This window comes from Suricata suricatta, chromosome 5 (genome assembly GCF_006229205.1).
Source record: "Suricata suricatta isolate VVHF042 chromosome 5, meerkat_22Aug2017_6uvM2_HiC, whole genome shotgun sequence".
NCBI classification, from domain to species: Eukaryota; Metazoa; Chordata; class Mammalia; order Carnivora; family Herpestidae; genus Suricata; species Suricata suricatta.
This window is the reverse complement of record NC_043704.1, coordinates 130,476,535-130,540,867: the sequence shown is the minus strand read 5'-3', so window position 1 is coordinate 130,540,867 and position 64,333 is coordinate 130,476,535. Positions and strand designations below refer to the sequence as shown.

Here is a 64,333-nt window from a genome sequence, read left to right as displayed (position 1 = left end):
ACATCAAAATAAGCTATACTGGGGGCACCTGGGTGGTGAGTCAGTTAAGTGTCCGACTTCAGCTCAGGTCATGATCTCACGGCCTGTGAGTCCGAGCCCCGCATCAGGCTCTTTGCTGACAGCTCAGAGCCTAGAGCCTGCGTCGAATTCTGTCTCCCTCTCTCTCTGCCCCCATCCCCCATTCATACTCCATCTCTCTCCTTCAAAAATAAACAAACATTCAAAAAAAAAAAAAGCTATGCTAAACCACTGAGAATGTAAGGTTTACTTGTTACAGAAGTATAGCATAGCCTATCCTAACAGAAATACTTTTTAAATGTTTTATTTTTGAGAGAGAAACACAAAGCATGAGCAGGGGAGGGTCAGAGAGAGAGGGAGACACAGAATCTGACGCAGGCTCCAGGCTCTGAGCTGTCAGCACAGACCCTGACTAATACAAATACTTTAATAAGGTTTCAAAGTCTTCACGTATTTGTTAGTGGTTTCAGTCCAGTCTTTGAATTTTTTCAAATCTCCTAACTGATCATGCCTCACTTGAGTAATGCTTGATAGGACCCTTCAAAAAAACATTAGGACAAGATGTTCGAATTCATTTCTTATGAAGCGCATTTTATCAGTACTCCTAACATATTAATCATGGCTGGTTTTAAACCACAAGACATGTTTCAGGAATAGCTCTCAGATGAAGCAGTGCTTATTAGGAGGTTCATGTTCACCCAAAATTCATCACTCAGGCAACACGTTTCGGTTGTGCGGGGCCTTGCTGTCCCTGGGAGACCCCACAGGGCAGCACGATCTGGGCCCCGGGCGCCCACCCCGCGCAGGCCAAGAGCGGTAGTTGGGGAAAAAGGCATTGGTGAGAGGGGAAGGAGAAGGGACTGGGGTGTTGGCAGCAGCCTCGAGGTGGCTCAGCACTGACTGCCCAGCTGTGCCGGTGGGTCGCGTCTCCCCACAGCCCTCCCGGAGGTGCTGGAGCCGAGTGCGTGCCCAGCGCAGCGTGTGCCCCTGCTGATTAGCGCCCTGCCCGCTCCGTGACCCGCCCGAGGGAGCCGTGCAGCCCCCCGGGAGAGGCTGGCTTTCCTGGACCTGGTCCCCAGAGTCTGGGGCAGGGAAGCATGTGGACATTAGATCTAAGGACAAGTGACCCAACAAGTCTTTGGCTGGGATTTCTTAGGTGACGGCTTCCAGGAGAGGAAGCAAGGCTAATGTTCACCACAGGTTCCTGCTGATAGCGATCATTTCTGTGGCCAGACTGAGAGAGCAAACTTCGGTTGTGAGCGCTGCTCTCTGAGCCTGCTAGGCGCTCGTGTCCCCAGCCCCTGCGACCCAGTGGGGTGTGGCATTTCCCTGCCGAGGCCGCCGGGCCATGGCAGACCATTTCTACAGCACAAAGGGAGCATTCTCCACACACATATGTAGTTGTTGTGTGTGTGTTTTAAATGTTTTTGAGAAAGAATGAGTGGGTAGGGGCGGGGGGCAGGGCACAGAGAATCCCAAGTGGGCTCTGCGCTGACAGCAGAGAAGGCGATGGGGGCTCAAACTTGAGAACTGTGAGATCGTGGCCTGGGCTGAAGTCTGATGCTTAACTGACCATGCCACCCAAGCGCCCCCACGTACGTAGTTTTAAGTCCTACACCACAGTGCCGGGTGCTGGGAAGAGAGCCATGAACGAGACAGACTCCCTGGCTCCCTCAGGGCTTACCCCACCCCCTAGGTTCCTGCTGCGCAGCCGTAGCTGCGGTGAGTGGAGGGGAGGAGTGCGGGATGCCGTGAAGGCAGGGACAGGGAGATGGGACCTGCTCACGGAAGGCCTTGCTGAAAGATGAGCAGTCAGGTGAGCAGGCCACAGGGACGCAGTGTGCCTCGCGGCTCAGAGCGCGGCCTGGAGCCACACTGCCCCACTAGCATCCTGACGCTGCTGCTAGCAGGTGGGTGGCCTGGGGCAAGTCACTTAACCCCTCTGTGCCTCGGTTGCTTCATCTGTAAACTGGAGATAGAGGCGGTTGTGAGAATGAAATGAGTGCACGCAAAGTGCTTCGAGAGCGTCTGGCACAAGATAACTGCTACGCAGACATTAGCAACGAGGAAACGAGACTGAACAGGAAGCAGCTGAGGGTGGGCTCTGAAGAAAGCAGCTTCCGTTCACGTAACTGAAAGGAATCTACTACAGCACGTTCACAGAGCATGTGTGCAGGGGTGGGGAGGAGAAACGCTGAGATTAGAGATGGAGATGGAGGGGCAGGGCCTGAGGCAGCTGAGCCTCATGAACCGTGGGAAGAATTCTGGTCCTCCCAGTAGGAGTCATGGGGGGCGGGGGGACGTTGATCAGTTTTAAACAGGGAGATGATGTCAAATTTGCATTTTTAAAAGATCTCTCTGGCTGTTTAAAGAGAAAGGTGTGCAGGGGGCCCAGAGAGGATGCAGACAGAGCCCGGAGGCCGGTGCGTTAGCCCAGGTATGAGTAGGGGTGGTTTGCACCTTGCTGGAGAGGGAGAAGGGGGGAGCTTTGACCATAATTTAGGAGGAAAAATTGACTGGATTCTGCAGTTGACTGGTGAGGGAGGTATGGAAGCTACCAGCCACACCAGAAACCAAAGAAGACTGTCCTTATTAATAAATATTGCTTTGGAATAGAGGTATCTGGGTGGCTCAGTCAGTTAAGCAGCTGACTCTTGATTTCAGCCCAGGTCATAATCTCACAGTTGGTGGGTTCAAGCCCCGCAGCAGCTCCACACTCACATGGCAGAACCTGCTTGGGATTCCCTCGCTCTCACTCTCTGCCCCTCCACTGCCCACACGCTCTCAAAGTATTTAGAAAAAATAAAATGAAATAAACATATTTCCTCAGAATAGTAAATACTCTAGTGATAATCCCATTGTTTAAAACTTTTCTAAAACCCCTCTCATCGATTAGTTTTCAGGATTTGAGTGACTCATTCAACATGATTCAACAAAGTCACTAAAACGTGAGTCTTAATTTTTTAATGTTTATTTATTTTTTGAGAGAGACACAGACTGTGAGCAGGGCAGGGGTCAGAGAGAGAGAGAGGGAGACACAGAATCAGAAGCAGGCTCTGAGCTGTCAGCACAGCCTGATGCAGGGCTCGAACCCACGAATTGTGAGATCATGACCTGAGCTGAAGTCGGCCGCTTAACCAACTGAGCCACCCAGGCGCCCCTAAAACGTGAGTCTTGACACTTCCCTTATTAAGACCCAAAGAATAGGTCTTCAGCTTCTGGAGGGAGGAAGCTGCCGGCAAACAGAAGCAGCTGTTCAGGAGGAACCACAGGTAAGGCAAGTTTGTACAACAGGAACAATTTGTCTTGGGTCGAAAGGACAGCCTAGGTTTTACCTCAAAACAATTTTTAATGGCAATGCTGATAATTATAGCCAAGGCTGTCCACTGTGGGGACTGTGTCTTATAAATGGAGTAAACGGATTCATTCAATCCAGAGACATTTTGAAAATATCGATCCTGCGTAGAGAGGCAAGATGGCAGAGAAGTAGGGAGCCCTATACATTTCACCCGTCTGCATCTATCAATCTAAGAAGGACTGAAGCCACAATACTCTGATCCGCCAGAGTCTGAGGAAAAGAGTCCACCAAGGAGACAGCCACCCAGGTGTGTGAGTACGAACTGGGGAAGATAAAAACGGGCTGGGGCTCCGAGGGGAGGGAGCCCCCTCTGCGCAGAGCCGCAGAGAGACCAAGAAAAAGAGAGGCTGAAAAGGCTCACAGAGCTGTCTCTAGAGAAGAGAAAAACCTCAGCCCGAGACAGAGAAAGATCCTTTCTCTCTAGCTGGGGCGCGTTCCTTGGGCTCAGCGCCCCAACCCCAGCGGCACCAGGAGACGGTGCTCCCTATTCCCCCTGCTTGATCCCTGGCTAGGAAGCCGGTGCCTGCGGGAGTACATCTTGGGCAGTATATTACAGTGCGTGGACTCGGACATGGAAACGAAGTGGGGCTTGGAAAAAACAACTTGGCCTGGCCGCAGCACAGGGAGATTAGACCCAAAAGAGTGGTTGCAACACTTGGTTCTAGAAGGGTCTGGGGTGCCCCATTCTTCCCACAACCACCAAGGCGGGGCCTCAAGGAGACCGCAGTGGAGGCGAGCCCGACCTACACCAAACCACACCCATCTGCATTGGAGGGCTGCCTACCCTACCCCACCCACCAAGCCGGGAAAGACCAACATTGATGCATTGCCAGGATTAGATCAATTCTTGGTATTCAGATATGTTTTCCCTTATCTCATTCTTATCTCTCCCCTCTGCGGACTGGGCACTCAGGACAATGATTTGTCTAAACAGTCATACTTAATCCATTCTCTTGATACAGCCTTTCTCTCTTGTTCTGGAATAATCAGCCTATATAGTTTCTTTGGGTAACATTATCTTTGTTTTTTTCTACTCACCTCCTACCATAGTCTCCTCTTTCTCTCTCTAAATTAAGCCTTTTAGTCTCTCTGCCTGGTCATCGTTCAATTAAACTGCCTCCATACCCCTGTCACTTCTCTCTCTGTATATGCTCTTCCAACAGCACTGCCTCCACCCTGCTCTTTATTTGCAGCTGGGATTTCTGGTATTATGCTTTTAGACTGTCCTTTATCTTTTGTAGTTTTTGTTCTCCCTCCCCCTTTTTTCCTTTTCTTTTCTTTCCCCTTTTGGTTCCTTATTTGTTTGTGCATTTGCCTGTTTTCCTTTTCAGGGCTACCTCAAGAAACAAGCTAAAGTATGAATGGTGGAGAGTCCCAAATATCACTGAGTACGGAAATAAAATAACCAAAGGCACAAGATAAACCAAGAGGCACCACTAAAAGAACACTTCCTGAATGGACAGGCCATGGACAGTCAGTGAGCCTCCTTTAATAGAGCAATACTCAAGGTGCAGAGTGCATAACGAGCTTTTAAAACTGACAAGAGACAGAAAGCTAGCCAAAATGACAAACCGGAACTCTCCTCTAAAGAACTTCCAGGAAGAAGTCACAGCTACAGAATTGCTCAAAACAGCAACATAATGGAGCAAGAATTTATAACAATTGTCATAAAATTAATTGCTGGGCTTGAAAAAAGCATGGAAGACATCAGAGGAGCTATTGATACAAAGAAAATAGATGTGACGAGTTAAAAAAAAATGCTATAAATGAGGAGCATAATAAAATGGAGGTGACCACTGCATGGATTGAAGAGACAGAGAATCAGTGAATTAGAACACACAATTATAGAAAAAGAGGAATCTGAGAAAAAGAGAGATATACTGATCCAGGAGCACGAAAACAGAATTCAAGAACTGAGTTATCAATACAAGCAAACGGAACAATATCCTTATCATGAATTCCTGAAGAAGAAAAAAGAGAAAAAGGTCCTGAAGGGGTGCTTGATCAGATTATAGCCAAAAACTTCCCCAATTTGGGGAAATCCAAGAGGCACAGAGAACTCCCCTCAGACGTAACTTGAATCAATCTTTGGCATGACATTATCATAGTGACACTGGCAAAATATAAGGATGAAGAGAGAATTCTGAAAGCAGCTAGGGATAAAGGGGACTTAGCTTACAAAAGGAAACCTATCAGAGTAGTTACAGACCTATCTACTGAAACTTGGCAGGCCAGAAAGGAATGGCAGGACATTTTCAATGTGATGAACAGAAAAAAATACGCATCCAGGAATCCTTTATCCAAGCAAGCCTGTCATTCAAAATAGTAGAGACAAAAGTTTTCCCAAAGAATAAAAAGCAAGGAATTCATCACCACCAGACCAGTCCTACCAGAAATCCTAAGAGAGACTCTAGGAGGGAAATGTTGCAAGGAATACAAGGTACCATAGACACCACTACAGGCATAAATCCTACAGAGAACACAATGAATCTAAACCCATATGTTTCAATAACACTGAATGTAAATGGACTAAATGCTCCAATCAAATGACATAGGGTAGCAGAATGGATAAAAAAAAAAAATCCATCTATTTGCTGTCTACAAGAGACTCATTTTAGACCTGAAAACACCTTCAGATTGAAAGGAAGGGGATGGAAAAATATCTATCATGCAACTAGAAGTCAAAAGAAAGCCAGAGTAGCCATACTTATATCAGACAAACTGGACTTTAAAGGCAGAAACAAAAGATGAGGAAGGACATTATATAATAATTACAGGGTCTCTGTGCCAAATTCGGGAGTACCAAAATACATAAAACAATCATAAACAAACAATCTTATTGATAAGAATGTGCTAATTGCAGGGGATTTTAATATTCCACTTACAGCAATGGAAAGATCAACCAGACAAAACACTAAAGAAACAATGGACATGAACCGCACATTTGAACAGATGGATTTGACAGATATATTTAGAACTCTACATCCTGAGGCTGGGGAATTCGCTTTCTTCTCGAGTGCACATGGCACATTCTCCAAGATAGATCACATACTGGGTCATAAAACAGCCCTCCATAAATACAAAAGAATTGAGAACATACCATGCACACTTTCAGATCACAATGCTATGAAACCTGAAATCAACCACAGGAAAAAGTCTGGAAAACCTCCAAAAATGTGGAGGTTAAAGACCACCCTACTAAAGCACGACTAGGCCAATCAGGCAATTAGAGAAGAAATTTAAAAATATATGGAAACAAATGAAAATGAAATACAACTAATCCAAACTCTCTGGGATGCAGCAAAGGCAGTTGTAAGAGGAAAGTGCACTTTTTCCAGTTTGTTGAAGTAGGCCTGGATGGCAGTGTAAATTCAAAATCTAACAGAGCACCTAAAGGAACTAGAAGGGGAGCAGCAAGAGTACCCCAAGCCCAGCAGAAGAAGAGAAATAATAAAGATCACAGCAGAAATAAAAAATATAAAAAGTTGAACAGTACAATGAAACCAAGAGTTGTTTTTTTGAAAAAATAAAACTGATAATCCTCTAGCCAGGCTCCTCAAAAGAACAGAGAGCACCCAAATAGACAAAATGATGAATGAAAATGGATTTATTACAACCAATCCCTCAGAAATACAAGCCATCATCAGGGAATACTATGAAAAATTATATTCCAACAAACTGGACAACCTAGAAGAAATGGACAAATTCCTAAACACACATGCAGTACCAAACTTCAATCAGGAAGAGATAGAATATCTGAACAGACCCAAAACCAGTGAAGAAAGTGAATCAGTTATCAAAAATCTCCAAACGAGTAAGAGCCGTGGGCCAGCTGGCTTCCCTGGGGAATTCTACCAGACATTTAAAGCAGAGTTAATACCCATTCTTCTCAAGCTATTCCAAAAAACAGAAGGAAGACTTCCGGACTCATTCTACAAAGCCAGCATCACTTTAATTCCCACACCGGACAGAGACCCAACAAAAAAGAACTACAGGCCAACATCCTTGATGAATATGGATGCAAAAATACTCAACAAGATACTAGCAAATCGAATTCAACACCATATAAAAAGAATTATCCACCATGATCAAGTGGGATTCATTCCTGGGTTACAGGGCTGGTTCAATATTCGCAAATCATCCATGTTAACAAAAGAAAAGATAAAAACCATATGATCCTGCCAATAGATGCAGAAAAAGCATTTGACAAAATACAGCATCCTTTCTTAATAAAAACCCTCAAGAAAGTCAGGATAGAAGAAAATTACTTAAGCATCATAAAAGCCATTTATGAAAAGTCCACAGCTAATATTCTCAATGGGGAAAAACAGAGCTTTCCCCCTGAGATCAGGAACACGACAGGGATGTCCACTCTCACCTCTGTTGTTGAACACAGTGCTGGAAGTCCTAGCATCAGCAATCAGACAACAAAAGGAAATAAAAGGCATCGGAATTGGCAAAGATGAAGTTAAACTTTCACTTGTCACAGATGACTCCACCAGAAGCCTACTAGAACTGATCAACGAATTCAGCAAAGTTGCAGGGTACAAAATCAATGTGCAGAAATCGGCTGCATTTTTATACACCAATAATGAAGCAACACAAATAAACTGATACCATTCACAATTGCACAAAAAACCATAAAATAGCTAGGACTAAACCTAACCAAAGATGTCAAAGATTTGTACGATGACAACTATAGAAAACTTATGAAAGAAATTGAAGACAACACAAAGAAATGGAAAAGCATTCCATGCTCACGGATTGGAAGAATAAATATTGTGAAAATGTCATTACTACCCAAAGCAATCTACACATTCAATGCAATCCCAATCAAAATTACACCAGCATTCTTCTCAAAGCTAGAACAAACTATCCTAAAATTTGTATGGAACCACAAAAGACCCCAAATAGCCAAAGTAATATTGAAGAAGAAAACCAAAACGGGAGGCATCACAACCCTAGACTTTAGCCTCTACTATAAAGCTGTCATCATCAAGACAGTATGGTATTGGCACAAAAACAGACACATAGACTGATGGAATAGAGAACCCAGAACTGGGCCCACAAATGTATGGCCAATTAATCTCTGACAAAGCAGGAAACACTATCCAATGGAAAAAAAGACTCTTTAACAGGTGGTGCTGGGAAAACTGGACAGCAACATGCAGAAGAATGAAACTAGACCACTTTCTTACACCATACACGAAAATAAACTCAAAATGGATGAAGGACCTGACTGTGAGACAGGAAACCATCAAAACCCGAAAGGAGAAAGCAGGAAACAGCCTCCTTGACCTCAACCGCAGCAGTTTCCTACTTGACACATCCCCAAAGCAAGGGAATCAAAGCAAAAATGAACTATTAGGACCTCATCAAGATAAAAAGCTTCTGCACAGCAAAGGAAACAATCAATAAAACTAATGGGCACCTGACAGAATAGGAAAAGATAGCTGCAAATGACATACCAGATAAATGGCTAGTATCCAAAGTCTATAAAGAACTTAAACTCCACACCCAAAAAACAAATAATTCAGTGAAGAAATAGGCAAAAGACAGGAATAGACACTTTTTCAAAGAAGACATCCAGATGGCCAGACACATGAAACGATGCTCATCGTCACTCATCATCACAGAAATACAAATCAAAACCACACTGAGATACCACCTCATGCCAGTCAGAGTGGCTAAAATGAACAAATCTAGAGACTATAGATGGTGGTGAGGGTGTGGAGAAACAGGCACCCTCCTACACTGTTGGTGGGAATGTAAACTGGTACAGCCTCTCTTGAAAACAGTGTGGAGGTTCCTCAGAAAACTATCAATAGAACTCCTCTATGACTCAGCAACAGCACTGCTGGGGATTTACTCAAGGGATACAGAAGCACTGATGCATAGGAGCACATGTACCCCAATGTTCATAGCGGCACTTTCTACAATAGCCAAATCATGGAAAGAGCCTAAATGTCCATCAACTGATGAATGGATAAAGAAGATGTGGTTTATATATAAATGGAATACTACATGGCAATAAGAATGAAATCTGGCCATTCATGGAAACATGAATGGAACTCGAGGGTGTCATGCTAAGTGAAATAAGTTAAGCAGAGAAGGACAGATACCATATGTTTTCACTCATAAGGGAATAGGAGAAGCTTAACAGAGGACTGTGGGGGAGGGGAAGGGGAAAGGGAGGGAGGCAAACCATGAGAGCCTCTTGAATACTGAACAAAATGAGGGCTGATGGGGGAGGGGGAGAGGGGTAAGGGGGGGTGATGGGCATGGAGGAGGACACTTGTGGGGATGAGCACTGGGTATTTTATGGAAACCAATTTACAATAAACTATAAATAAAAATAAAAAAGAAAACATGGATCCCACGTTGTTTGACCCATAAAAGGAAGCAAGCTTTTCACCCTGTAAGTGATGCAATCTTTAGTAATAAACACTTCTGTATTTAAATGTGTTGCTCACTAGTCATTAAGTTCAGTACAGCTTTGGATTTTCTGCTGCCTCTAAATAATATAAAGGCTAATGAGGGTAAGAAATAGATTTCACTTATCAGGGTATTAAAATGCTTCCTGTAATGATCTTCTGTTTATGTACCTTCCTGGGTACCTCCTCTCTTGCTGATGCTTCAGCAATGGGAACAAAAAAAGGCATCTTGGAAGGAAGGACAACTGGCAAGCTTGTCAGTTTCTGGATCCCGAAATGCCTAAGTTGCTAACTGTTGAGAAAACTTCCTTTTCACGAAGCCAGGGAGCTATCAATTCAGCCGCTGTCTCAGTCCAGCCCACCTTAAGCCCCAACAGGCAAATGTTGTCAGTTTTCTTTCTTATTAATGGTGAATCCACCATTTCTCTTGAGCCCCAACTCCAGAATTCACTGCGGTGCAAAAGTCCTCTACATCAAACCAAACTTTTCCCTTGCTTCAGTCCAAGGCACTTTCTTCTTATTCTGTCGACATTAGAGATGCAAATAAGAGTCGCCCCAACAGTGAATCAAATATTTGAAGACAGTAAAGACCCTCCTTAGTCATCTCTCATCAGAATGGCCAACCTCCACTCCCCTCAATCTCTAAGGCCCGTTTTTTCCCCCCATCAGTAAAACTGGAGAATGATCATGCTGAAAGGGATTTTAGCTTGTGTAGTCCTACCCACCTGACACATCAGGAGAGCAGGTCACAGAGATGGGGAGTCATGCAGGAAGCTGTACAACAGGGAGGACTTAGGTCTCTCGCTGCCTGGCACCCTGTTTTCTCCACCTTATTCTTTCTTCTCTCTAGGTGCCTACAGTCCCTAAGAACAGACAGGCATAATAGGATTAAAAAAAAAAAATCTCGCAATGGGGTGTTCTGGTTAAATGAGTCTTAAAAAAAAAACGGAGGCAAGTCTACCCTGTTGATGGATGGGGAGGATTTTGGAACAAGGTTAGGGCTGGGTCTGTGGAGAGAAAAGAGACCAGGTCTCATAGGTCACACGTTGTCATTGCCAGCCATGTGTGCTTACGGGTAAGATGGGACAGCATCACCGTGGTCACCCTGCCTACTTCACACAGATGTGGAAAATTCAGTGAGACAAAACAAAGTCTTGTCAAATGCCCAGTGCTCCTGTATTCATTTGATAATAGGACTCTAACCAGAATCTAGACCAGCAGTGAATTCAGGTGAACTCCAGAGTTACTCCTTCCCATCACTTTTCCTTTATCACTTTGCCTGTGACAATGAACATCTACTGCTATGTGTAAGACCTTTGTGTTTAAATAATCTAGAGATGAAAAAGGAGTAAAGAAAATACTAAAAAGCTACAATAATTAGAACAGTGTTGTATCAGAGCAGGAACAAATAAATAGACCTATGGAACAGAGTCTAGGGGGAAAAAATCCATCTGTAGGTGGGAATTTCATATGTGATAAAGGAGGCATTTCAATTCACGGGGGCGGGGGGGAATGTGGAATTTCGATAAATGGTGATGGGCAACTGGAGAGCCATATTAAAAAGTCAGATCCTTATCATCCCCCATCAAGCACAAAAATTAATCCCCAATACGTTAAAGACCTGCCAAAGTATCAGAAGAAAGTATATTCATAAAAGCCAAGGGGAAATATTTGATTATATATAAATTTAAAACTCTGGTGTAAGTTATAACAATTCAGGGACAAATAATAGATTGGGGGAAAAATATCTATAATGCATATACAGACAAAAGATTAGCATGCATTCTATTTTATAAAGAGTTACAAAACCATAAGACATCAAAATGGACATAAAATGTGAACACAGCATTCTAAAAATAATGGCTAGAACATTTTAGGGGAAAATGCTAGGGAGCAATCAGGAAATTTTTAAATTAATGTGACTAGGAAACACACTTTAAAAACTTACCCTAGTGCTGTCAGAAGACAGAGAAATGGGTACTTTTACTCCATTAGAAGATAAGTAGATTAGGCATTTTACAGGGTCATTTGGCAATATCAGACAATTTTTGATCCAGAAATGACAGGATACATGCACAAAAATTACACAAACATGTTTGTTTCCTGCAGTACTGTTTGTAATAGGCCCAAACTGGGAACAGCAGGAGCACACAAGAAGAACAAAATTCACAAGTGCACATATCTGTCTTTATTAATGCACTGCAAAAGGTCTAATACCTAGCATGTTCTTTATATAGAAGTTCATGCTAGGCCAGGGAGTGGGGTGGGAGAAAGGCAACTTAGGGATTTTGATGCACATAATGTTAATATTGTTTTATTTTTTATAATCATATTCATCAGGTAATTAAGAAAGAGCAGAAGAATAGACAAAATCTTGGGACATGGAGATGAGATGGAGGTCAGGCTTATGGGCGCTGGCGGGGGCAGGGTGGTTAAGAACCCAGAACAGACTGGATGGAGACGGCTGAAGTTCAGTAAGACATCTGGACTCCTGAACACACACACTTTTCAATGCACGCCTTGAGCGGATGGTGGGTTAGGAGGTATCTTCCTATGTCATCACTAGCCTGCTGCGGAGGCACGTATTAGGAAAGGAGAATATTAAAGACAAGGCGTCCTACTACTCGAAGATGAGAATAGCATATTTCTCGGAGTTTCATTTAAAATAAAATGAAATAACAGCACTCAGGTTAAATTATCAGCATACGATCATCTGCAGTACCCAGGAATGAAGGAAATTGCTGTTTTTCAATCAGAAAGAAAAAAAACCAAAACTCTCCGGCAGAGGCGAATGACCCTAGGCGACCGCGCGCATGCGCACATACTGCTGCTCACACTAGCGCACGTGAACACACCCGCAGCAGCTCTGCAACCCGTGGTAACAGCGCACGGGAGCAGTCTCCAGAGTGCGGGCACAACCATTCCCATGGCCCCTCCCAGGCCTCCACTCACGGGATGTCGTCCGCCGGTGACCTGCCCAGCCAGCCACCTTCGATAGCTTTTCTTTAGATTGGCAACACTTGCAAATAAAACATTTTGCCCTCCAAAGCATTTCGACTTTCAGTCTTCCAACGTAATTAACTTGATCCAGATTAACAGTATATTTTCCTATCTTCAGTCTCTAGCACAGTGACTGCACATACTAGGTGCTCAATAAATCACACTTAGCCAACTTCTCACCCTCCAGAAAAAGCCAGCATCTCCCCAACTGGTTTCCCACCGAATGATTTTTTTCATAGTTTTTCAGGCTATTATTTCTCTCATCTTAAAAAAAATCAACCAAGGCTTGGTTACTAGAACTGTACCAACTTTACTGTTGACTTCTTAGTTTTGATAAAAACACCATGGTTAGGTAGGACGTTGATACTCAGGGAAGCTGAGTAAAAGGTATATGGGAACCCTTTGCAGCTCTTCTATAAATCCAAAGTTATTTCAAAATAAAAAGTTTTAAAACAAAACAAAATTTTAAAAAGGCGTAAAAAAAAGTGGTGGGGTGAATTCTATGGACTCTACTTGCCTTTCCCATCCTTCTCTTTCCCTTCATAGTAAAACTCTTTGAAACTATTATCTATCCTCACTCATTACAATTTCTTTCCTCCCGTTGTTCCTAAAACCACTCCAATAGGTTTTCCTTATTCACATGTTTTTTTTGTCTTAACATCCATCTTATCGAGATCACCAGGGGCCTTCCGGTTGCTGAATCAGTGGCCACTCGTCGGAACTCATCTTTCCTGTCCTGCCAGCAACACGGCACAGTTGGCCAGTCTGTCCTCCTTGAAACCCATCCTTCACATACTGTCCTGACACCATACTCCTCTCCTCTTCCTCCTTCCTTTTTATTACAGCACTGTTGGCGACTGAGAGCCTCAAACCTCAGCAACCCCCACGACTAACACGGCAGGGGCCAAAACAAGCTGAACAGCAAAACTTCAGCCACAATAGATACAATCAAACGTTCAAAAAGCCGTGAGTTCATAATGATACTTTTAAAAACCTCACTGGTGACCAGCTTTAGAGGTTGCCAGGGCACCAATTCATATTAGACTAACTGATAAAGGGACAGAATCAAGCATTGATTCTTTAATACTTTTTACAATACGATTTTTAACATAGGGGCTGCCTTACTCCAGAACCAGGGTACCAAGGAACATCTTTATCTCAGAGCTCCACGCCCACCTGCGGACACCTGTCAGGGAGGAATGGTGGACTTGGGAAAGACCAAGAATTTGATCCATTTTCTGCTAAGTGCTGGTGCTCATACCAACACTTTAAGTTTGAGAAAGACTCCTACATCAGCTTAACCTAGCTATTGTATAGACTGTAGAAGGGTCTCATGTCACAAAAACAAACATCCTTCCACAAACTCATTACGTCAGGATGATCTTTAAGAATTCCTTTAGGCGTGCCCGGGGGGGGGCCCAGTCACTTCAGTTTCTGACTCGATTTCAGCTCCGGTCATGATCTCGTGGTTTATGCGATTGAGCTCCACATCAGGCTCTGCAGTGAATGCACGAAACCTGCTTGGGATTCTCTCCCCCTCTTCCTCTCAAAATAAACAAACCAACAATAAGAAGTCCTTTAACGCAGCTCATCTACTTAGGCAGTCCCTTTCACCCACGGAAGAAATATTTATTAAGCACCTGTTACGTGCCAAGCTCAGTGCTGAACGAGACAGGGCCCTACCTGCCTGTAGGTTAAAGGTTAGTGGACCAAACCTAAGCCATCCAGCCTCTTGAAATCCTTTCGGAATAAGACAAGGAATAGCAAATTAAGAACACAGGCAGAGCTCTGCCAAGCACTTTATATGTATCATCACATTTCATTCCCATAACAGCCCTAGGAGGTATGTAGTATTGTCTCTATTTTATATGCAGGCAAGTGTGTGCACACATGTGTGTAATTACAAACTGAGGCACGACACACTTGAGGGACTCGCTCAAGGCCATCTATCTAGTAAGCAGTATGACTCCAGGGCTCTCTCCTGTCTACACTCTCAGCCTCCACACTATATATTCACGCCGCCCTGGCTGGAGTCAGTTCAATCTGAGTACCAAAGAGATCCTGACTAGCCCGGCAAACAAGGACAACAGGCCATTCTTGGCCAGCAGACCAGCACTCAGCACCAGAAACGACAGAGCTGGAAGGGACTACAGTCCAGACAAAGGTCATGACCTGACCCAGCTAGGAAGGTTACAGATGGTGACATGGAGTCACTGGCAGGGTGGTGGGCAGGACAGGTAGCCCTTGCTCCGTGACAACAGCAGGCCAACAGGCCATGGCAGTGGGGGGGGCCAATTGATGAGTCAGGGCCCCTTACTGCAGCCGGAGCTTCTCATACTCCCTCCCCTCCCCCATGAAATGCTGATGATCACTGCCTTGGAACAGATTTTGATATTCTCATCAGGTCGAAAGCCCCCCTTTCTTCCTGCTGAACCTGAATGTGGGATGGAAATAGCTGACGGATGATATTTGCTTAAAACTTCACAAAATTCAGGGGCACTTGGGTGACTCAGATGGTTAAGCATCTGACTCGTGATTATGGCTCGGGTCGTGGTTTCTGGGTTTGGGCTCCACCTCCAATTCTACACTAATAGTGCAGAGCCTGCTTGGGATTCTCTCCACCCCCCTCTCTGCCCCTCCTTGCTCTCTCTCAGAAAACAAATAAAAACTTGAAAAATTAAAAAAAAAAACTTGACAAAATTCAAACTGGGGCAGAGACTGCAGGAACAGTGCCAGCCATCATGGGGCCCGTAAATGCAGTATGTGGTTAAGCCCCGGAGTCCCCGCGAGGCCTGCAGCCACAGAGACGACAAAGAGCACGCTGTCTTTTCCCATCAGCTCAGGCACAGAATCCCAAGTAGGACTCCTGTGTCCCCAGAAATGACCATCCCTTCTTCCCAGACCCTTTTTACCCTCACAGTATTCTCCAAGCTGGTAGCCTGGAGCCCAAGTCCATGTGTCACAGAATGGCCTGGCCTCAACCTCTGGCCTTCTCCTGGCCTTTTAAAGAGCTGAACGAAGGTGAGAATAGAGGTCTGCTTCCTAGCAGTGTCGTCAGAGCAGCCTGCGAGGAGGCCCCACCACCCTTCTCCACCCACCCTGGGACTGCCTCCCAACCCCGGGCTTAGCAAGGAGCTAAGTGTTAGTTGCTTTCTTTCAGTCATTCAACAAGTACATATTGCGGGGCTGTTGGTGCCAAGAACAACCCTGGCAAAGAAATTAAATAAAAGGCAGAAAAGCAGGATTTGGGAATGGCTCTATTTATACCCCCTAATCAATCCTCAGCACATTTTTACAGCCAGCTAGCCTGGCCACTGAAGGCAAGATTCAACATGGAATCCAGCAGTCACCAACGCCTTTGTCCCAAACAAGAAGCCGCCGCCTACATGTAGTGTTAAGGCAGGCAGCCAAGATGCAGAGCACAGAAAAGGACTGCACTGGAGGAGGGACAAACAATGCACCAGGATACACACTTAGGACATTCATTAACACTAAGCAAATGTGCCAGATACTCAATTCCCTAAAGAAGTTTTCCTAATAATTTTCTATTTCCAAACCCAATTTTGATGGTCTACACAAGCAAGGCTTCAGGCTGTAGTAAGCTGAACTATAACCTTAAATATACAGAATTTTCAAGATAAGATTAATAAAAATGTGTTTAAATTATAAGTTTATTGGACATAAGATATATAGGTTGCTACCAAATAAAGATAGCCTGTATCTTACACACAGAACAACACTTTTATATGATTAAGTTTAAATATAGTCTCTCTTTTCCCTAAGGGGAAAGAACATCTGTATTGACCGGTCCAAGATGCATCATGAGATAATCAAACAGTTATTAATAAAAGATCAATATAGCAAAAAATAACGTAATCAATGAAGTCTTTGCAAAACGTTTTTCATTGAAGTCTGTCAATTGGTTTTTCTTTGATGCTCCAGCTGGTCACTTAGTTCAGCCTTAAATTAAAAACAAAACAAAACACTGAGTAGAGGTAAATTCATGATACCACAAATCACGTATCTGTTACTGTCCTGAATGGGCTTCACAGCTTTCTCTCTCCTACCTGTGCCCGCTCTCTACCACCACTTCTCAAAGCAGATGTGTTCTTTGGGAACATGGCTGTTTTCCAGTTGCTTGGAGAAAAAGTCTGTCATTGGAGGTGGGCCACAAATATAGAACAAAGTCTCTTTTGAAATATGATCTCTTATCTCTTTCTCTGTTATTCTTCCTTCTACGGGGGGGTGGGGGGGACAAAAACAACACAAAATAAACACCCAATGAGCCAGACATGCCTGTACCGAAATGAGGAAGGACTAACCACCACTCGGCAACAGGACTTGCTTCGGGGAGCTCAAGCTCAGGGAGTCCGGTGCGGAGCCCCTCACACACGGCTCCTGGCGGTCGCACCAGGAACCAGACCCAAGCAGAGAGTGCATCTCTAGGTTTCCTAAACTTACAGCAGGCAAAGTGGGAAGGTCATTGCCATGCACTCTTCAGACAGAGCCCATTAGCTTACTAATCTTTGGTAGATTCAGAACTCGCTTCGAAAAGTAAATAAACTGATGAAAAATCTTTCCAAGCAGAGGAAACCACAAGTAGTTTAAATGACCATGAATGGCAATCGGCACCGATTTGGTCAAACCTGGAATATAAATTCTCTGTAGGCATACTACAGTGATGACGCAAAGGTCGCCTTAAAAAATGTGGAAAATAAATTTTTAATATGGGCAGTAAGAAACCTGAATATAATAAGTAAATCCCACTAAATCTGTCCTTATTCTTCCACGATGAATCACCTCCCAGCTCCCCAGGTAGTGACATTCCTAGCCAGCAACTCCCAACGGTAAAGCATCCGCACTCAATCAACCAGCATGTCCTCCAAACAACTGTGTGGAGATAGTCAAAATATCTTCAGGGGACTCACCCGTGATGTACGGCTGGAGTTCTGCACTGATTTGTGTAGTCTGTTTGGTAACATGCAAACTGCACGCAATCTTCTCAGGAAATTCATTTACTAAGTCGAGGATATTTTGCTGGAATGTCAAACATATTTGGTCACACTACAATTTTAAAAAATCAAAACAGATGTGCACAACCCTGCCGCCGAACCTCGACTCCCATGCTGCACACGTCTGCCATTCCTCCTCTCCACTCAGAGAGGTGTTGTCTGCAGCCTAGCAGGCCGGAGCAGTCAGAGTACAGAGGGCTATTTGGCTTTAATTGAAATCTGAATATGCTAACAAGCATATTACTAACTCTCCGGGAGTTTTTTCTTTCTCCTTTTTCTTAAGCGTTGGCAATTAAGCAGCAGTTTCACTGACCACAGTTGTGTCTTTTAACTGTTTCTGTTCTTTTGTTCATCCCGCAGCTGCAAAGCAATCCAGAGTGAAAGCCTTCTGTCAAATGTACTCCCGTTTCAACAGATGCAACCGACGGGGGTTTTGTTTACCCACCCGGTCCAAACTCTGTGCCTCTCACCTACTCCTGTAACACACGAGCCCACTTGTAGGTCTCCTGACTACGGAATCTCAGGGATGTGGTGACTTTTCTGTTCATCCGCCTCCAGATTCAAGCCTATAAACCTGCCCTACACCTGTCACTTCAGGAGGCGCGTCCTCAACACTAGCTGCTTCATTGCCCTGAGTCAGGAGTGTTGGTTAATTCCCATCTGAACCTGATAAAGCCTTGTCAGGCCTTTTGTTGGGACGGTTGCAGAGAAGAGAGAACCAATGGAAGAAAGCTCTGTGGACGATTAATACCATGACACGAGTTTGCCCACAGCGAGCTACGAGACATGGATTTCTCCCTTACCTTAAACAGGAGCTCACTGGTGTTTTTTGCACTGTAGAAGAGCTTTACTGTTCCAACCTCACAGCCACCTCCTGTGCTTGCCCGGGCTCTGTGGAGGTCTGCCGTGTGCCGCAGGATGGAAAGCAGAGGGTTAATTCCGACTCCGCCTGCAATCAACACCAGGTTTCTAGAGGCATCTGCAGGCTGAGGGTCAAAGAAGAACTCTCCACCCACTCTCACGGCCACTTCAGAGTCAAGTGCACACTAGGGCAGGAACAAAAAGATCCGTTTAGTCCTCTGTGGCACAGTCTTAAACCTTATGCTCTTGTTTAATAAAACGGACCGTCTACCTCCTGCATGTTGATCAGTGTTTAGGACTATTTTTACAGCCGGCTCTCAATTGTCCCAGAGCCCCGTGAACAGATTCCACTTGTCCATTATACAGGCCATGTGCTGCTCTGCCTTTGTGAGCCACACCGCACAGCCACTCCAGTACTGACAAAAGGAGACACAAGTCAGTAATTCTGACATTTGTTAACTTCTTGGTGATGAGCTGGAAAAAGGCACTGGACTCCGGGGATGGCTCTGAAGCAGGAGTTCCCTGTCCTGTGTGGCGTTCCTGTTTTCTGATCAAAGTCATGGAGCTGAGACCAGCAGGATGGAGCAAGTGTCACTACACTGCAGCTGCCCCGGGCTCATCCGAGAAGACGCGGGAGAGTGGGGGCTTCCTCCGGGTCGCCAGCAGGGCACAGCCAGAGCTGCCGCACAGGCTGGAGGCCAGCCCTACAGTGCTGCTCAGTACTGCCCGCTTCTCCCTGGAGAGGCGAGAACAGACAGGAGAGGCTCACTCCAGGAGGGGCCCCACATACACCCAGCCCCCCACCCCCGCCAGGCAGAGCACCTATTTGGTGAGGCCACTTTGACCAGAAATACCATCGGAGCTGAACTCACTGGTTCTCCATCAGGGTGATCCTGCCCCTGATGGGGTATTTGGGAAACACATGGTGACACTTTTTTATTGTCACCATGGTTTGGAAAGCCCAAGTGCCAAGTTAGAGGGCAGGGCCAAAGATGCTAGATGTCTTGTGAAGTTAGCAGTGTCCTAAGCCAACTCCTGTTCAGCTGATGGTTAAAGTTTGAGGAATGTCGTGAACCAGTTTCTACTTGTAGTTTGAAATCAGCGACTGAGGGAGTATCTGCAGCACAGAAATCGGCAAATGCTGCAAATGAGGACTGTTTTGTACTCAGAGAGCCAGTCTGCTTGCAGCACATCAGTGTCTCCAATGCACAGTACTGCCCTGCAGAAACTTCTGAATGGCCCACGGACACACATGTAGGCAAAAACCGGCTCGTAATGATCTGAGACTAGATCCTAACACATATTACAAAAAACGCAAAGCTTTTTTTGCACACATCTAGTGGTGTCTGAATTTCCCAGAATGTAACCATCATGTGGATTGTACTTTGTTTTATCCAGAACTTTACCAAATATGTTCACTGTTCTGGAAAACCACATCTCAGTTGGTAACACTCACGTGTGATGCTTCTGTCACCATTAACCACCTTAGGACCTGCATCTGTAGACGGTGGGCTCATGGTGATTCCACACTCGGGAATAACCGTCTGCCTACCTCATTCAATTTCCTAGTTAAGATACGCCCAACCACTGATCTACTGAAACACAGAGGGGCACCTGGGTGGCTCCATCGGTTAAGCACCTTACTTCATCTCAAGTCGTGATCTCACAGTTTGTGGGCTCAAGCCCTACATCGGGCTCTCTGCTGACAGTGCAGAGCCCACTTTGAATACTCTGACCCCCTCTCTTTGCACCTCCCCGGCTTGTGCTTTCTCTCAAAAATAAAACAAAACACTAAAAAAAAAAAAAAATAGGGGAGCCTGGGTGGCTCAGTCAGTTAAGCGTCTGACCTCAGCTCAGGTCATAATCTTGTGGTTTGTGAGTTCCAGCCCCACTCAGGCTCTCTGCCGTCAGCACAGAGCCTGCTTCTGATCCTCCATCCTTTCTCCATCTGCCCCTCCCCAGCTCCCTCTCAAAATTAAAAAAAAAAAAAACTTAAAAAATAAAAGAAACACAGTCTCTGTGAATCACTTTTCTTTTTCTTTAAGTAGGCTTCATTCCCGGCGTGAAGCCCAGTGCAGGGCTTAAACTCATGACCCTGAGAGCAAGACCTGAGGTGAGATCAAGAGTCAGATGCTTAACGATGGAGCCACCCAGGCACCTGATGAATCACTTTTATTTCTCCTTGGCCTTACACTTAGAGAATTATGCCACTGGAAAATTTTGTGTGTGTTGATTACATTAACTTTGAATTTCATTTCAGGACAGTTCTACAAAGAGGGCATTGGATCTGAGACCTCTAGTTTGGAGAAAATGCACTGATCTAGGAGCCAGAAGACTGCATTTTAGCCACAGCTTATGAAATCCATCAAGTTCTGGGGTGCCTGGGTGGCTCAGTCAGTTAAGCATCTAACTTCGGCTCAGGTCATGACCTCACGGTTTTTGAGTTCGAGCCCCACTTTGGGCTCTGTGCTGACAGCTCAGAGCCTGCTTCAGATGCTGCGTCCCCCTCTCTCTCTACCCCTGCCCTACTCATGCTCTGCCCCTCACTCTCTCTCAAAAATAAATGTTTTTTAAAAATCCATCAGGTTCTTTCATTTTTCCGAGCCTCTGCTGCCTCGTCTGTTAAATGGGTACCAGCAGCGGTCCTGCTCACCTCACGGGCGTGGCAGCCATCATACAACACACTCTGGGAAAGAATCCCCCGCTGGCGCCGAGTTCTCTTACGAGAGCATGTTTTAGTCACCGCTGCTGCCATAGAAGGAACAGCACTGAGGGTACCTGCTCCCTTCCTCCCTGTCACCAAAACACAGAATCTAGCACCAAAGAAAGTTGTATCAAAAGCAAAGGTTTGCTCCATTACATGTTCCTGATGTAAATAACTAAATGAACTCCCTCCTGAGAAGCAGTATAAGTTCCATGTGCGTTTACGAGACCAAACCCTCAGCATTCACTCCCTGGCACCTTACGTGGCAGGAAGGCAAGTAAGTACTTTTTGACATGAATAAATTTGGGGCTTTACAACATAAAAGTGTTAAATCTTAAGAGTTAATCTGAGAGAAATCTAAAAATAAATGAAAATTATTTTAATTCACTAAAGAGGTCCTTTCCAGAAAGTGAATAACTATTCAATGAAGGGAAACCCTTTCTCTGAGGGTAAAGAAAAACATCTGAACTTAACAATTTTAAATATATAGGCCATTTTTACATGAAGAACGGTAAGTGGGTTTTCATTTCTGACAAAAGGAATTAGCAGCAAGGGAACATTCTGTTAGGAATAAGTACAATCTAGGAATCACTACACCAGCCACCAAAGGGCTTTAAAATGCCCCTTCTTTCCAAGTCTCAAAAACAGAAGCTGTGATATGAGAGGCTCCGCTTAATGACAACAGATGTAATCTCTCTGTACCCTCCCTCCCCATCCTGCCTGTACAGGTCTCTCTTTATCTCTAAGAACGTAAGAGACTAAGAAATGAGATAGAAATCATTTTCTCCAATGGTCATCTTCAGGAGGATTAGTAATGACAACAAAGTCTTTAGGGTACTATTTTTAGAAACCAGAGTATTTTCAAAACCCTAAAGTCGGCAAAAAAAAAAATGTGCATTCCATCTCCTTAGTGACAAAATAATCTTAAATAGATCTATCTTCTAATTTGCTAGCATCTGGAAAAAATGAAAAGCCATTTCTGTCTTTTATTGATCAATAAAAACTGCCAAGGTAGCACGAACACAAGACTCAAAGTGCTATACAGTATAATCTGGAAGCGAGTAAAAGGACATTACCCTCAATTACACAGCCATGTATCTAATTTGGGTATAGATTTTCTACTTGTGAAATAAACAACTTTTCCGCAGCGACTGGAGCCCAGCACACGATAGCTGTCTAGAGCCCTTTACCCTGCCAGGAGCCTGAGCCAAAGCAGATAAAATAAAGGAAGACATTTATGGCACTTCATCCCCGTCCCACCAGAGCAGCCTGCTGCCGCCCAGACACTCACGTGCCTCCACTGGCCACTCTAACAGCTTCATAAGACAAACCCTCAGGAGGAAAACAGCCACCTGAGAATGGTTCCAAGAAAAACCTGACTTCATAAAGGCTGTTTGCAACTCCCACCGGGCAGAGAGGAGCAGGCACTACAATTAAAATGTGCATTCAAGCAATGCCACTTGGAGATTTTCTACCGCCTCTAAGAATAAGTTCCTTCATTGAAATGCCAATGAGGCATGTCGCCAAGCAGGGAGCTGGCGACCAGGTCAGGTCACATGGGAGGCCGATCACTGGAGGGGGCTCGTGGAACTAGGAGCCGGGATGGCTACGTTCATTTTAACACTGAGCGTGGGGCACATGGAAACCTTGCTGGTTCCGCCCCCACAGCATCTTTTAGAGACTCAGGATGCAGCCTACAGACAGCAATGGGTGGGAAATCCAAAGCGAATCTAAAAAAGGATTGAGGCAGCTGAGGACACATGGAAGGAGTGACTCAGGAGGCCGGAGGGTAAAACTGTGACAGGATACACTTGGAATGGAAATGCTAAGGCAAGCAGCTGCCTTACTCTGAACAGATACAACTTGACATGCAGACCCTAATTAGAACAGATACGTGTATGCCCCCATAAAATATGACGGTTTTTAAATAACTTTACAGTTATACTCTTTTGAGAGGTGGGGGGAATAAAGTTCTATGAATTTTAACACATACATAGATCTGCGTAACTACCACCAAAACCAAGATACAGAACAGCTCCATCACCCCCAAAACCTCCCTGTGCTCACACCTTTCCCTACTCCTCACCCGTTAACCACTCATCTGTTGTCCACCATTGTATCTTTGTCTTCCAGAGTGTGACAAAATTGGAATTACGGAGTACAAACCTTTGAGACTGGCTTTTTTTCACTCTACATGTGACCTCTGAGACTCACCCAAGGCGAGAGCATCAATAGTTCATCCATTTTTATTGCTGGATAACAATACAGTGCATGAATGGACCACAGTTGGTTTACTCACTCACCTGTTGAGAAACATTTAGGTTGTTTCCAGTTTTTGATAATTATGAAATAGAACCACAATAGATGTTCCTGTACAGGCTTTTAACTGAACAGAGCTTTCATTTCTTGAGAATAGACACCCAGGAGCAGTATTATTGGGACTTATGATAAGTGCATATTTAGTTTCATACAAAACTACCAAAATGTTTTCCAGATTGGCTGCATTATCTTGTATTCCTGCTAGGAATCTAAGAATACGAGAGACTTCCAGTCACTCCACATCCTTACCTGCACCTGATACTGTCAAATTTTTAACTCCTGTCATTCTGATAGGTGTGTAGAGATACTACCTACATATGGTCTTAACCTGTGTTTCCCTAATGATGGCGAGTATCTTGTCACTGCTTATTTGCCATCTTGCATTCTTCTAAGTGAATTGTCCAATCTTCTGCCAATTTTTAAATTATGCTTGTTTTCTTTTTGCCGACTTTTGAGAGTTCTTTATGTATTCTGGATATTATATATCCTTTCTTGGATATCTAATGTGCAAATAACTTTCTCCAAGTCTACAGCTTGTTTTTTGGTTTTCTAAATTCTTTTAACAGTATTCTTTGCAGAAAAACGTTTTTAATTTTGATTAAGTCCTATATATTTAATCTCTTCTTTTATGGTACTTGCTTTTGGTGTCCTCCTAAGAACACTATGCCCACCCTCAAATTCAGAGTATTTCCTAAATTTTGTACTGAAACTTTTATAGTTTTGTATTTTCTACTTAGATTTACAATCTATTTTGGGTGAATTTTCAACATGAAGTATGACATTTAGGTCAAAGTTTTCTTTTTTTGCATACGGATAAACAACAGTCCGTCTCTACATGTTGAAAGGTTACTCTTTTGACACTGAATACCATCAGCACTTTCATCAAAAATCAAATGGCCATATGTATGTTGGTCTATTTCTGAACTCTTTATTCTGTTCCATCAATTTCTGTGTCTATCCCTTCACCAATACCACACTGTTTTCATTACTGGAACTTTATTTCCACCTTGAATTTTAGCAATGTGATTGTTGCCACTTTATTCTTTTTCAAAATTGTCTTGGGCTCTTCTTGTCCCTTTGCCCTTCCCTATTCCTGTTAAAACCAGTTTATCTACAGCTACGATATTTATACTGGTACATTCCTTTTTGGCGAAGGTGATAAGAACAGGCCTGGGATGGGATGGAGGTGTTGGTAAATATAGAAGGCATGGTCCAGAAATAAAAGGGATGGCGGTAAAAAAGAGACAAGGGTCAAAAACTAAGAAGACAAACAACTAATCTGTGCTGAGCTCACTCATTGTTATCAGAGCTCTGGGAGGTCCTGAGCAGGCGGCTTCGGTAGGACTGTGCTGTGAGTTCCCAGCAGCAAATGTGGATCCCCTCTGAGAATCACCTGCGACGAGCTCTCCAGAAGGCAAGAACACCCCAGGTTCAGGGGCACTCGGCTCTGGGTACAAGCGGGATGCAATCAGAAACCGTTTCCTTTCCAAATGAGAGAGCGCTCATTTAGTTCCCTTGGTTTAGGACAGTCAGGACAAAATAATCCGACTTACGGATTTACCATTTATGAGACATACATACAGAGAGCCAATTTTGAAAAACTTACACAAAAAGTAAAATATTTCAGTACTAAAGAGGGTGCAACTCAACCCTGGTGACCCAGGAAATATTATCAGTCTTCCTCCTTAATGCATCAAAAGGACTCTGCTTCTTCACCATTATGGAATCTGAATTCTGGATGGAGGGCTCTCTCTGTGAGCCTGCACCCTTCTCACTCAGGCCCAGGCTTCTTAAGTGCCTCAAGTGAGCGGAACGCCAATGTTGTGGGAGGCAGTGATGCCCAGATCCCCAAGGTTAAACAGGATTGCTCACCTGATTGTGAATCCAGAGAGCAGGGGGGTGGTTCGCATATTTCACTGCCAATTCTATCACTCTCTCTTGTTCTAGCAGTCTGGGGCTGGAGCATATTGAGAACCCACCAACCACAGAGACTCCTGGGATAAAGAAATCAACCCTAAGGGGGAAAAAAAAAAGCAAATAAACTTTCTGTTGAAGCAATTTTAAAAGTGGGAGATAAGGTAAGTAAAAGTGACAAACTTTTAGCTAATTAAGAAAATAAGAGATAAGATAAAATGAGTAAAATCAAGAATGGAAGAAGGGACACCATCATCACCCTTACAAAAATAAAAAAGACTATAAAGGAATTCTATGAACAACCAGATGACAAAAATGTAGATAGCTTAGGTGAAATGGATATATTCCTAGAAAGACAGAAACTACCAAATTGGACTCAAGAAAAAACAAGTAATCTGAACAGACTCTTAACAAGCAAATAAATTGAATTAGTGATTCCAAAACTTCCTAGAAAGAAAAGGATAGGTCCAGATAGCACCATGGATGAATTCTACCAAACATTTAAAGAACATTAATCTTTCAGAAACTTCTAAAGAACAGAAAATAACACTTCTGAGCTCATTCTATAAAGCCAATATTACCCTGCTACCCAAACCAGACAAAGATATAACAAGAAAAGAAATGACAGATCAATATCCCTTGTGAATATAAATCCAAAAATCCCAGAAATACTAAGTTGGTTTAACATCTGAAAAACCTAGATATCATCTTAATAGATACAGAAAAGGCATTTGACAATATTCAAGAGCTTTACATAATACAAATATTCAACAAACTGGGAATAAAGGGAAACTTCCTCAATCTAATAAAGGACATCTACAAAATATTCAACATGAACTGCTGAAAAGCTGAAAGTTTCTCCCCTAAAAACAGAAACAAGACAAGGATGTCTGCTCCTACCACTTCTTTTCAACGTTGTACTAGAGGTTCTAGCCAAGGCAATTAAGCAAGAAAATGAAATAAAAGGTATTGGGATTAGAGAGGAAAGAAGTTGCAGATGACATGATGTTGTATATAGAAAATCCTAAGGGATCTACTATAAAGATATAATAATAAGCAAGTTCAAATAATGTCATAGATACAAGGTTAACAAAAATCAATTGTAGGGGCACCTGGGTGGCTCAGTCTGTTAAGCATCTGACTCTTGATTTCGTCTCAGATCTTGACCTCATAGTTCATAAGATCAAGTTCTGCATCAGGCTCTGTGCTGAAAACCCAGAGCCTGCTTGGGATATTCATTCTCTCTCTCTCTCTCTGCCCCTACCCCATGCATGCTCTCTCTCTCAAATTAAATAAGCATTAAAAAAAAAAACAATTGTATTTCTATATACTAGTAATTAACAATCTAAATGTGAAATTAAGAAAAATAAGAATTCTGGGGTGCCTGAGTGGCTCAGTTGGTTAAGTGTCCAACTTCAGCTCAGATCATGATCTCATGGTTCATGAGTTCAAGCCCTGTATTGGGCTCTGGGCTGAAAACTCAGAGCCTGGAGCCTGATTCAGATTTTGTGTCTCCCTCTCTCTCTGTCCCTCCCCTGCTCACTTTCTCATTCTCTTGCTCTCAAAAATAAACACTGAAAAAAAATTTCTAAAGAAAAATAATTCTATTTATAATAGCATAAGAAAAGAATAAAGAAACTGGGAATAAATTTAACAAAAGAAGTATAAGCATTGCATGCTGAAAACTATAAAACATTACGGGGAAAAAAATCAAAGAATATCTAAATATAAAAAGACATCTAACGTTCATGGGTTGGAAGACTCAATAATGTTAAGATGGCAATACTCTCCAAATTGATCTACATATTCAGTGCAATACCTATCAAAACCCCAGCTGGTTTCTTCACAGAAACCTGCAAGTTGATCATAAAATTAACATGAAATTCAAGGAACCCAGAATCATCAAAACAATCTGGAAAAAGAACAAATTTGGAGAACTCACACCTTCTGATTTCAAAACTGACTATAAAGTTACAGAAATGAAGATACTATAGTATCAGCATAAGGACAAGTCCATAGATCAAAGGTAAGGAATTGAAAGTCTAGAAGCAAACTCTTAGATATATGGTCAACCAACTTTTGACAAGAGACCAATAGAATTCAATGGCAAAAGAATAGTCTTTTCAATGAATGGTACTGGAACACCTGGAAATCCATATGTAAAAAGAATGAAACTGGACCCCTACCTCACACCATAAACAAAAATTAACTCAAAATGAATCACAGGCTTATAGGTAAGAGCTAAAATTATAAACTCTTAGATGAATTCCACAGAAATAACTCTTCATGGCAATGGTTACTAAGATATGATACCAAACATTTTAAAGAAAAAAATGATGAAACTAGACTGCAACCAAATTAAATACTTTGCACTATAAATGATATTATCAAGACAGTTAAAAGACAACACACAGAATGGTAGAAAATATTTTCAAATCATATGTCTGATAAGGGACTTGTATACAGAATATGCAAAGAACTCTTAAAAAATGGGCAAAAGACTGGTATAAACATTTCTCCAAAGAAACTATATAAGTGGCAAAAAAGCACATAAAAAGATGCTCCACATCATTAGTTATTAGGAAAATGCAAATCGAAATCACAAGAGCTATCACTTCACACTAGGATGGATGGATGGATAATCAGAAAGACAATAGTATAAGTAAGGATCCTGAGAAATTGAGACCCTTACACACTGCTGGTGGGGGCATAAAATGGTGCAGCCACTTTGAAAAACAGTTTGGCAGCGCCTCAAAATGTCAAACAGAGTTACCACATGACCAACAACTCCACTCTTAAATCAACACCCACGAGAAATGAAAATATATGCCCACTCAAAAACACGTACATGAATATTCATAGCAGCATTATTGGTAATGCCTCAAAGGGAGAACAATCTAAGTTTTCAACAAGTGATGAATGTATAAACAAAATGAGGCGTATCCACAAGAGAATGAAGCATCGATACATGCCACAACATAGATGAACATTAAAATTGTGTTAAAAGAAAGAAGCCAGTCACAAAAAAGACCACCTATCGTGTAATTCCATTGATAATGAAATGCCCAGAACTGGCGAATCCATAAAGACAGAAAGTAGAACAGTTACGCGTGAGGATGGGGAGTGAATGATAATCAGGATGGGGTTTCTTTTGGGGATGATGAGAATGTTGTAAATTGTTGTTCTGTTGATGGCTGCACAGTTTTGTGAATACAGTACAAACCACTAAATTGTGCATGTTAAAGAGTATCTTTATTAAGTTTATTCATTTATTATGAGAGAGAGCGAGCACGCACACATGCAAGCAGGGGAAGGGCAGAGAGAGAGAGGAAGAGAGAATCTCAAGCAGGCTCCCCATTGTCAGCGCCAAACCCAAAGCGGAGCTTGATCTCACAAACCGTGAGATCATGACCTGAGCCAAAATCAAGAGTCGGATGCTTAACCAACTGAGCCACCCAGGTGCCTCTGAATTGTATACTTTCAATGGGTGAATTGTATGATATGTAGAATATATCCCAATAAAGCAGTTTTTTCAAAGTGTAAAAGAAAAAAGAGCAAAAAAATTCTTTCACTGGCATTTGATAAATTAAAATGCTGAGGTGACCTTCTAAGTTCCAAAAGTCTTCTATTTCCTTTTCTTCTAACCATACTCCTATAGTCTAGAACTCTTGCAAGTCATAAGCCTTAGATACTTCTATGCCAGAAAACTTTTTTGGTGGGGCTTCTGGGAAATGCAACAAAGCTAATTATGGACGAAGCAAAGAAAAATTTCTTAGACCCTGGAACCACAAAAAAGAATTCCTATCCCAAGGTCTAGAAAACAAACATCCAATCTAGAAGTTTTTCAGCCACCAAAGAGCAAAAGTATCATTAGTCCCCCAGTTATTTTCCTACCGGTAGGCTCACATGAAGAGTACACTATGTTCTCTACCGATATGATCTATGACCTTAAAAGATGTTCTCTTCTGATCTCTGGCCTTAAATATCCAGACATTTTTTATAATCTTTAAAAACCAGTTCTGGATTAGAAGTGCTCGAGAAAAGGTACCTCACCTACTTTTGTTGTATTCACTTGATTCTTTCCCATCAATACTTTTATTTCCCCTTCATTTCAGACAAGATAGAAATCTAAAGATCATAGTTAATATTTATGAAGACAGTTGCTGCAGGCTTTTGGAGAAGAGGGGGAACAGCATCTCCACAGCTTCCACATTTAAAACAATAAGTAAATCAATGAGCTACGGTTGCTGCTTCATCTCCTGAACTACAGCACCCTCTGCTGCTCGATGTTGATAAAGACCGTTCTCTCAGGTGAGTAACAGAATCCTCTAGTAACTTTGGAAACCAATCTTTTTAAAAAGGGACTCCTTCATTAAATGCTATAGGATTCAAATGACATAAAAACTTTATCTGAATGGATTTAAGAAAATACACATAATACATATTTCAAAAAACATCTGCCCAAGAATCAAGTTCTAAACACACACACACACACACACACACACACACACACACGCACGCACACCCTTGGAAATGCCCTTTGCAGGGCACCTGGGTGCCTTAGTCAGTTAAGTGTCCAGACTCTTGGTATCGGCTCAGGTCAGCGTCTTCTGGTTCGTGAATCTGAGCCCCATATCAGGCTCTGTGATGACAGGGCGGCGCCTGCTTGGGATTTTCTCTCCCCCTCTCTGCATCCTCCCCCCTTGGCCAACACACTGTCTCAAAAATAAACTTTAAACTTCAAAATAAAATGCCTTTCCAAGATTAGCATTCTTGAAGCCAAGAGTTGAAGCACCTACTGGGCTCTCATATGAATGAGTAAAGGAAAACCTGGGAGAAAGAGCCTAATTATGTAGAAGCCACACACCCATATCCACGGCGACACACCAGGCAGCCCTGGCCTGCCCACAGATGCAGGCCCAGTGCCCCGCACACACCTGGCACACCACCTAGAGCAAATGTCAGTGCTTCACCATGAGATCCTAGAACTCCCTAGTCCCCAGCTTGCAGACCTGGAGCCCCTCCCACATCCCTGTGCAAACACTACGAACAGAACCTGCTTACCATGCACAGGCACTGCAGTCAGTGTGGGTGTAAAGATGCACGTGTGTCTTGATTCCTGCCCTCAATAAACTCACCCTAATGGGAGGAAAACCTACAGATAAATATAATTACAAGGGGTATAAGAAAATGTGCTTGGGAGAGATGAAATGCTCATCATTTAAGATCTGTCTGGAAGCATTTGCACTTAGCAGAGATTTCTTCTTAGCTCCAACATGTGTGATCCTGTTTTTATCAGGAGAATATTAACAAAGCCACTATTGTAGTTTTTGAAAATCCATTTGGCGGGGCGGGGGGGGGCACAACAGCAGTCCATTCTACTGGGGGTGGAGGAATTCATAAAGACTTCACAGGAGTCTTAAAAGAGTCTCAAAAGCCTCACCAAACAAGCATGTGTTAAACACCAGACATATCCCAAGACATAGGGATATTACTATACCCACTTAAAAGACATGGAAACTGAAGCCCAGAGAAAGAAGGAAACCACCCACATCACAGAACTAGAAAAGCCAGCATGTGAATCATGCAGTCTCCAGAGCACTAGCCGTGTGACGCTATGATGCAGCCTCCCTCAGAGGACGGACCCAGCCCGCAGCAGTTGAGTGCCACAAGGAACGCTGAACCTGCCAACTTCAGGCACTCACACATGACATGGAGACTGTTGGTGGCGCACTCCAGCCCCAAGAGAGAATCCCCATCTTTCAACCATCAGGAAGGAGGACTTGTGAGAAGGTCGAGAGTGGGACTCACCTAGCTACTAGGCAATGGATCTACCAGTGACAGAAGCCTAGAAGGTTTAGTCCTGCTCCTGTGAGCAGTGGCTTTGAGAGAGTGCCCTCTTTTGGCCTTTCTCTTTAGATCAGTTATCTTCAGTTCTTGGAACTGGTTTCCCAGTAAAGAAATCAGTCCCTTCTGGAAGGTCCAACAAGAACACGGTGTAGCACAGGAAGAGCCCCAGAGGCTGATCTCTGGTCTATCTTATAAAGTGTCCACCGGGAGACCTGTGCCCAAAGCTCCAGAGCATTCATTTATTTATTTAAAGGCAGGTCTAGAGCCGCCCTCTCAGTTTCGCCAGTGGTCAAGAATTCAGGGATATGGATTCAATCACGACCCAATCTCTGACCCCAAAGAGAAACCCGGGGGCAATCCTCTACTTTATGTCTAGCAGTACTCCACTCTGAGAATCCTACCTACACAAACTGCATAGCAGCCACACCCACACTCCCTCTCTCCTTGATCCTTGCCCTCTTCCCCAAAATGCCACATGGAGGTTACTTCCAAGCTGATGAGCTCAGCGAGCAGAGAGCACCGGCCATCCCAGTGACAGCACTGAAGACAGAGACATCACCAACCTCAGCAAATGGCCGTTCTGTAACCAAGAAGTCAAATAGCCAAAGAAACTTACAACCCCCAGAGCCAGACAAAAAGCCAGGAGTAAGGGAGCAAACTTTTATTTTTTTTTTATTGTTTATTTTTGAGAGAGAGTGAGCAAGCATGAGAGCGAGCACACACAAGCAGAGGAGGGGCAGAGAAAGAGGGAGACATAGAATCCAAAGCAGGCTCCAGGGTCTGAGCTGTCAGCCCAGAGCCTCATGAGGGGCTCAAACTCACGTACTGTAAGATCATGACCCGAGCCCAAGTGGGATGCTCAACTGACTGAGCCACCCAGGGGCTCCACGGGAGCAATCTTTTAAGAGGAGGTTCAGACGCTGGGAATGAGTGCTGATGGACACCTGGCAGGGAAACGTCACCCCTAAATAGTCAGAGATGACCACCCCTACATCCGTCCTCTGAAGCAGCAGTCTGTCAGGCACATTCTAAAACCAGTCCCGACAACAGTGAGATTACCAAATCCATTCACTGGTACAGGACATATAACACCAAACTTGAAAGATTTTATCTCGAGACCACAAGGGAATCCTATTTCTACACATATCACTAGGGAATGATGGTATTTTTCTTATCAGGCAACTGCACTTGCAAGTGCTAAGACACCTGCAGGTACACCCAGGTTGCAGCATCACAAGCCAATGCACAGGCTTCTCTACTCGGGAGTGTCAGCACCATTCAGTGTTGAAGACAGAGACAATACTGCACAGGACCCACACACGTCCCCAGAAGGGGGATATGGAAAGACAGATCATTACAATTAAAGTCTCCACTTTTCAATGTAATAACCGCTTCACTATTTTTGAAGGGTAAAAATGTTGCCTGCCCCCCTAAAACAGCCCAAATGCATTTAATATGCAACACCAAACATGTGCTAAGATTGCAGTAAATTGCCTCACAAACGTAAATTATGGCAATCAGCATCTTGTTTTCTAGTTCTAAATTCAAAGGCAAACTATGAACACAAGACTGCTAACTCTTGCTATTAGCGCACTTGCTATTATCACACATCCTCCTAACAAAACCACATTTCCAGATGGACTGCCAAAATTAGTCAAGTGACTCCTAAGAAAGGCTACCAAGACTGACATGCCAGAAACTCACTTAGAAATGAATGCTTTATTTAAATAAAGGAAACATACACCCAAACACACCTTTCCTAAGGAAATACAAGTTGCTTTATTTACAACTCAACTTGAATTGCAACTCAGGGAGGCTGTTCGCAGGAAGTGGGACAGCGGGGCTGTCCACCCTGTCAGTGTGCTGACTAGTCCTCGGTGTCAAATCGGCCAGAATCAGGAGTGTGGTGCAGGCTGGGCCAGACTGGGGGATCCTGATAATAAAGTCAGTCAAATACTTAAACTACTCAACTCTTTTTAAAAAATGTATCAATCCCCAGCAACAAATAACTCAAGCAGATTAGATTCTTCCAGGGCATTCTGTTACGGCAGCCATTCCTGAAGGGCATAATCATCAGAGGTGTCAGGTCCCTGGCTCAGAACTAACCGCTTTGCTGCAATCTACAAAACTCAAGGCAGCAACTTTCATACATGACTGAGAAGGTCAGGTGCTCAAAGCCAAGGTGAGCTCTGAGGTGAGGAAAGGAATCAGATTCTCTCTCCATGCCAAAAGAAGGCTACACTGCCAAATGGGGATGGTCTAGACTTCCTACTCCTCAGGAGAAACAGCCAGCCACGGTAGTCCTTTCCAGGAGAGAAATCAAGCCTGCTATCGATGACATCTTCTTGAACACAAAATACCAAGGAAGGCGAGAAGCCACTCACCACTGGCCGGCCTTGAAAGAAAAATCTTTGTCAGCAACCAGCAGGTGGAGCCTCTTCACGGACGGCGACTCAGCAGCAGCCCCACACACCTTAGCGGCCGCCACGACCTAGAGCCAAAAGATGAACCATGGCTGACGTTAGTGCGCACATGTGGGAGGGACAAACTGGACTTCTGGTAACTGACGTTTCTTGAAATCTACAAAGATGTGGTTTTTGGAGACTGCAATATAAAGGGAAAGCGCACTTTGCTTTAAAATGCTGCCTACCACCAGGTGGCCAAATTTTAATTATCTTATTTTTGAGAGACTTGCTATCCTACTAATCAGATTTTATTCTGCATATAAAAATCATCTTTTTTTTCCTTAAAGCAGTTTATTTAATTATTTTGAGGGGGGGACACAAGTGGGGGGAGGAGCAGAGAGAGAAAGAAAGAGAGAGAGGGAGGGAGGGAGGGAGAGAGAGAATACCAAAAAGGATCCGCTCTCCAAGCTGAGCCTGACACAGGGCTCAATCTCACGACCCCGAGATCATGACCTGAGCCGAAATCAAGAGTCGGACGCTTGACCAACTGAGCCACCCAGGGGCCCCACAAAAAGCATCATTTAAAAAAAAAATGTTTACTTTTGAGAAAGGGTGGGGGAGAGGCAAAGAGAGAGGGAGACAGAGGATCTGAAGCAGGCTCCGAGTTAACAACATCGAGTCCAATGCAGGGCTTGAACTCACAAACTGTGAGATCATGACCTGAGCTAAAGTCAAATGCTTAACCGACTAAGCCACCTAGGTGCCCCAAAATCATCTTTTAAAGGGCTGTTTAACAAGTGTTTATCTGTTGAGTGTCTAGTATATTCCATGCAACAGGCTGTAATCAGTAAACAGCCTGAAGAACTGGACCCCTGGGAACCCTCTGCCTGGTGTCTAAATTCTTGGTCAATACAACATACACAAAGTGAAACCCACTATTAGCTACGAGCCTATGTTTGTTCTGAGCCTGCAAGAAGTCCATGACAAGCTAATTTCAGAAATTATAAGTAAGCATTTAGCAACTTATTTTTAGCAATTTCAGAGTCTGTTGAATCTAATAATAGACAAGTTGGGTTTGTATTCTCTATGATTTGTAATTTATTTTTCTAATTCCTTGTTGATATTTGACAAAATATAAACAGTCCACAGCCTTAGAACAATATCAAAAACAGCTCTTCGCCACAGATAGTTTGAGAAGCACTATCCTAAACAACATATCTGGTTTCTAGAAAGTTCTAAAGTCTGAGTCAGGCCTCCTCAGTGTCATCCACTCCTCTGCAGCCCTCAAGTTCTAAATGCCTTTGCTTCCTTCATTCTTTGTTTCTTCCACCTTTGGGTTTTTCTTCCTCCTGAAATCTGGGACACCTTCACAACATGACATCTTCAGAACATCTTGTCACAAAAAAAGACAACATGACTCTTTCCTCAACCTCCTACTGCCATTCAACTCCACTTCTGGAAGCAAATCAAAGCAGTAGCAGGTGACCAAAGTGCAGTCGTTCTCCTTGTACGGTGTTAGCTTCATGGCTCCACCAAAGGGTGCCTTGGAAAGCTGTCAAGGTCAATGAACCTTACACACTAGGTTCACACACCTTCAAGTGGACTAGGTTTAATCAAGTTACCAGTGGGAAGCGACTCTTAAAAACCCACTGCACAATTCTCCAGATGGGTAGTGGTCTCCCTCACCAACTCAAAATATCTCAGAAAATGTCTTACCTTTCTCTTGCTCCCATAAAATCTCTTGCCTCTCCTCCTCTGGATTTTTGCCAGTCCTTCTTCTCCCCTCCCTGAGGGCAAGTGGTTTGGTTTCCACGCTGACCCTCTCCCTAAGCTTCTGATCCAAGTCCTGCTCATCTTCTCCAAACCAGTGCCCCCCCCCCACCAGCCCCCTCCTTCAGGGCCACAGTTCATCTCTCCAGGCCTCCTGCTCACCAGGCAGAACACCTAATGCCATCTCCCTTCCAAAATAAAAGGCAGCAGCACAGCGTGGCTGCTAACACCACGTGCTCTGTAACCACGCTACCGGGGGTATATAATTCCGGTCCTAGCACGAGCTTGTTGGCTGTGTGACCCTGGGCACATAACCCAGGCCCTCTCGGCTATAAAGTAAGATCAACAGCCCCCGTACCTCAGAGCTGCTGGGAGGATTAAATGAGATCATACGTGCAAAGCACTAATAATGCTGCTGGCTCATAATAAGTACTCGTTAAGTGTCAATTATAACATATCTTATGGCATTCATTATAATTAGCTTATTAGTATTTATTACATTATATATTATGTTTTATTCACTTATTGTTATATACGCCATCACACCAGTGCTGCCCATGCCGGACCTTGCAGAATGAGCACTGCATCCCCCCCGCAAAGGGACAAATCTCATGGAAGAGATAAAAACCGGTAAACGGTGGTACAGTGGTCTTTGTACCGCATCCTATCTATTTGCTAGAATAAACTTAAAAAGCCATACTGCGGGGACCTGGGTGGCTCAGTCACTTGAGGATCCAACTCTTGATTTCAGCTTGGGTCATGATCCCATGGTTTGTGGGTTCAGGCCCCACCTCTGGCTCCTGCACTGACAATACCGAGCCTGCTTGGGATTCTCTCTCCCTCTCTCTGCCCCTCCCCGACTCACGCTGTGTCTGTCGCTGTGTCTGTCTCTGTCTCTCTCTCTCTGTGTCTCTCTCTCTCTCAAACTGAATAAGCTTTAAAAAAAAGCCATACGAGGAGTACCTGGGTGGCTCAGTCGGTTAAGCCTCCGACTTCAGCTCAGGTCATGATCTCACATTTGTGGGTTCGAGCCCCATCGGGCTCTGTGCTGACAGCTCAGAGCCTGGAGCCTGCTTCTGATTCTGTGTCTCCCTCTCTCTCTTCCCCTCCCCACTCATGCTGTCTCTCTCTGTCTCAAAAATAAATAAAACATTAAAAAAATTTCTTTTAAAAGCCATACGGTCTTTAAGCCATTTTAGAAATCTGGCCTTTATTTAATCTCTGCCTCTGATACTTCTTTATCTGACAGAATCTTCTCTTTGTCCCTGAAGCTCTCCAAACCACAGGTAACCCAGCTTCTAAGTTTGGTGGATGTCTGTCTGAACAACTGAACTCAAATGTACAGGCTCAGATCTTGCTCTCCCTGAGCTCTCGGATTTTGACACTTTAAAAAAAATTTTTTTTAATGTTTTATTTTTGAGAGAGAGAACAAATGAATGAGTGGGCAAGGGGCAGAGAGAGAGGGAAACAGAGAGTATGAAGCAGGCTCCAGACTCTGAGCTGCCAGCACAGAGCCCGATGTGGGGCTCAAACTCGTAAACCAGGAGATCATGACCTGAGCTCATGTTGGATACTTCACCACCCGAGCCACCCAGAGCCCGATTTTGACTTTTTACTTCCCTTCCATCCTGAAACACTCTTCTGCCTGGGATAGCTCACACTGAACTCTCTGGCAGGGTCCCCTCCTGCCTCTCCAACCTGGTCCTTGCTCCTTCACCTTCCCTCCTCGCACTTCCTCACCGGGTGCTCTCTCTAAACTGCCCCACTCCTACCCCCCTCCTATCTCTGGGCCAAAGCTACTAACCCCCACCCCAACCTCATTACTTTTCTGGCAATCAGGCCCACATCTACAGTCCCCTGTGAGTAACAGAGCCAATGTCTGGGGAGTTTTTATCTCAGGTGTATTCCAGGTACAGGCTTAAATGTCTCACGTACGCCAATTCAATCAGTTAATATGAATAATCATATTATATCCCAACAGATGGTGTTAGTTATCCTCCATTTTGTACATAAGGAAACAGAAAGGCTTAGTAACTTGCTCAGGATCAGTTACTGAGTCCAGCTTCAAACCGAGCTGTGCTTGGCCCTTATTCACTTGATAGTCCCGCCCCAACAGTAAACTCACTTATGTATCCAACCAAATCTAGCACATCCATCCCTCCCACAGGCACTTCTCGAGCATGGGCTGTCCTGCACTGGAGAGGCAGACGGGGAAGGCTGCCTCTGCCCTCAGGGCGCCCCGCAGAGTGGCTGCTTTCCATCATCAGGATTTCATCCCTAGTCAGCGCTCTTCCTGGACACAAGAGTCAAATCCATTTTCAACTGGTACACACATATGCATGCATGCATACATACACACACACACACACACACACACACACACACACACACACAGAACCTCTGACTCTCTCCCAGGCACTCTGTCCCTAACATGAACAAGTTCCAGGAGTTCAACTCATGTCTCTTCCTCCCTGTACTCACCCACCAGCATCCTCAGCCAAGAATTTCTTCTCACTTGAACTGCTGTCTTAGACTCCTTCCTGTTGCTCTCAAAGCAGCCAACAGGTAAATACTGCTAATATTCTGACCTAAGTTACTCTCCATCTCAAAACCTTCAGGGGCTAATACTCAACTCCAAAAAAATAAAATAAAATAAAAATGCTAACAGGCCTTTGTAGCTTGAGCTCTCCTCTATCCCTATGCTAGTGGCTTAACAGCCCAAGTGGATAATTTGCTGGTCCTCAAAGGCGCCTGACATTTGCCTGCCTCCCCAAACCCTGCCTAGGTCACTGGGCAGGCACCGTGCTCTCTGCCCCGTAAGTCAACCTCCTGCCGCCCTTCCGGCCCCTGCTCAAACACTAGCCCCCAGCTGAGGTTTTCCTGCTTTTCCCCAGCCTCGCAACTCTACCAATAAAACGTGTCGATCTTCTTATCACACTTAGCACATATTGCTGTAACTCTAAGAGCTCCTGAACACGTCTCCCCCCGACACAAGAGCACCAGCCTCCTGAGGTCAGGTATATGGTGGCGTCCAAACGTGTATACTTGATACTCCCTAGATCACACACAGGGCCCAACACATAGTAAGACTCAGCAAACGTTTGCAGAATGAATGAAAATAACTTACAGTCGCTTAAGATTGGTTTCCTGAACAAAAATTAGTAGAAGTTCAAGGGCCTTTTGAGTTTGAAAAGAAAAGGGAGAAAGGGAGCAGATGTAACCACTATAGAAAAATCTAGATTCATGTTTACAACAGTGAGAGAGGTAAGGGAAGGCAGGGATTTCTTCAGTAGAACAAGGACTCTTATCCATGTCTCCATGACAGTATTACCCTCATTTTTTTTAGATTTACAAAAAACTGTTGATTTTATAAACACTCATTTTCTTTGACTATAATAATCTGTAAAAACATAGCCAAGAGTTAGATTTTTTTCAGTTTAACTGACATCTGTTAGATTCACTGATAAAACTAGACATGTATAAGCTTTGAACACACCCTAACGAGTCACCTGGTGGCGGGGGGAACCAACACTCATGGTCATGGGCGGAGGGAGGGGGGTGTGCACAGAATTTCAGCTGGAAGGTGAGCTAGCCTCAGAGTCAAATGCTAGACTATATAAAATGAAATCACCACTCATTTGCCAATGTTCAAATATAAAATTCCATGAAGAAAGGAAAGAAGTTATACTTTCTACTGAAACGTCCTATTTTCACTTAGATAGTCTCTAGGACCAAAAATGTTCCCAGATGCTTTATGCCTACTGCAATTAATACAAACAGTATTATGCCTGTTGCTATTAGTCCTAATAATCTGAGCAAAACTGTTGTATCTGGTCACACAAAATACATGTACAATTGATGATTTCTAAAGACATGTCTTCCTATTAACTATTTTATTCAGCAAATGCAAATTCACATACTTCATAAAGATATCTAGTAATGCAGATTAAAAACATTAGCAAAATCTTCTTGAAGGCCACATCTTTATTTTATTCTGAGGCTAGTTTCATATAATTAAGGACTGTAATCATGGCCCTTGTTATATGCCGCTCTTTCTTTACTTTTATGAATAAGCAAAACATGATGGAGAAACTCGGTTTTAACATTTATACTTGTTCTCATGCTTAATGGATCAAAAAGTTTCACAACTAATGGTTCAACCAGCCATGTCCTAAGTTAAAACATATGGCAGGAAATGAAGTTTTCCATAAAATAATATTTAGACTCTTCTACTGTGCAATAAAATAACAATACATTTGCCAACTTTTACTAGCACACATTTTTAATGGTTTGATGGAGTCAGCAACTAAAAGGAAATTCCATCATACTGATTTTTAAAACTGGTTTTATGTAGGATATTTTGATGTTATTCCTGCTGCAAAAGTCTCTGTGCAGGAAACAGGTCTTTCTGTGGGAAACCTGACTGGCTTCCTCTGTTTACTCCCATTCATTTGTTTGCTGGCTTGAAAATGTAGACAAAGCCAGGATTAGAGATAACTTTAAACAAAAATACAGTTAGGGCACAGAGAATTTCAGAGTCAAAGGAAAATTTAGTCATCATTCAAAATAGAACATCATTTTGGGTGGCACAGTTAGTGAACCTCTGACTCGATTTTGGCTCAGGTCATGATCTCATGGGTTCATGAGACAGAGCTCTGTGTCAGGCTCTCTGCAGACAGCACACTGCCTGCTTGGGATTCTCTCTCTTTCTCTCAAAATAAATAAACATGAAAAAAATAGTGCATCACTTTACACATAAGGAGATCAAGGCCCAGAAAATGACTTAAATTGTGGCAGAAAACCAATCTCATGAGTAGGAATCTAACTAGAAGAAACTGATTTTACTGAAGTGATTTACTGAAAAGGAAAGACCACAAATTTGTCAAGTGACAACTTCTGTCAACGCCCTGGCATGACAAATGGACTCTCGTTGCTCCCACCAAAGGCTACCCTGTCCACTTGGGCTGAGTTTCCTCTCTGCCTTCTCAAGCATACATCACCCCTTTGGACCCGCTCTATGAGACACACGCAAGCACTGGAATCTTCCACCGCCCATCAGCTGCAAACACCTGTACCTTGCCATGGGCCATTCATTCTTCACAACAACCTTAGTAAGCAGGTATCATTATCATCATTCCCATTATATATATGAGAAAACTGAGGTCCCAGGGCTAGTAAGTGGCAAAACAGAGATTCAAATCCAGACACATGGCCACTGTGTTTTTGCTGCTTCTCAAAATATAAACAAAACAAGCCTCTCCCTTAATTCAACTGTATCATTTATCTGCTCCCATTCACGTAAAACGTTTTTCAAAAACTATGTATGGCCCTGGCTCCAATTTCTTATCTCCCATTCTCTCTCCAGCACAGTCTAGTCAGGCTTTCACGCTCAGCTACGCACTACCAGTCATTCTGGTCACCCAGCATCCATTGTGCTAAATTCAGTGGCGTGTCGCCACAGTTTGGCACAGTTGGCCACTCCCCACTTGAAACACTTTCCCCTGGCTTCACCAACACCCTGATTTACCCTCTGGCCTCAATGGTCCCTTCCTCTTCTGCCTTCACCTCACAATGGTGACACATCCCAGGGCTGAGTCCCAGGCCCACTTTCCCTACCCTCTACATGGCTTAAAACCTTTTATTTCCAGCAGTGAACTTCAATCTCACATACCCTACTGCTGATTTCAATCTCCATTTCAATCAACACATCCAACACAAAACTCTTTTATCTCCCAAAACTCTTTTATCTCCCAAGTTTCTTCCTTTTTATTACGGAAAATTCAAACATATATAAAATAGAAATAATATAATGAATCTCCACTGTACCTATGACCCAGATTCAACAGTTGATAGAAGGTGATAAAACTCAAGGCTAATCTTGTTTTTTCTGTAACTCTACCCACATTCCACCCTCCCACCATAGATTATTCCAAAATCAAGCACTTTTATTTCCCCTCCTCCAACTTGCTTTTTTCCATCATTATCTACTTGGATTATTCATATCCCAAAGCTAGAAATCTCTTGGTTTCTTCTCCTCTTACTAACTGCACCCACTACAGCCCACCCCCCAAATCTGTGAGTGCCATCAGCCCTACCGCTGGCTTACATTGCCCACTGTTCTCCATCCCACTACCACCATCCTACCCTAAGCCACCACCACCTCTCCTGGGACTGTGTCAATAGCTTCCAGTTGGTGTCAAAGCACAACAAAAGCCCAGCAACCTACCAAGCAAATAGATGACCCATTTAAAATGTTTATCATATGTCATTTCCCTGCTTAAAACCTTCCATCCCCCGGGCATCAGAGTGGCTCAGTCAGCTGAGCATCTGACTCTTCATTTCTGCTCAGGCCATGATCCCAGGGTCCTGGAATCAAGCTGCAAGTTGGGCTCCACACTGAGCGTAATGCCTACTTAAGGCTTTTTCTCTCTCCCTCTGCCCCCTTCCCCGCTTGCACTCTATGAAATGAAATGAAATGAAATGAACCTTCCATCTCCTTTAGAAGAAAATCCCAATTCCTTGCACCAGCCCACAATACTTTATGCAACCTGGGCCCTGCCTACCTCTCATCCTACCACCTTCCTCTGAGCATGCCAAGCTCTCGTGTCCGCTCCTGTGCCAGAGACACTGTGCCCGTGGCCAGCTCTTTTCCTCTCGTCTTGGTTCCAGTGTTACAGACCAGTTTAGTACAGCACCCCCACCCCCAGTCATTCTTGCCTCTCACAACGCCATTACCCGGCTTTGCTGCCTTTAAGGATATACCACCCCTGACATTCTCTGGTTTATCTGCACCACAATGAAGCGCCACATGCAGCAGGGCCTTTACCTGCTTCGTGCATGGTTGTCTTTCCCGTCCAGAGAAATACAGGGCTGGGCATACAGCAGGCACGCAAAACATGACTGCTGGATCTAAAATAAACTCTATTTCATCTGATTGGATCCCCTAGGGGAATAATGGAAAAGAGGCTTGCCTTTCAGATGACTTAAATTATTGAACAACAGTGTGTCCGTGAAGAGCACTGACACTATACACTTTAGACATTAACAAGTTCTAGGCGTAGCTAAAACATAGCAATATAGGCAGCGCCTACTGTATAGAAGCACACAGTGCATCATCACTTCATCTCGAGGTGGAGCTCATCGCCGTTCCTACTTTACAAGGTGACCCATCCAAGCCAGTGCAGGAAATCAAGCACAGACGGGGAATTAACGCTTGTTTATTGCACTCAAGGAACGTGTAGTGAGTGCCTATGCCATCAGCACCGTGCTGGATCCTGTGGCTACAGCACTGCTGAGCCGGGCCTTCCCCCAAGGAGCCCCTCTCTGCGGGCTTCCACTCACAGCAGGGTTGCACCCTGGAGAGCCACAGGCCGAGTGCCAGGGCCATCAGACCACACCTCTCTGGGAGTTTCACCAAAAGAGGAGAGCCCAGCTCCCCTATAAGCCGCACCTCTCAGTGGCGGATGCCTGAGGTTGCCCACGCCATGCTCTGCTGTCAGACCAACGGTGTGGTAAGGCTAGAATGCCACCTGTTCCTCCCAGGCTGGACAATCTCCACAAGGCTCTCTACCAGACTCTGATAAGCACAGCAAAGTAGGTGTCCAACTGTTAGGAACATTCCATGCTAAAGAGATGCCTCCCCCATGCCAAGTTGAAGAAGGCCATTCCGGCATACAATCTTCCCGCCATGCGTAGGAGATGACTAGCAGAGTATTGTAAGGGTCAAACTCAGGACACGGTCCACCTCTCCAGCTAAGCAGCCCAGCTCACCCAAACCCAAGCCTCAGCAAAACCACAGTCGTGCAGACGATTAGCACTCGGTAAGCAGCACAGGAACCACCGGATGCCCAAGGTCTCTGTCCCAGCAGCCCAGCCATTGGACTTTATTTAAGCCTCTGAGGCCTTAATTTCCTCACCTGTGCAATGGGGGGTAAGGATCCCTTCACTTCCCTCCCAGGGTGGTCAGGAGAATCAAGTGGTAACATGATACAATCAAGTGCTTTGTCAACAAAAGGGTTATGACACATGCAAGACATTTTTGGATAAGGCTTAAGCTTCTAAAAGAAGCAAACTAGTACAACTGCAAAAGGACTAGTGGTTTTTCCCACAATCAGTTAGATGCATAAAATCAGTCTCTTCTGAATACAATTCCACTAGACTCTGAGGTAAATATGTATCATGCTCAGGGCTGCAATCCCAAAACCTAGCCTAGTGTCTTGCATATTTCCAAATAAATGCTTAAGAATTAGTGATTTTAAAAACTTTCCTTACCACTCTCTCCCATCACACTGATGGACAGAGTCCCACTTGCTCAGTGGGCCAGCCTTCTAGAGGCCAAGCATGGAGTGACCCCTCCACTGAAATCTTAGTCTCGCCTTAACAATCCTTTCTGCATTACAAAATCTTACTCTTATCTCCTTGACATTTCCAAGGTTACCAAGAGTGCTTATTCTTTGATCCTTAAGAAAAAACTGTGAACTTGAACACAGTCAAATGTCATCTAATTCAGACCTCAGCTTCCTGCATCAGCAAGACCTCAGGCTGGCTACATTTACAGCCTTAGATAAGAAGCATTATAATCATAATACGGTCATTCAGTAAGTTCTTCAGAGGGAACAATTCAGAGGCCCAACAAGGAAAGAACATTTCTGGGCTGGTGAGTGCTCCATTCTCTACCCACTCCAGGAGGGGCAGCAGGGTCCTTTGGCCTAGGAGTCAGAGAAGGCTGGATTCCCTCTGGTCCAGGGAGAGGCCCCTAGCTTATCTCCCAGGCTCCATTTCCTCTTTCATAAAATGCAGAAGCCATCCTGTTCTGAGCCTCCTTCACAGGCCTGAAGTGAGGAGCAAGTGGCATGCTGGGAGTTCTTTCTGTAGAGTGTGCTTGCGATACAAATTAAAGGCAAGAGTGGTATGAGATGGTGGTCCCGTTCCATCATGGCCCAGCCTGTGGTACTGGTCATTCTGGCAAGTCCAAGGTCAGGCCCCTGCTCTATGGCTAGGAGCCATCCTCTGGAGGGTTTGGGGTGAGCCCGTGCTCACCTCATACCCACTTGGGTTGTACCCCAGACACGGTCTAGCTCTATCCAGCTCCTTCATTGTCAGGAGAGGAGAGGAAATCAGAAACAGAAGAAAAAGAGTTGCAACTGGAAAGTTCTTCTGCCAAAATAATACCATGGATGCAATTACCCCTGTCGTTTCCTGACTTTCTAGACACTAAAATTCTTAACTTTGCAATGGTACTATTAGAGCTTGTATTAACCTGCTGTGTAGTTTACTTAAACTTCACTCAAAATAACCTTGGAGAGTCTCAATAACTCTGTCCTGTAAAATTCTAAAATGCTTCTCTACTTCAGGGATATACTCCACAGGTCAAATGTGGGTATTTTGGTAACGATGTTTCACAGGACGACAGCCACTCAGGTTTGTTTATATGTTGTATATGGCTGTCTCACACAACAAAGTCAGACTTTTGTGTTGGCAACTAAGACAGCATTGCCCATGAAGCCTAAAATACTGCCTGGCCCTTAACAGACAAAGGATACCAAACCTGCCTCAAAATACAACAGAAATGAGTACAGTCCAAGCTTGTTAAATAAACTGCTTTTTCTTCAAAACTGGCAAGATTTCACTTTTTTGAAAAAAAATTTTTAATGTTTTATTTATTTTTGAGAGAGCGTGAATGAGGGAGAGGCAAAGAGAGGATGACAAAGGATCCAATGCAGGCTCCGCACTGACAACAGCGAGCCCAACGTGGGGCTCAAACTCACAAACTGCAAGATTATGACCTGATCGGCCACTCAACCAACTGAGCCACCCAGGTGCTCCCAAGATTTCACTTTTTAAACAGAAATCCTAACAAATCACACATTTTAAAAATATTTCGTATGTTGAGCAAGCCAAAAAGAAAAAAGTATTTTCAGATTTATCATGTGTGGGAAAAGTGTACTTTCCCACACATCCATAAATCTATTATGCTGAACTAATTTTACACAGACTTCAGAAAAACACATCAGCCTCAAGCTGAATTCACAAACATACTACACTTGGTCTCAAAGCAATTTTCTTTAGAATACGCTTGAAAAGCAGGCCCTCAACAATCATCTTTTAAATTGTATCGTACTATTTTATGAAAAATTTTATTGTCCAGAGTGCCTGGGTGGCTCAATTGGTTAAACATCTAACTTCAGCTCAAGTAATGATCTCATGGTTCATGAGTCCAAACCCCGCATCATGCTCTGTGCTGACAGCTCAGAGCCCAGAACCGGTTTCAGATTCTGTGTTTCCCCCCCACTCTGCCCCTCCCCTGCTTGCACTCTCTCTCTCTCTCTCAAAAATAAATAAACATTAAAAAAATTTTTTTATTGTCCCTCCTTGAGCTATTCAGCTTTGTTTTTAACTGCACAGCATGACAATATTCAAAACAAATTTGTAAATAACAGATGAATATATTATTTAAAAATACCTGGTTTTTCCAGATGCATGGGATTTCACAAAGTATAAATATGTGCTGGGAGCTGCATTGGCCTTGCTGGATGACACAGTCACAGCGAAGAAATGGCAGATGTTTGCACAGCTCCTGCCATGAAGTGAAACTGGTACTTCCTTCTATTACTGGCTCAGACTGGGAATGGGACCACTGTTATTGACTGTTCCAAATCAGACCAATATTCCCCACACAATTACCCCATAAGAAAAAGCATATTCCTGCCCCTGCATAAAGGAGTTTAGATTAAAGCGCTGCAGATGTTTGCCAAAAAGGCTCTTCTAATGAGCCTTGCAGACCCAAGACCTAAGGGGGGCTAAGAACACAAGAGTTACAATTAACTCTGGCCCAGAGAAAAAGAGCCTAACTTAGAGATTAGCAACAGACAAGGACCAGACATAAGTTGCTACATATACCTTTGCTAACTGGAACCACGAATACCATCCCTTGTACTGACTTCAGTTATGAGGAAAGATAAAAAAAAAAAACTAGAAACCCAGGTGCAAGGCCAACACACACAGGGCCCCCATTACGCTTACATCAAAGAAAGGGCTTTCTCTAGCAACTTGTTAACAAGCATTCTTTCTCTTATGGTTAATGAGCTAGATAAAATAACTCCTAGCCTATCTATATACAATTTAACCTATGTTTTAATTTTAGCATTACTAACTTAAATAATATGTATATTACCCTGTTTTTTTACTAAAAACATCCTGTTATTCTCTTGGTTAATAAAATTTACTCAACCTCACTGTACGTGCATTACATGACTCGGTTATAACTTGTTAATTAAAAACAAAGTCATAATTATTGGCAAAAAGCCAACCCATACAAAATAAGATAGGTTTGTTACTTTCTTAATCCTGGGAACTGATGCCAAGAATAAATTGGGATGGTTATACAAAAATACTTCTGTAAAACTTGCTTCTGTACACTTTCGATGATCAAAGCATCTTATCACAAGGAATTAGCCCCTGTAAAAAATTCTATTTTCTGATGTCATGTTATTGCTTAACCAGTAAAAAAAGACACCAACACAGACGGAGCAGAGATGCCTGCCCAGTGACCAAGAAAGAAACTCGAGGCGCTCTCACTCCTTTTCACCGACACCGTCCATCCTTTCAGGGACCCATGGACCTGCTGGAGCTGGACTCCGGCAACTATGTAAATATTTCATTGTAAAATACCATAAATTGTTTATTTGGAACTATTTCGGCAGTCTAATAAGTAATTAATAATTGTCCTCTCAGAGTTATATAACATTTTGGTGTTTGAGGTGGGTTTTCGGGAAGAGGGATAGAGAGATCACCTTCCTTTTCTTCAGATTGTTAGGTTCTCATATATAAGAAATGACTGGATTTTTATACTTACAATAAACAAAATACCCCAAGATGATTTTTATCTTTAGAAAAAAGGAGGAGGACCTGAGAAGGAAATTGTCATTTTAAATCACAGATACATTTGTAGAAGATACTCATATTGCTACGTAATTGTTATTTTGATGTTATATAACCCTACTCTTTACAAATTTATGTGCACGTGCATATGCATGCCTATTATAAATGTTAATATACATGTGCACATGTTAATTAGTTGTAGGAGTGTAACTCTGATAGTGCTCTTTTATTAGCTTATTGCTTTGAATTTTATATTTTTTTAAATTATGGAAATATCTAAATTATGGAAATATCTGAATCTAAACTTAAATATTTCTCAATCCCACTTCATGTTGTATCTATGTGTATGTTATTTTTTTTTTAATTTTTCTAATGTCTATTTATTTTTCAGAGCAAGAGAGAGAGAAAGAACACGAGCAGGGGAAGGGCAGGGAGAGGGACAGAATCCAAAGCAGGCTCCAGGCTCTAAGCTGTCAGCACAGAGCCTGATGTGGGGCTCAAACTCACAAACTGCAAGATCATGACTTGAGCCAAAGTCAGACAGTTAACCAACTCAACCACCCAGGAGCCCCCTAAGTGTATATTATTTTTAATATAAAATGATCAACTCAAAAAGAAGTGTATCCTATTATTAATACTAAAAAAGTAAATTTCTGCAACAATGCAATTCTGACCATGTTTATAGAAGTATATGTTTTTTTACTGCTAGTTTAAATACACTACAACATTAAGCTAAATATATCTAAATATTGTGAAGATTCACTCAGAAAGCAAAATCAAATATCCAATTTATGTTTTTAAAAGAAAATGGGGTTACTCACTGAGGTAAAGGAAGAGGATTCTTTATTTCCCAGCCCTTGACACCCCTTCAGGTGGTAGATTAGTTTTTTAGAGTCTGAATATGGTGGGGAAAAACCTGCACATGGGAAGGGTAACAAAGAGCTCGTCCACCTTCCTTTCTCAGATGTTAGTGTTTCCTCCTTTGATGAAATAAGTTGTTCTAAAGTAGGGATAAGAACAAGGACTTTGAGACATGCTGCCAAAACAAACAAACAAGCAAACAAAATAGGAAGAAAAAAAAGGAAGTAAGCTATTCATAAAATGTAGGCTATTAAAGTTCTCCCTAAAATATAACCCTAAACACTATACCTGTGAGGGTAGGTCCCTCAGTTGTTGCCATATTCCCTTCATCAAAAAGTAATCCATTTAGGATCAAAAAGATGTGGGTTACATATACAACGGAATACTATTTGCCAATGAGAAAGAATGAAATTCTGCCGTTTGCAGCAACGTGGATGGAACTGGAGGGTATTACGCTAAATGAAGTTAAATTCATCAGAGAAAGACAGAGATCATGTTTTCACTCCTATGTGGAACTTGAAAAACTGAACAGAAAACCATGGGTGAAGGGATGGGAAAAAAGGTTACAGAGAGGGAGGGAGGCAAACCATAAGAGACTCTTAAATACAGAGAACAAACTGAGGGTGGATGGGGGGCGTGGGGGAGAGGGGAAAGTGGGTGATGGGCACAGAGGAGGGCACTTGTTGGGAAGAGCACTGGGTGTTGTATATAAGCGATGAATCATGGGAATCTACCCCAAAACCCAGAGCACGCTGTATACACTGTATGTTAACCAATTTGACAATAAATTATCTTTAAAAAATGAAATAAATCACTATATTATACACCTTAAACTAGCATAACAGTGTATGTTAACTATACTTGAATTAAAACTTAAAAACTTAATAAATCAAATCAAAAAAAATTAATCCACTCATTCTAAGTTTTAAAGGAAAAACTTGAATACCTGGCTGTCATCTTTTCAAATCAGTTGTTATATGTCGTATCAGAAAAGTTCTGAACAAAAAAATAGCAAACCCTCTCAGACTGTCCTTCAGAGGGACCAAGGCGATCCCTGGGAGGCAGCTGTAACGTGTGCACCGTCCACAGCCTAGAAACTTGCCAACGCCCAAAGATACAAACCTCCCGTCGAACGACATTTGCGGTTCTCTCCAAGTGATCGGTTTTCCTTTTGGATTTCATTATGCTTTAATAGAAAGTAAAATTAGATTATTAAGTATTATCTTCATAAAAATAATTAAATTAGTTTCCCCATAAGATCATGACTATCCAAAATGCAATGTCACATTACGGATCCTAGAAAGAGGTCAACGAAAATCTGCACGTCTAACTATAGCTTCACAGTCTATTTAACGGCATGCATATTTAAGCAAGATGTTCTGATAATGCCTTCAGGGGTCCCACGGCCATCCACAGGGCAGGTCTTTGAAACACCTCAGATGACAGTAGGCCCAACACCCACCTCGTTAGAGTCAGGTGGCGCAAAGCCCTGGACGTCAATCTCCGTGAAGCAGCCTGAGGGCAGATGGAGCCGCGAGAGCTTCGCAACAAGCCACAGACCACGACAGCGGCACACGCCATAGTGCCTCCTGGGTACACAGGAAAGTTAAAATACTTTAAGAAAGAGTAGGGAGATATCAGACTATTTTATGGGCCAGTGAAGAAAAGTTTGGACTTCTGTTGGTACTGTTAGGCGCTGATCTAACAGCAAAGCTGTTAAACGCCTAACTCCCCTCTGACATAGATTCTGCCACTACGTAGAGCTGATTCAACAGATCTCCACAGCACGAACATATGTAATTAGTGGTGCTATCAAATAGTCTCACTATTCATTTCCACTAACCAAGCTCGCGTGACTAATCTCACACTGTTATGAGAAAGTAGATTTTATAACTGCCCAATAATTGTATTCCACCCAAAGAGCATCACATAAGTCTTTAACATTTCTTGCTAGATAAAGTACAAGGAGCAAATTTTCTGAGGTTCACAGCGATGAAAAGAAACAAACCGCACCTACGTGAGGTAACACAGATGAGTATCATTAGTATCACACTGAATGAAAACAATGAAGACCAGACTCTAAAAGTATATATTCTGTGAATCCAGTCATATAAAGTACAAAAACAGACTAAATTAATCTAGCAAGTCAGAAATCAAGTTAGCAAGTTATCCTTGGGGAGATAATAATCACTACGCTGTTTCTTAATCTGATTGCTGATTGCATGGGTATTTTCATTCTGTAAAAAGTCATCATCAAACCACAGAAGATTTCTAGAGTATTAAAGATACTCTGCACAATGTCAGAGTGATAGTGATAGATACATTTGTCTAAATCCACAGAACACACAATACCAAGAGTGAGCTGTAAACTACAGCATCTGGGCAGATTATCATGTGTCAATGCAGGTTCATCAACTCTAACAAACGTACTGCTCCGGTGGGGAACACTGATGATGGGGAAAGCTACCCACATGTGAAGGGAGGAAGTACACTGGAAATCTCCTTACTGACCCTCAATTCTGCTGCAAACTTAGAACTGCTCTTAAAAAACGGGCAGGGGGAGGCCTTAAAAATTAAACAAGCTCTCTTCCCAGGACTTCTGTCTGTATATTTCAATAAAACATAAAAAAAAAGAAAGAGTATCACATTGCCATTAAAAAAAAACAACCCATAGGCTTATCAAAAAACAGCCCTGATCATGAATCAGATGATCTATTTTTTTTTGGTTGTTATCCTCTGCCAATTTCTGAATATTTCTTTGCCTCAGATGGTGCCTTTTAACATGTTATATTGCCATATACGACTGTCCTATGTTAGAGAATATATGAAGATGTGTGTAAACGTTTTTCTGAGCTCTTTGGAAGGTGCTACATAAATAACTGTAATAAATTTAGTTAGAAAAATTCAAGCTACATGTGCTTACATTCCTACTCCATATTTGTTAATTTAGTCCTTCATCTGACAAATATTTATTAAGAGTCCATTATGTGGCAGGCAATGGGGATATAGACATACACAAAACAAAGACTTTCTTAGAGAGCTTACATTTTAGAAAAGAGACAGAAAACAAATAACAGTAAATAAGCAAGGGATGCTATAAGTCAGTTATAACCAAGTCATATCAAAAAGCACTTGTAACTAGTCTTTAAAAAAGATAAAAGCTCTACTTCCTGCCACAGAGCACTGTAGCATCACTGTGGATATAAACAGGCTATTCACCACTGTTCTCTCTAGTAAATGAAAGAAGCATAGGCCTTTCATCTCATGTAAGACTACTAAAAGTAGCTTCTCTCCTTTGAATGTCCTAAACCTAAAATGGTGCATTCATTGATGAAAGGAAGAAGGCGAAACTTACTTTAGAAGTCCATGAGATTTTAGAAGTCATTAAGTATGTGGCTGGCTGACTGACTGATATGCAATACTTTGGTTCTGGTATTGTACTGAGACCTTTGGATACACACCAGTTGGAACAAGGATGGGGTTTCCGTATACTGAAATTCTCACAAAGTTCCTGTAATGGCAGAGACAACATGTAAGAACCAAGTTCTGGGGCACTGTTAAAAGGCACTCTTAGCTGCAAAAGGGAAGGCTCATTATAATTAGCAAGCATCACCTCACAGCAAGTCTGTGCTCAACTACCTCCTATCCATCAATTCTTCCTCCTTGGGTTTCCACTTTTCTCTTCTGATTGTTTCTCTTATTGCTTCCTTTTTTCAGCTTCCTTGGCCCGTCTTTAACTCTTGCTTCTTAGGCTATCCACCCCATGAAAGATCAGACCAGTGGCTGGAATGATACAGTTACATGTCACTTAAGGCCAAGTACCCTGATAAAATTTAACTGATGTACAGTTAATACGGTAACACTGTTCTGGCTCAATGTTTTAGACAACTATTGCTAAAATAAATTGTCCTCAATTAAGATATGCCTTTTGGTGATTATTCTGTTTAAAGGGTTTACTGCTCAACTGAACTTGAAAATAAAGAAATGGGGACACCTGCGTGGCTCAGTTCAGTGTCCAAGTCTGGACTTTGGCTCAGGTCATGGTCTCATGGTTCATGAGATGGAGCCCAGCATCAGGCTCCAGGCTGTCAGTGCAGAGCCTGCTTGGGATTCTCTCTCCCTCTCTCTGCCCCTCCCCTACTTGCACTCTCAAAATAAGTAAATAAACTTAAAAAAAGAAAAGAAAGAAATGTTAATTTTAAGGGCTGTTCTCTATAAAATTCTAAAATCTTACTTTTAATGCTAGTAACCATGACCAAGAGTGCCATCTACTGACATATAATGATAAAAATACTGACTGGTATTTTTACCAAAGCAATAAGGTATTAAAAATAAAAACCAAAACCTACCCATTTTGACATACATCCAATGGTTTCATATATTCAATCTAAGTATTTAATTACCTTTTAAAAATTAACAGTTTAAGGACTTTCTAAAAGGATAAAAAAAAAACTTCATCAATGTTTCTATTCTCACAGGCCTTATTTATTACCTCAACCAAAAAAGTCTTAATTAACACTACTTCGGAAACAGAAAATTATCATAAATGCCAAATAAAACATAACCACTTATGCAGTAAAAGAAATCACCACAGGCAACAGATTAAACTTGATTTAAAATGAACTGCACTGGTTTCTGTTCAGTAAGTACATTCTATTTAAGAATTGCCGGGATGCCAGATACCATTGTAGGCCATGGAGACACAATAAAGAACCAGACACAGGGCACCTGGGGGGCTCAGTCAAATAAGCGTCAGGCTTTGGCTCAGGTCATGATCTTGTTTGTGGTTCTCAAGTTCGGGCCCCACATTGGGCTCTCTGCTGTTAGCACAGATCCCGCTTGGGATCCTCTGTCCTTCCTCTGTGCTCCTCTCCTGCTCATTCCCTCCTCTCGAAGTAAATAAGTAAACTTAAAAGAAATTTAAAAAGGAACCAGATACAAAGTCCTTCTCACATGAGGTTTCATTACAGTGTGTCCAATCAATAATAACAAACAGATCACTAGTGAGGCAAATAGAGATTACAATGAGTATGATAAAGCAAGTGAATGGGGGAGTATCTCAGGAAAGGTGTCTCTCAAGAGACATGTAATGAGAAGAAACAGTAAGGGCAGAGCCATCAGGCAGAAGCCCAATCACAGAAACAAGCCTACTATGCTACAGGAACCACAGCCAGTGTGACTGGAGAGCAGGGAGCTAGGTGACAGTGACAGGAGAGGAAGTCCAGCAGGTAGCCATTTGCCAGGTGACATCAGACCATGGAAAGAGTATGGCCTTTATTCTAAGGACAATGGGAAGCAACTGAAGGGTTTGAATAAATCAGGAAAGGTTTACATTGAGGAATCGAATTTACATTGATGGAATGACCTAACTTACATTTAAAGGACACCTCAATCTACTATGTAAAGAATGGATCACAGAAAGGCGAGAGTCTCCAGTTACAAGGCTCCAGTCTAGGATGAGACCAGGATAAAGCTATGAGATGGCAGAAGGAGATAAACAGGGAGCGTATTTTGGAATTAGAGCTCTACAACTTGCTGGCAGACTGGATGAGGTGTGAGAGTAGTTAAAAAAAGATCGAGAGAGAGAAACCAAAAACACCTCTAAGAGCATTCACACGCTGACATAAAGTAAGTTCACGGAACTATCATGGCACCTGTTGATTCAGAATCCTAATGTCACTGAGGAAGCAAAGGGGCTCCCAGCATTTGGCAAGGGAACTCCAGGGGTACACGAGTTGTAAGAGTGCTTGACCTGAAATCGGTGGAACTGGGCTCGGGTCTGACTTCTTCCTTCTTCATCTAGGGCCAGTCACATCTGAACATTTTTAAACATTTTAAACAATAGCACTTCACTAGATTGCTGAAAAGAACAAATATCTATGCAAGTATCTGGCAAGCAAGAGCACTCCTAAAAATCAAACTCAATCCCATTAACCCCTGCACTCTCCTCTCTGCCAAAATACCTAGAGAGGTTATTGGTTTGATACCCACCAATAAACTCAAGCACAACAGTTTCTATTCAGAATTATAAACTAGTTCTAAATTCCATCATATTCTGAGAATTTTGGTCAATATTATTTTCCAGAGCAGCAGTGTTAACATTTTGATTTTAAAAAAATGTTTCTAACGTCAAGTTTGTGATTGCAAATGATCCTATAGTGTTGAGGCCCAGTAAGCCAAAAAACCTCCTGCATAGCGACCTTTGATGGCTAGGCCTCCAGGGCGCAGGAGAATCTACAGAAGTGACCATAGACGGCTCTGCCTCCGGGGCGCAGAACTATTTGGGAACAAGTCAGAGACTGTGAAACAACACTAGAGCACCTAGAAAGTCTGCTTTTATCATACTCTTGGGGTCCAAAAAATGTCTCATTATACAACATTTCCATTCCCTTTTAGGAATAAAAGTTTGGTAGTCATTGTAATGTTTTATTGAAAAATGCTGAGTGGGGTCAAAAAAAAAAAAAACCGCATTACAGGTTTGGTCATGGTTTTACTTTCTCCAGCACAGTATGAACTCAGAACTGGGCAGAACCATACAGGGAAACCACTGCTGGCCAGACAAGGCATATGGCCAACGGCTGGCAGGATGAAAATATTATGAAAAGCCCAGGAGACTCCCCAGAGCTAGGACTCCAGGGAACCAGCACTGCTCTAGCAGAAAATCTCAGTGGTCTGAGCTCCAGGCCTGTAGTTTCATCTAGGTCTGTTTAATGCCATCCTATCACAGAAGGCATCCAAGTTCACTAAGAGCCTAGGTTCTGGCGTCCAACAGATCTGAGTTCTCACCACAATTTACCGCCACGTCCCAGCTTTGCCTCCTTAGGCAAGCTCTTTAGCCCCTAAACAAGCTGCCCAGTGTTGACAATGGGATTAATGACACCTACACCTCACTGGCCTGCTATAATGACCTAATGCCTTCAAACCATTTGATATAGTGCCTGACACATAGTGTTCATTATTATTAAAGGAGTTCACTCGTTTTTCTCCTTCATTTTAGGTTATACACACTCAAAAAATGTTAGAAAGTTACAAAGAAATTATTTTTTAAAAATTACCCAATAACTCCTATAACTGCTAGGGCTATTAACCTCAGATTTTAAAATGCCCCAGCAAATTGTTTTTGCTAGGTCCAAACTGCTTTCTAAAAGGCCTACCAATTTAGACTTCCAAGACTCATATATGAATGCACCCATTTCTGCACATTCAAACATGACTCACCTTTAATGTGTAGGTACTTAGGCTGAGAAGCACTGAAGAACTAGAGACAGTTCCCAACTTCAAAATGATCACTGGGACTACTGAATAGACAGACCTGGAAGACTGCCCCTTGTCCTCCTGTCTCCAAGACACTACCTGGGAAATATGTGTCTGCAGAGATACAAGGAGCAGCCACGGAGCTTTGGTGGGCTTTGCTGGGATTTCTCCGTCACCCAGTCATACCAGAATCCGCGCGCTTAATTTAACAGGTGTTCCCTAACTGCTGGGTAGGTCTCCAATTAATTTTGCAAATGTGAGGCCTTTGAGAGAACCTTCTACCAACTTCTTTAAGGTAACTTCTTGATTTTCTCCCAAACACATTAAGTTTTCAAGCCTTCAAAGAGCTAACCCACGTGGAGCGGCACCTCAGTGCACACAAAATTCGTAACTTCGTGCAAACCTTTGAGTATGTGTGCACAAATAAGCACAGGCATGAAGCATGTGTATATATGCAGGTGTTACCCACGTACCATTTAAATATAAGCGAAATATGGTATGTAATTGCTCACCAAGTAAAACGGGTAATTTCCTTGCAAAAGTGGAATGTTAGACCTGAAAGTGATCTCCTAAATCCTCTCTAATCTAACCTTTTTTTAATCAGAAGAGAAAATAAGGCTCAGAGAATGTGAATATCCAGCTCCCAGAACAAGCTCCCAACAGTCAGATTCTGACCCCAGATCTATTTCTCAAAGAGCTGTTTTTCACTGCATTGCATTCCTCGGTTTGAATAGATGTGTAGTGATGGAGGATACCCCCTACCCACCCCCTCCCTGGAATCTCGTTGCACTGCAAGCACTAGCAAAGCCTTCAAGCACTTTTGATTTAGTTTTCACTTCAGTGTATATACAGGCCTCAGCGTAGTAACTGCAGATACCACTTCCTTTACAAAAAAAGAAACCTGGTTCAAATACATTAAGTAGTCTGTTCGGAGGCTTTGCGGACAGACAGGGTCTTCATTTCCTCGACAGGTGGTTTTGGTAAAGACACCCAACTCTGTTATCTTAGTTTGAGCATTAATTATATGGAGTAACATCTAAACTCCCAGGGTTGATATAAGAATCATACTTAGCGCAATACCTGATATATAGCAAACCCCAAATAATAAAAAGTGATGTTATTACTATTATTACAAGTCATTATCATGAATAATGATATATGCTTCGCAAACAAAGGACTAGAACTCAACTTGCCTCCCGGTCTTGGACCTCTCAACAACACAATTTAGGGCATGTGAAGATAATGTGGGATAATGAAGAAGGCCGGGGATGTACCTGAAGAGCCCAGTGCGGCCAGAACTACAAACTAGGCGTCGCCCTGAGCTCAAGGTCACTCGGTGAATCAAAACTCCAAGTGAACTTTTCGTCCGTCACCGGGGAGGCAGGAAGGGAGGTCCAGGAGGCAGAGCTGCTCCTGCCGCCGCCTGAGACCTAGCAGACGAGCGCCCTCCTCTCCCCAAGGTCGCTGAAGGCCGGTTTTGGAGGTATGCCACCAATTCCGCAGACTAAGGTCCAGGCCTCTCTAAAGCCGGCGGACTTGAGCTAGGACGACAGCCGGGCAAGGGCCACCGCGGCTCCGGCGCCGCGGGGACTTAGCTCGAAGACCGGCCGCGCGAGAGAGCTTCCAGTGTCCCCGACGATACGTCAGAGCAGCGCGAGCTATCCCCACATTTTATTGGTCGGTGCCTCAGGCGGAGCAGTGAGCACATCACCTACCAGTGAGCGCAGTCATCCAGTGTCTCCGCCCACTAGCTCAGCCATCTCCATGGTGACCGCTACCCGGTCACCCATTTGGCCTTCAATGCCGGCGTTACGTCTTGTTTATGCGCCGGAAGCGATCATTCCTGAGCTGATGCGCGGTGACAACACCCGGCCGGGGCCCACGCCGGGGAAATTAGACCGTCCCGGGGGGGGCAGTGTCGGCTGGCGGGGGCGACAAACATCTGCCGACCCCAGTGACAATGGCCGTTTTTCACGACGAGGTGGAGATCGAGGACTTCCAATATGATGAAGACTCGGAGACCTATTTCTACCCCTGCCCGTGTGGGGATAACTTCTGCATTACCAAGGTAACTTCAGGGCCCCTCCCGGCGACTCGTCGGAGCAGGCGCGATTTCGCTCTTGCCGCGTTCCTTCCGCGGCTGCGTCATCGCGGCTCACAGTTACCCACGCCCTTTTTGCCTTGTCTCTGAGTCGCCGTAAAGTTGATACTCTGATGGGTCGGTGGGCACATCGTTCTGGCCTCTAGTCAGGCCGAGGGCTGGAAGGTGTGAGTGGGAAAGGTTGGATGGCAGGGAGCTTTGATCTTGCCATCCTCCTCCGTATAGTGTCCCACTTAGTTTTTGGAAGAAGGGACGCGTCTTTAAGTCTTCCCAGGGGTTTGGGGGCGACTGAACCTTGGCTAACCTTCCCGGGTTATTTTCAAGTAGCGCTCCGCGGGAGATATGGAGTTGATATTTCTCTCGGCAGGCCTGTTTGGTCCTCCCATACCTTGTGGGGAGACGGGCCACAAAGGAGCTTGTTGAAAGGGTGGAAAGAGTTTGGGAAGAGATTGCAAAGGGAAGAAAAGACCTTACGGTGTTTGATTTTGTTATAGGAAGATTTGGAGAATGGAGAAGACGTGGCAACGTGTCCTAGCTGCTCCCTCATTATAAAAGTAATTTATGACAAGGTAAGTAGTTGAATTTTAGAAGGTGCAGAGGTGGGGGATAGTGGTTGGAAGACAAGGACCTATAGCAATCTGTGCTATTTAAGTGCAGGGAACTCATTTTAGCTTTGGAGAAGGCAGTAAAGAAAAACTGCGTAGCTAATGAAAATTGATTACACATTAAATAGAAAATCATAGAGATTGACAGCCTGTATTCCTCCTTTATTTGCTAAGTAATTAAAATTGTTGAGAGCTCCTAGACATATTTTGGAGGGAACAATCGTATAGTGTTTCTTACCTGGTTTATACATATAGAACTCTGCATTATCATGTCCTAGCTGAATTTTACAGATTCATTTTGGTCTTTAATTGTCTTACTGTTTTTCACTCAAGGATATTGACAATAGAAAATAAAATGTTCTTATTGCCCACTCCTACCCCAGCTTTTGATCTATACTTTTAATTGGATCTTAAGAAGCTTGACATTGTTTCATATCTCCTTTTTTTTTTTTTTTTGACGGGGTGGGGGGTAATTGGGGGACATATAATTGACATATAACAGCTTACCATTCTTAAGGATAAACTCTAAAATGAGTATAGTGAAGGTGAGAACAAGGCACTTAGTATCATGAGAGAAGCAGGCTGTAGTTTAGAAACTTACAGATATATTCTTGTATTAAAATGTGTTCTGCGGGGCGCCTGGGTGGCTCATTCGGAAGAGTGTGTGACTCTTGATCTTGGGGTTGTGAGTCCAAGCCCCACGTTAGATATAGAAATTACTAAAAGAATAAATGAACTTTAAAACGAAAATAAAAATAAAAACTGACAGCTGGATTGATTCTGCAGCAAAACAAAGTCTAATATTGATGCATCTGTGACACACTCCATGATTAATGTACTTTCTTGTTCTGTCTTAGGATCAGTTTATGTGTGGAGAAACAGTCCCAGCCCCTTCCACTCACAAAGAATTAGTTAAATGCTGAAGAAGCCTTTAGGAATCCACATGCTGAACATTTGGGAATGAGCCAGGCTGGAAAAATCAGATGCAAAGTTATTGTCTTCTTCCCGAGGACAGCCATTCTGCAGCTGACTCATGAAGGTGTGGGTCCTTGTCGCTGGCTGTCAAGTTCACTCCAATTAAAGAAGCAAGTGCAGAACATGACATGCCTGGATTTTGTGCTTAGAGCTTTGACTTGGATGTGTTCTTAATTTTCCATGTGAATTTTGTGTCTTACACCTGATTTCTTCCTGCCCTGATCACAGCATCATCTACCTCAAAGTCATCAGGATTCCTTAATAAAAAAGGGGGTTATATTTTTGGCTTAGTTACAAAGATTATTAAAATTAGCCCTTTCTTTGAAGTCGGACATCAGATTTGCTCTTCTAAACTCAAATTAGCTGCTTCGTCCACAGCGCTTTCAGTTCCCATACCAAGCCCGTCTTCACAGTCTTGCATTCAATCGAATGTTCATGTTCTGTTTAACACGCCACCTCCATGCTACTTTTTACCTGGAGTTCTGGTCATGGTATTAAAGAGGAAATACACCGAGCTCACCATTTCTCCAGAGCGAAGAAGTAAGAAAGAAGTCAAAAAAGTGAAATGATCAAAGAATCTGGAGTTTCCTTTTCAGTCTTCCGCATGTTCCTCGAAAATTGGGACAAGACAAAAAGAAAAGCAGCCGAAGGAATGAAATTGGTAGCAGAATGAGAGGAGGAAAACTTGCCAACTTATAAATTAAGTGCTTGAATGGTTTTGCCAGGTCAGAGCAGACAATCACTATGTATCTGTCTCTTGTTTGTCTGTTTTCAGACGAGATCGGGCGTGTTCAGGGTGGTATGGCCATAGACTCTTGTTTGTCTGTTTTCAGATAAGGCTAATGAAATTGCTTTCGAGATAGGGGTTCGCGTCAAGGCCCCATGGTGGGCAGCAGTGTTTTCAGCGTTACCTCAAAATCGACTCACTGCCCCTAAAGGTTAAAGCTTCTACAACTCTTTCGTTTGCCGAGGATGAACTTGAAGATGAGATGCTGACTCTAAATGAAAATGTCCCTGGGGATGCATCAAGATAGGCTGTCAGACTTCCTTTGCTGCAGTGTAGTAGCGAGAAATCAATCACACAAAAATTCAAACTTTTATATACACCATTTTGCTATGTGTTTATAAAATTTATAAGCTCACTGATGTCTGGCAGGTTGTTTTGGGAACAGTTCCTGCAATTGGAAAAAATAGCTTGTCAGAACATGACCTGTCACTGGTTGACACATGTACTGCACACACTCACCGTGGGTTTAAATTAAAACTAGGTGGCCTTTGAAAACACACACCATGTTATGTGCAGCCATTATATTAAATCAAAAATTGTACGCCAGAAATGCGTCGTACGTGATACGGCATTGTATAGCATATGCCCGGAATGAGAAGTCTCATTGCTGTTCAGGGACACTGGTGCCCCAGAGGAACCCGCCAGTGAATTGGAGCCTGCAGCCATGTAGCTAAAAGCATTTTGTGTGCTAACTGCTGGGAATTAACTGCAAAGAGAAACGAACTGTTGCAGGCTCAAATATGATGCTTTGTAAGTCCTAATACTAACTCCTTAAGCTGATAATGAATTTCAGACAGGAACAGGCACCCCTGATGTGGGTCTACTGCAAACATAGAGGGAATAAAAGAGCCCAATCCAAGCATCCCGGGAGAAAAAAACTGCACTGGAAATCAGTGATCAGTGATAATCTGCAGTGATGGGAATGATTTTGTTTCCAAAGCCACCGAGTTCATAAATTTGTTAACTACAAAAGAGCAAGGTTTAATCCTATGTGAAGCAGAAAGTAAAACCAGGGTCTTTCGGGTATAAGTAGAGTTCTGTGTGATACTGTGCACCTTGTGTACCTTGCCAGGCCTTTCAGACCACCTCTGAGAACTGATTTGTAAACCAGGCTCTGTCTCTTACTAACTTTGTAGTCTTTGGCAAGGCCAGCGGATTTGTCACCTCTACACTTAGGAGACTAGATCAGATGATTTCTAAACTGTCAGTGCTAGAATTTCAGCCTTCATTGCTTGCCAGAGCTGAAATGGTCATTGAAACCTTTATAAACTCAAAACTAAATCATGAACTATTAGAGAGACCCCATGCCTCTTTAGTGACTTGATGTTACCACACTTCTGAGTTTGAAAATAAAGTCAACTAACGGATTCTGCATATATTTTAGTGTACTTATCCAGAAGCACTTTTTTGGGGGGAAAGCACCCAATGCTTCTGATTGCTGTGCCTATTAATTTATTATCAGAATACATTTTATTGACATGCTAAATAAAATCATAATTCAAATCCATTTGTTTTCATGTAGCTTTCTTCCCCTGAATACCAACATTTTGTATTAAAAGGTTTTGATGCCATTTTATATGAGGTACAAAGAAGTCTTTAACCTGCTTTGGGAAATTTGTAAATGGTATGGAAGGTAGAGTTTTTAAATGGGAAAGAAATAGCCACTGTTTCTATAGTTTGGCCACGTGGGTTTTGGTTCTGGATTTTTATTTTTCCTGGGAGAAAAGTTATGAAGCAACTGGCAGTAAGGCAGAGACAGTTGACATTCTTAAGGGAGTAAGGTTTTGATGGGAAAGAAGGTTGGGATTTTATTTAAGGCTGATGATCAACTCTTGCAGTTGTTTGAGAACCCAGCTCGGGTCAGGACACAGTTTGAACTTCAGTTCCTCCACTGTAATCTTGGACAAGTTACTGAATCTTTTCCTATCTCTATGTCCTGGTCTGTGAAACACAGACCATAACACTACCTCTTTCCTGTGGTTGATCTGTGGACTCACTCATTCAGGAAGTGTTGGTGGAGTGCCTGCCACATGTTAGGCACTCAGTAGGGTCTCTGCCACCATGGAGCCTGCATGCAAGTGGCAGAAGGGAAATAAGATTACAGACTGGTTATGCGCCAGGAGGAAACAAACTAGGTGATGTGACAGTAGCTGCAGCAGGTGTATTGATAAGGGGCAGACAGAAGGCATCTCAGGTGGGGCACTTTTTCTGAGACCTGAAGGATAAGAGTGAAACAGCTTTGTGAAAATGATTAAAAGGGGGAGACTGCATGGCTCAGTTGGTTAAGCATCTGACTTCCTTTCAGGTCATGATCTTGCAGTTCATGAGTTCGAGTCCTGCATTGGGCTCTGTGCTGATGGCTCGGAGCCTGCTTTGGAATCTGTGTCTCCCTCTCTCTCTGCCCTCCCTGCTCACGCTCGGTCTCTCTCTCAAAAATAAATAAGCATTAAAAAATGATAAAATGAATGAATGACTAAAACATTTAGCACAATGCCTGTCATGTGTGAAAGATAAAGGTTCACCATTCTGATTCCAAAAGGAATTCAATATTTTGAGTATTGACAGCATTCAATGAGGAATGCAAATTATTGGACGCCCTTCCCCTGCACTTACTGAAGCTGGGGGTGCGGTTTAACAATCTCTCCAAGCGATCCTGGTGCAGCTAACATTTGAGAACCACTGATAGAGCCCCAGTGTTCAAACTGGGCAGCACACTGGAGTCATCTGAGGAGGTTTTAAACTGATGCCTTAGAGAAGCTGATTCAAGTGGTCTGGGTGCAGCTTGGACACCAGAATTTTTACAGTCTCCCTGGTGATTCTAATGTGCAACCAAAGCTGAGACTCACTGGACCAGAAAAGCAGAAAATTCATAATCACAAAGTACAGAGGATCCTTTTTTTTTTTTTTTTTTTTTTTTTTTTTAAGTCCTCAAACCTGCTTTGTGGAAAAAGGCATCTGGGCTCGGTTGACCCCACACCTTGTATTCAGGCATGGAATCAGCCTCAGCAAGTGACCCAAGAGCCCAGGCTAGGCTAATGAACACAGTTGGAGAGCGCCAATCTGGGCAGTCTCTGGGCTGCACCCCCTGTTCAAATAATCACATCATTTCTAGCACACACTCCGGCTGTTAATTACATACCTTACAAAAGTGACAGCTTCTGCAGGTGTGAGTAATTAGAATTTCTCTACCTCCATTGGAGGATGCCTGCCACTCCCTGCTTCCTACAAAGCAAATTGCTCCTGATTACATATTTGACTGGGAAACCATTTTACAAATTATTCCTTGTTAAGGGCTTGAAACAAAGGACAAATGAATAGAAAATCACAGTTAACAATACTATTCCCTAGCTCACAAAATGCTTAAATGTGGAAGGTGTACCTAAGGATGTCAAATGAGGGGCATTTGATGGGGTAAGGGGTTCAGTAAGTGGCTGAAGTTCAGTGGCTCCCAAATGGTGGTAAATGTCTAGGAAGGGATGAGGTGTCCCACTAAATGGCACAGAGCCAGAAACACAGTGGGTCAACACTTGGGACTGAGGCAGGTAATTCTCATCTGAGACCTGATCAGGGTGGCAAGGTCCAGCACTAAGCAAAGAATTGGGGGCAAAATTCATTCTTAGAGGGGAACTGAGTTCTTGGATAGGGTCAAATGTTGAACGTTTGGACAAAGATGAATGCCAAGATTGAGGGTGGAGAAGAGGGGGAAACAAACCATTAACGGGCACCACCTGTGTTCCAGGCTCTTTCTATGAGGGCTGCACAGACCATCCAGGGTCATCCTGGAGGGCACTGGGTCCCAGTCTGCAATCCTAAGTGACAGAAACTGGAATATTAATTTCAAATCTTTCTGTGATGGTCCACACAAGAAAGGGATTAGGGAAATGTAGTCCTATAGTCCTAGTTTAACCAAATTGGCACTACGTACAATGTTGGGAAGCCAAGGTGAGAGTGAGGCACTTTATTTGTTCTGAAGCAGGTAGAATGATCATAGCCTGATGTCATTTGTATTACATTGTGACATTGATATTATTATCCCCATGTTAACTGAAACCAAGTTTTTGTTAACGTGTCAATCAAGTATTGTTGTATTACAAACTACCCAAAACTTAAAACAGTAGTTGTTTGTTCTCTCTTGTTTCTAGGGATCAGTGGGGGTGGCTGGCTGACTATAACAGCAGGCTGCAGCTGGCTCTGGTCCATGCCGCCCTTCTTCCTCAGACCGGGA

The 64,333-nt window shown here is 43.1% G+C and overlaps 2 protein-coding genes across 5 annotated transcripts; one reads left to right on the top strand and one right to left on the bottom strand.

Moving 5' to 3' along the window:
- Positions 1 to 16,463: 16,463 nt before the first annotated feature.
- Positions 16,464 to 57,283, bottom strand: OXNAD1 (oxidoreductase NAD binding domain containing 1). 4 transcript variants are annotated; one of them, XM_029940332.1, is made up of 11 exons: positions 56,915 to 57,283; positions 52,000 to 52,169; positions 51,742 to 51,897; positions 49,849 to 49,975; positions 49,509 to 49,572; positions 33,855 to 33,961; positions 25,579 to 25,720; positions 18,626 to 18,868; positions 17,739 to 17,847; positions 16,878 to 17,045; positions 16,464 to 16,770 (listed from the first exon to the last, which is right to left on the bottom strand). In XM_029940332.1, exons 4-10 carry the CDS (start codon positions 49,965 to 49,967, stop codon positions 16,891 to 16,893), a joined length of 939 nt encoding a protein of 312 aa, XP_029796192.1. In that variant the 5' UTR covers positions 49,968 to 49,975; positions 51,742 to 51,897; positions 52,000 to 52,169; positions 56,915 to 57,283; the 3' UTR covers positions 16,464 to 16,770; positions 16,878 to 16,890. The 4 variants fall into 4 exon arrangements, with proteins under 4 accessions (XP_029796192.1, XP_029796194.1, XP_029796193.1 ...); XM_029940334.1 differs by having other exon boundaries at positions 52,026 to 52,169; XM_029940333.1 differs by lacking the exon at positions 52,000 to 52,169.
- Positions 57,284 to 57,474: 191 nt separating this feature from the next.
- Positions 57,475 to 61,615, top strand: DPH3 (diphthamide biosynthesis 3). Its single transcript, XM_029940336.1, has 3 exons — positions 57,475 to 57,708; positions 58,236 to 58,310; positions 59,204 to 61,615. Exons 1-3 carry the CDS (start codon positions 57,601 to 57,603, stop codon positions 59,267 to 59,269), a joined length of 249 nt encoding a protein of 82 aa, XP_029796196.1. The 5' UTR covers positions 57,475 to 57,600; the 3' UTR covers positions 59,270 to 61,615.
- The last annotated feature ends 2,718 nt before the right edge of the window (positions 61,616 to 64,333 follow it).

Bases quoted from the DNA above. Each gene is read 5' to 3' on its own strand.
- OXNAD1 (XM_029940332.1), bottom strand. From the start codon at position 49,967: ATGGCGTGTGCCGCTGTCGTGGTCTGTGGCTTGTTGCGAAGCTCTCGC. The intron at 18,869-25,578 runs GTGAGCAATCCT...TTCCTGCCCTAG, and splicing joins CTCTCTGGATTCACAATCAG to TGTGCACTTGACTCTGAAGT. The intron at 17,848-18,625 runs GTAAGGGAGAAA...TTGACATTCCAG, and splicing joins CCAGTGAGCTCCTGTTTAAG to CAAAATATCCTCGACTTAGT.
- DPH3 (XM_029940336.1), top strand. From the start codon at position 57,601: ATGGCCGTTTTTCACGACGAGGTGGAGATCGAGGACTTCCAATATGAT. The intron at 57,709-58,235 runs GTAACTTCAGGG...ATTTTGTTATAG, and splicing joins ATAACTTCTGCATTACCAAG to GAAGATTTGGAGAATGGAGA. The intron at 58,311-59,203 runs GTAAGTAGTTGA...GTTCTGTCTTAG, and splicing joins TAAAAGTAATTTATGACAAG to GATCAGTTTATGTGTGGAGA.